The sequence below is a fragment of the Brassica oleracea genome, chromosome C1 (assembly GCF_000695525.1).
Source record: "Brassica oleracea var. oleracea cultivar TO1000 chromosome C1, BOL, whole genome shotgun sequence".
Taxonomy (NCBI): domain Eukaryota; kingdom Viridiplantae; phylum Streptophyta; class Magnoliopsida; order Brassicales; family Brassicaceae; genus Brassica; species Brassica oleracea.
The window spans coordinates 3,696,703-3,758,015 of NC_027748.1; the positions used below are offsets into that span (position 1 = coordinate 3,696,703).

A 61,313-nucleotide genomic window follows, 5' to 3' on the forward strand; every position below is an offset into this window, starting at 1 on the left:
TAAAATGTAAATAACCATCATTTCAAGAATAATATATTTGAATCATTTATAACCGGCTAAACTCCTCTATACACAAGCTAAGATTTAAAATATACATCCATTATATATTGTACTCGTCTAATTATCATATTATCATAGCATAGCTCTTTGATACATCATATTATAAGTTTTTAACTTATTGTAACTATCATCAATATATAGTACTCAAAGAATTTAGCAGTTTCAATACAAATTATTTAGAACTTCTCAAGCTCATCTCCAAACCTGTTTTGCAAGATCAATTCATTATGTGTCACTGAAAAGAATATAAAACAACTAACTATGATCTTTGTTTGTGTTAGTTCAGATCGTGTCACTGAGTTTTTATCAGAGGATGGTGAAGTAGACCAGATCCATATTTTGATTAGCTGGCTAAACGAATAACAACCATATACACGACCAGACAGCCAGCTAATTCTGAGACGGTACCGTCTTGATTGTTGAAAAAATGACCCGAAGAATTTTTTGTACGATAGAGAGAGAACTCATAATCTTGTCCGGGACTGTGATAATGATGATGAATGGTTGGATGCGCTCGAGTGTTTATGTAGAGGAAGAAAATGGAAAAAAAAAGCAAGGAAATTCATGATCTTCTTTGGTTGTTCGCAACTCATGAACTCCTAAAGAAATAAGCAGAGAAACTTATGAACTCATGAAATTGTTCAAAATTCACGATTTTTTTTAATTTTGTTTAGATTCATCAGGCAAATGTAAAAAAAAACAGAAGAAAAAGATGAAGAAAAAAACAACGATAATAAGAGAGAAAACAAGTATTCTTGTTTAATATAACCAAATTTATACTAAATCTTTGCCAAATATCGGCAAATCTAATAAAATATTTCCCGCAAACCTATTAATTGTACTTCCCTATAGGACACAAGTTCTATCCGAAACTTTTGAGGCTAATTTCATCATTGCATATCACCTATTATGCCAACAAAATTACAAATTTTACTGTTCTTGGTACTTGGTACATAGCTAATATCGTAAGTTTTCTTTGGTTTTAAGCAAATTATCTCTAATAAGAAAGCACATTTGAAAGAAGTGGTCGACCAAAATAATTAAATTATAACGTGAAATGGGGCGCGTGAGTATGAAGTTGCTTCTGTCTAGGGTTGAGAGTGACCCACGACGAGAAGACCTCAGCTTTACCAAAACCTAAGCTGTTACTCTTGCGCGTTCGTGGGTCCTACTCCAGGCCCCCACCTATCTCTATCTCCTCTTTTTTCTCTCCCCTCCATTATTCCCTCGAGTTATCTCTGACAACTCGCCCTTCGTATTCCAACTTATTTACTAGCCCCGGGACGGATCCGGATATCCGGGAAATTTAGGATATCCGGATCCGGTTCCGGATCCGTCGGATCCGTGGATTTAATATCCGGATCTGGATTCGTATTTTTCGGATATCCGGGTTTCGGATATCCGTCTCGATATTCTATTATCCGCGGATATCTGGATCCGGATCCGGATCCGTCAAAATAAATAAAAATATTTTTTTTAACAAAAAATATAATTTTTTTTTGATATAATACATAAATTAAATATTTATAAATATATTTATATATGTTTATAATATTGTAAAAACTAAAATATAATATTATAAGATTAATTCATGTATAAATATTAATATATCAAATATAAATATTAATAAAATATAAAAATTTAATGTATTTTAAAAATACGGATCCGGATCCGGATATCCGGACCTAAAAATTAAGATATCCGGATCCGGATTCGGTTTGCACGGATCCAAGATTTTACTATCCGGATTTGGATCTGGGCACCCCGGATATCCTATTTTCGGAGCGGATCCAGAGCGGATCTCGGATCGAATCCGGATCTCGGATAATAAATCTCAGGCGTATTATTTACGTTATTGTCACACCCTACACGTCCACCTTCTTTGACCATGCCATTATTATATTTTTTATAGTATTAAACTTTGGATTACTACTACACTACTTCTTTTATGCTATGTAATCTTTTTTTTTTTGTCAACACTATGTAATCTATATTTGTGTTCATAATCTTTTGTTAAGGAAAATAAGATTTAAGCGGAATTGTTAATTTTGGAGGCATGTGGGCAATCTATCTATAAGTTAATTTTGTTAAGGTAGGTTTTCCTTCCATCGTAAGGAAAAAAAGAGAAGGCAAAATCCATGTGTTCGACTACATTTTAATCAATGGAAAAATGGCACGTGTCGTTTGCTGATAAGAATGGCGTGAAGTTGAGCGGGTAGTTTCGGAGTCAGTCAACCGAGCCGACTCAACTTAGGTCGGCCCAACTAATAATATTAAAATGTAGTAATTTCTCCTAAGTCCTCATATCAAATATTTTTATGGTATCTGATTTCGGTTTGTTAAACCGGTTAAGAAACCGAAAAAGTACAGAAATTAAACCAGAACAAACCATTGGACTCAGAATCATAAACTTGATTCAATTTTGTGGTAAAATGACAAACATGGAACTTTAGCGACTATGTCTTGAATCGAATCATTGGTTGTTTTCAATTTTTGACCAGTATATAAATATGTTACAACCGTCCAGGACTATGTTTATGTTAAAAACTTCATCAAGATTCACATCTCGTCCGTTTCTCAAGCATCATCCCACTCAAGAAAACCAAACAATCCAAAAAATGAAACAAAAAATGAAACAATAAATCAACAATTGGCTGAATAGCTCCACCAATATGGTATGTAACTGAACAAGGTTGTATACATAAAATAAATATACCTCTGAAGAATAAGTACTCATGAAGAACTCCAAAGGGGTTAAGTTAGTTCATGGGCTCAGGAACTCCGCTTGTGTCAGTTAGCACAAAAAAAAAAAACTCCGCTTGTGTCTCTGTCATGTTCTTGTGCGGCTGAGGAAGAACCGTGCTCTGTGCTTACCACATCACTGCTTTTCTGTTCCGCTTCTGTGTTTGGAACAGCTTTTTGTTTCAGATATGTCTTCAGAGGAAAAGTTACAGCTTGCGGAAGACTGATCATGCTCACTCGGGAAGCCCCAGGGTCTGAGTTTAAGTCAATGTGTCCCCCCCGGCTACTGGTTCAACCGCTTGAACGCTCTCCCTTTATGTCTCGTCTCTTCACCTTGACAGTGCCTGCTGGCTTGCCTGCCCTGCCTCTTCCCTATTCCGCTTCCGCAGCATGAGCGTCTTGAACCGCCTCTTCACTGCCTCGCACACAGTACAAGTGCATGACGGCTTGTGTTTGCCTTTCCCACTAGGCGGCTGGCTGCAGACAATGCACGAACACCCTGCCCTGTGTCTTGGGTGCTTGGTCGATGCTGCAACCTCTGTATCCCTTTGTTCAACTGTCGTGGTGATGGCTGCATTTGCTAGAGTATCCAGAGCAGATTTAACTTTTCGTTTGATGATGCCAGTCTCCTCCTTTTGAACTCTGTGCAAACTAAGTCTCTAATGTAACAGACAGATAATAATTGAGGTCCTTGAGGACCATACCTTTGTTCAGCTGTACAAACGTTTCTTTTCTCTTGGGGTGAGTTCATCAGGTGCAGTACATGAAGACCTGACGATGAAAACATCAACTCAAATTTTATAATTATTTATGAAGAAAAGTGTGCAATGTTCTCTGGTAAATTTTATAATTATCAATTTTTTTACTAAATCGCCTACTATCCTAAATTTTATGACCGGTCATGGTATTAGAAAAAAATAAAGGAATACAAGACATAAGATATTACCTGCGTGCATCCATGTCTCATCATTGAAACATAAGCGATTACCTGTCCCTTTAAAGTCAAAACTCACCCTTTAATATTTCAGCATATTCACTCTATTGCCAAGAAGACGAGTCTCTATAGTGCACACATGAATAAGGGGTGGTTCTTGAGGCGCTAGTTTCAGAACGCTCACTCCAAGGGGTGTGTGCACGTTCTTTCAGCCGTTAGTGTCCGATTTGCCAAGAATGTTTGTAGCAGCTCAAACTATTATAAATTTTACGTAGCCCAAATTAAGAATCAAAGAATGGACGGAAGATTGGTAGATGGGCCGTTTAGAAGCAAAACATCTTTCTACTCTCCTACACTTTTTAAAAAGGAACACAACCCACACGACCACTAAACCACAATAAGTGCAACTGACTCAGCATGAGTTAAGTTTGTTGTCAAAATGGAAATTATTGCATAAGATGTTGGACCGTTAAAAGTCTTATCCGGTAGCCAACGCCTTTTAATCAACTCTCGGGCTGAGTTTCATTGAAACTAGCCATAGATGGGTCCTTTTCTCTTTAATAACTTGTAACCATTAACTTTAAAATTAGAGAGAGAAGCGTTCAAGTAAATATACCCCTTATGCTTTGAACAATGTGACAACATGTAGTCGTTTATTGAAGAAATGATTAATATCTTTATGGTTGAACAGAAAAAAAAATAAACATCTTTATGTCATAAGGGCGGGGGTTATAACCTACCATATTGGTAAGACTAGAGATTATTGTTGATATAAATGCATGCTCGATTGCAAAATAAATAAAAGCATGACTGGGATCAAGGTAATAATCGAACCATTACTAATGCCATTAATCTATATTTTTCCGTTTCATAAAAATAGATTTTAACATATTAAAAAAATACATTAAATTACTATAATAGATTTTTTTTAAAGTTAATTTTCAATAATTTTTATCCAATAGCAATTCAATAAAATCAACTAATTTTCTTGAAATTTACAATTTTTTCATAGAAAACATAGAAAATATATTTTTGTGATTTTTTTAAGAAAATATATATAGTCCCTCTGTTTTTATATATATGACGCTTTCACATAAAACAAGACATCTTGTATATTTCATTTACTATCCTCATTTCTCTACGTGATGAATTGAATTTGTTAACTAGAATCAATAATGTAAAGGGTAAATAAAGTCATTACTGCTATATTTTACATAGATTTATAGAAAACGTCACATATATTGGAACAAAAAAATAGTTTCAAAACGTCATGTAAAACCGAACGGAGGGAGTACATCTTTATGAAACCGAGAGAATATACGAAGTTACGGACACTTTGAACATATGACTCTATACCCACAGTGAACATACAAAACACTTTCAACTTCTCGTTCTCCTTCTAATTTTTTTTTTTCCTTGGTCTCTGTTTGTTTCTATTTCTTTTCACATGTCCTTCCTCTTGGTTAACTTGATCATTATCCAACTGAAATTGTGCCACATGCTTGCGAATATTTCTCAAATAGAACTTTTAAACATTTACACACCCGTATATGTTGCATCATGATATTTGCCATATTAGTCTTATGGTTGCATTTGGGTTGCAAGCAAAGCAGTCCTCGTTGTATCTATCAATTAATGTTGATTTTAAAAATTACAAGTTAAGAATTATACTTCCTCTGTTTCATTAAAATACAATTTTTTTAAAAAAAAATTTGTTTCACAAAGATACTTTTTTATGTTTCCTATATAAAAATTATAAATTTCAATAAAATTAATTAAATTTATTGAAAATTTATTGGTTAAAAATATTGAAGTTTGATAATTTTTAAAAACAATGCATAACTAATGTGTTCTTTTAATGTGTGTAAACACCGAAACATGTATCTTTAGAAAACAGTATGATGCAACTGAATTCTATACGACGAATCACTGTTGACTCATATGTCATAAAACTCATAGGTGTAATCATACATTAAAAATCATTTTAGATTATCTAAACATTAGAGTAGTGGGTACAAGCTATAACGTAAATCTCACAAACATTAAAAATAGAAGAGTGCAATTTCACTATGTTCCCACTCATTCTAGATTCAACATTTGCGAAATTCTTTCTTCCACAAGCGTCGTTGTGTTTAGTTTAGCTTTTTCTTTATATTTAGATCCGTTGACTTTGTAAAGTGTAAGAGTGTCTTTATCTTTATGTATTGGCATCTTCATTAATCATTACATAAACAACCGTTTGATACTATGAGACCATGATTAGCGGAGAGTTTTTAGGGTGGGGTTCTTAGCGGAATATAATAACTTATCTTTTAATTTTTAACTTAAAAAACTAAGAGGCTAGAAAAAGTGGTACAAGGAGAACAAATAAGAAGAAAAGAAGGTTTCTTTACTGTTTTTTTTTACTCTTCAGACCTACAAACTTTCATGAAATGGTCAGATGATCATATGACCATTCTAAAATTTGTATTTATCTTTTTAACTGACAGATACTAGTGGTCCAATGTAAATGATCACTTGATCAGTAATAATATGTTTCAAACTCTCGTAATAAATTCTGTTAATTTACCAATAAGTTAAAAAAGGGGATGGAAAAGTCATCCTCTTTTTGTCGGTTTGACATAAGTAGTCATGTTTATTTTTTGTCGTTATGTGGTCAGTAAATCTACTCTTCAGACCTACAAACTTTCATGAAATGGTCAGATGATCATATGACCATTCTAAAATTTGTATTTATCTTTTTAACTGACAGATACTAGTGGTCCAATGTAAATGATCACTTGATCAGTAATAATATGTTTCAAACTCTCGTAATAAATTCTGTTAATTTACAATATAAGAATTCTCATATCAATTAAATCGAGCTGCATTGGTTATGAAATAAAGATATTTGTTGTTACAACTATCACATTCCAACCCACATGTTAGATTTTGATGATAAAGAAGTAAAGACCTTAAGAGGATGATTTCGACTTTTTAAAAGCTCACTTTCTCTTTCCCTCCTTTATGCAGACACAAGAAAAGGAAATGAAATTAAAAGGAGATCTCCATTAGTGAGCGATAAAGACTCCTCACATTCTCTTTGTAAATCTCTAAATCTCATCAGTCTCTTTTTTCAACTTGAAAATCCTACAAGTCTGGAGAGTGAATCAATTCTGAAAGTATTTTGTTAGGCAAATGAGAAAGATTCTTCCTCTACTCCTTAAGGTCTTGGTTATTCAGTTCCTCTGTAGTGTCTATGCTTGTACAGCATCCCATCCACCTGCGTCACAGCCTTCACTTTCTCCCGTCTACACTTCCATGGCTTCCTTCTCTCCAGGTATCTCTCTCTATTTTCTTTTTCTTTTTTGGGGATTGATATGTGTTGGTAAGTGACATAGATTTCGAAAATCAATGTAAATTTGATTTTCGATTATATACGTAAATGCTATTTTCGAGCTGATCCCTTGAGTGGAGTGCCTTATCTTGTACGCATCCTCTCATCAGTTATACAATTGGTATCCCAAGTAAACTCCCTTCTTAATCTCAAGAAATCTCAACAAGGTTTCTTTATTTGCTTTTTGTGATCTCAGGAATCCAAATGGGTAGTAGAGGCCAAGAACACAATAAACTTTTAATAGCTCTTATAATCAGCTCCTCGTCTCTAGGACTAATAGTTTTTTGTTGTTTATGCTTTTGGGCTGTTTATCGGTCTAAGCAATTTCCCAAACCGACCAAGAACTCAGGTAAATCTCCTTTTTCACCATACAAATTCAAGAATGAAAAATATTAATATTACACGTGTAACAAGATTACAAGATTTTGATGCCTGAATGGTTTTGTACATGTGGAAGAGAGTGGGATTTCATTACCCAAGAAGGGTTTTATGCAGTCCTTCGATTACAAGACACTAGAGAAAGCAACAGGCGGCTTCAAAGACAGTAATCTTATAGGACGAGGCGGGTTTGGATTTGTTTACAAAGCCTGCTTAGACAATCACACCCTAGCCGCGGTTAAGAAGATCGAAAACGTTAGCCAAGAAGCAAAACGGGAGTTTCAGGTAACCAAAAAATGATGAGTGTTGTTTTAGTTCAAGAGTCTGAGTCCGGTTCTATCATTTTGCAGAACGAAGTTGATCTATTGAGCAAGATTCACCATCCCAACATCATCTCACTTCTGGGACATACAAGTGAAATCAGCCCGAGCTTCATCGTTTACGAGCTGATGGAAAAGGGATCTTTGGAGGCACAGTTACACGGTAAAAAACATGATCTTATTTTTAGACCTGGGATATATAAACGAGATGAAGAGATGAAAACAGATCATGTGACCACATAAAAATAAATAACTTCTTGTTCTATATAGTATAATCATATAATTTAATGTTGGGAAATCATTTAATGGTTAAGGACCTTCTCGTGGATCGGCTTTAACATGGCACATGCGGATGAAGATTGCTCTTGATACAGCAAGGTACATTCAAGAGCCCTCCCACATTTCCGGTTTTCTCTATTGTTTTATTAATCACGCTTTGAGTAAACCGTGTTTTTTTTTTGGAAGCAGAGGTGTAGAGTATCTACATGAGCGTTGTCGCCCTCCGGTTATCCACAGAGATATAAAATCTTCAAATATTCTCCTTGATTCTTCCTTCAACGCCAAGGTAATTAATTGAAACAAGAATCAACTACCAAACCAAACCGGAGATAACCGGTCAAGATTCTTAGTTAGTCCTATATCTTGGTTGATTGGTTCTTGTTTCGTTAATTCAAGAATCACTTGTTTTTGCTTCGACAAACAATCCAATCACATGACTTCTTGTGTGTTCCCGCATTCAGATATCTGATTTTGGACTTGCGGTAACGAACGGGATGCACGGCAAGAACAACATTAAACTATCTGGGACACTTGGTTATGTTGCTCCAGAATATCTCCTAGATGGTAAAACATTCGCATTTCCGATCTATTTTTTGGCAGGGCCGGCCTCTCAGAATTTGAGGATCCTAAACCATTTAATAAAGATTTCAAAATTTCGGAAGTCTAAAATTTTTTTTTACAAATTTGGAAATCTATTTACATATAAAATTTTTGGTGACCTAACTCGTTGTCATGTCTTAAAATGCGTTACCTGTTAGTTAATCATAATGTGTATTCACGTGACCCCATATAACAATGAATTTCTCTTTTATTACGTCTAGAATTGTGACTGGAAAGCAAATCATCATATTGATGTTTTATTTCAACTAATCACATGGAATCATTATTAGGCTAGAGAGAGTGGTTAGCGGGTCATTAAAACCGTGATTATCTGTGTAGTTACCGGATTAGCAAGGTTGTTACATTAAAACATGATTATGTTGCTCAGGTAAATTAACGGATAAAAGTGATGTTTACTCATTCGGAGTGGTTCTACTTGAACTGTTGCTGGGAAGGCGACCGGTTGAGAAGTTGAGTTCGGTTCAGTGCCAATCTCTGGTCACTTGGGTAAGAACGGTTTAGAGTGATGATATCGCTAATCGTAAACGAACAATAATAGAAAGCATTGGTTAGTGGTTATTGGCGTTAATTAATGCATTTTATTTGCAGGCAATGCCACAACTTACGGATAGATCAAAGCTTCCTAAAATAGTGGATCCAGTTATCAAAGATACAATGGATCATAAGCATCTATACCAGGTTAGAATCTGAATATATGTTATTGGTTTATATATTTTGATTGATTTAGAAATCCATATAGTATTTATCAAATCCTAATAAAATATGCAAATCCGGAGGTTTTTTCTCAGATTTGAGTCTTTGTATTTTTAACTAAAAAATCCAAACAAATCCATTCAAATCCATTATAAAATCAAATATATTAGTAAATCCGTACGATTGAATGACACTTGATTTGATACAGAATTTATGAATCATTAAACCAATAACACATGATTTTAATACAGATTTGAAAATCATAGAACCAATAACACTAGATTTAGTTCGGATTTTCAAATCCATTAAAATATACAACAACCAATAACCTCTACTAAATAAAACTAATTTTGATTGCACTATCTTTTGTTGAATTGTTAATCAAACCGGGAATTATTTTGGTCAGGTAGCAGCCGTGGCAGTGCTTTGTGTACAGCCAGAACCAAGTTATAGACCGTTGATAACCGATGTTCTTCACTCACTTGTTCCACTGGTTCCGGTAGAGCTAGGAGGAACACTCCGGTTAACATCATCATCGTCCTAAAGCAAATAATTGTTGCTTATATATAGGGATTGATCCTATTGCTTCAGAACTTTTGGGGTGCAAATGTGAGAACAAAGGTTTCCCAGGGGTATTCACTTCTAATGATTGTATTTGTAAATTGCCTATATTATACATTTTTCACCAAGTAAATATTCAATATTTATGGGCTATTTAAACAAATTAGCTCTTTTACATTTTGCATTTTTGCTCTGAACTGTTAGAAAGTCGCCAACCACTATCTACGAATCCACTCTTTGACTTTGTAAGCCCATAGATTTACGAACATTGGCCCAATGACCATTATAGCCCCTCTCAAGACAGAGCTTAATAAAACTTCGGACATATCGTTTTGTCTTGATAAATCATTGTACTTGCTTACACAATCTCGATCTGATCGTTTTCGAAACCGCGCGGTTCCGACGAAGCTCAGGTGACAAATCAATAATCTCTCTATCTGAACCTGTTTTCTTAATCGTTATCTCTCATGTGGATCATGTTCAAACTAACGTCATCTGTCTGGATAGCTTATCCACGTACTGAGTTCACTATCACTGATTTTGGGATCTGTCTGCAGCTTAGTGATTGATTCCATGGCTTCATCAATGCTGTCTCTCGGTTCTACTTCTCTGCTACCTCGCGAGATTAACAAGGTACTTTCATTTGTTGTTTCTCTATCGAGTAGAACTGTGGAGTGTTGTTCATAGTCGCCTTTTAAAGAGAATAATCTATTTATTCACAATCCTCCTTTGTTGCTCCTATTGAACTCGAACAGGATAAGCTAAAGCTTGGAACTTCCGGTTCCAACCCCTTCCTGAAAGCAAAGGTACTCTCTTTTCCCTTTATCATAGTTTGAACCATATGAACAATCTGTTATACGTTTAGAGCTAGATAGTTCATCAGATTTTGTTAAGAGTTTGATAACTCTAGTTTGTAATCTTCTTTGGCATATCTGATGTAATTGTCTTTGGTTTCAGTGTTTTAGTCGGGTGACCATGTCGGTTGCAGTGAAGCCTTCTCGCTTTGAGGGTATCACCATGGCTCCACCAGACCCTATTCTTGGCGTCAGCGAAGCTTTCAAAGCTGACACTAACGAGCTTAAGCTCAATCTCGGCGTTGGTGCTTATCGAACTGAAGAACTCCAGCCTTATGTCCTTAATGTTGTTAAAAAGGTTTGAAGTTTTATCCTTTTTCGCATTACTTATCTCGTTTATTCATTTATTAAATCCCCATGGCTTCTTTTTAGGCGGAGAACCTGATGTTGGAGAGAGGAGATAATAAAGAGGTAACTTAGCTCACTTGAAAATGTATCTACAAGCAATAAGATCATATGAGAATATGCTTAAAACTAAACCAAATTGCGATTAAAAAAAAACTGCAGTATCTCCCAATAGAAGGGTTGGCTGCATTCAACAAGGCCACTGCTGAGCTGCTGTTTGGAGCTGGTCATCCTGTTATTAAAGAACAAAAAGTATGTCTGGAATCTTGTGTCCATGTCTCCTCTTGTATTGATGTTCCTTTCTGTGAGCTGTGCTTTACTAATCATAAACTTCTGTCTCTGAGCTAATTCATTTTCCTTTGGCTCAGGTGGCAACAATTCAAGGTCTTTCCGGAACAGGTTCACTCCGACTAGCAGCGGCTCTTATCGAGCGTTATTTTCCTGGAGCTAAAGTTCTTATATCTGCACCAACATGGGGTGCGTTTCACTTAACCATAAATATTCACGTGTTGCCTTCTCATATGTAAACCATCTTTTATCAACTGCTACTTCAGGTAACCACAAGAACATCTTCAACGACGCCAAAGTTCCCTGGTCTGAATACCGCTACTATGACCCCAAAACAATCGGTTTGGATTTTGAAGGGATGATAGCTGATATAAGGGTTTGTTTTCCTTATTACAACATTGTCCATCATGAACTCTGATGGCTAACCTTGTCTAAATTTGTACAGGAAGCTCCAGAAGGATCATTCATACTGCTACACGGCTGCGCTCACAACCCGACCGGAATCGACCCAACGCCAGAGCAGTGGGTGAAAATTGCTGACGTCATTCAAGAAAAGAACCACATCCCATTTTTCGACGTTGCATACCAGGGCTTTGCTAGCGGAAGCCTTGATGAAGACGCAGCTTCCGTGAGACTATTTGCTGAGCGTGGGATGGAGTTTTTCGTCGCTCAGTCGTATAGTAAAAACTTGGGCCTTTATGCTGAAAGGATTGGTGCAATCAACGTCGTCTGCTCATCAGCCGATGCTGCTACAAGGTGAAAAAACACTCACTTGAGTTTCTTATCATGAGCCTAGTTTTTAACTTGGTAGAAACTTTCTTTTCAGGGTGAAGAGCCAGTTGAAAAGGATAGCTAGGCCTATGTACTCGAACCCACCGGTTCACGGTGCGAGGATCGTGGCTAACGTCGTGGGAGATGCAGCTATGTTCAACGAGTGGAAAGCAGAGATGGAAATGATGGCGGGGAGGATTAAGACGGTGAGACAGCAGCTGTACGACAGCCTCGTTTCGAAGGATAAGAGCGGTAAGGACTGGTCGTTTATTCTGAAGCAGATTGGCATGTTCTCATTCACAGGTCTCAACAAGGCTCAGGTATGTTAAAAAATGTGATACTTCTTGAATCATTTAATCTTTTGACTTTGTTGAGAGATGGAGGTCTTGAAGTTTGTTTTTTTGGTGACGTGGCAGAGTGATAACATGACGGACAAGTGGCATGTGTACATGACTAAAGACGGGAGGATATCGTTGGCTGGATTGTCTATGGCAAAATGCGAGTACCTCGCTGATGCCATCATCGACTCGCACCATAACGTAAGCTGAGTTTTGGTCTCAAGAAGATTACAATGAGAACTGAAGTTTTATTTATTACCCTTTTAGCTTCTTCATCTCATTTGAAAGAATTGCTAAAATTGAATAAGCTAAGCTCAGGCTGTTATATCTATGACATTTGGTCAAGGAAACTTTTTTTTAATTTGATTGTGTTTCACAGGCATTGTTGTATTGGGAGACTCCCATCGAGTTATAGAGGAAAACACTTGTTACTTCTTCATTCATAAGGATACAAATTGTATTTGCATGATTTCACAATGTGAATGTATTTGGTGTTTTTATCTTTCTAGCACCATCTTGTTCCACAAATAATCAGAGACAAGTACTCAGAATTACTTGATCAGAACCTATCAGGAATTAGGCAGATTTTGCTAATAAGAAATTCGTAAAGATTCAACGCAAACAAGTACCATGAAACAGCCCGGAAGCAGCACAAGGGACAATCTGTTTCATACTCATCCAGGCTATAAATTTCCAAAGGGGGCAACGTAATAAGCAACCAAGAATATTAAATAACTGCAACCAATACGTAGCTCTTATATAAAGATAAAATCTGGTAACATCAAAAGTCTTACAGACATGTGAAAATGTTTAAAACAAAAATCAAGAAAACTTGGGGAAATGCTAAATCGAACAGAAGACGAACAGTCTTGAGCTTTCACTTAGAATCCGAGCTTGGTTCTGCGCCAGTTCCTGCGCTTGGCATTGTACCTGAAACAAAACAAACACCAAACCGTTAGACAAACTCATTGTCACTCTACTCTGAATCAAACCCACAACGACAATTACATATTTCGCTTTCAGAACTAAGACACTTGCCTATGCCCTAACTCAAACCACAAAGACAACAATTTGATTTCTGGTTTTACGACCAATGTATCCGAACTCAAACCACATGGACAACAATACATTTCTGGTTCCGACCATTGTCGCCCTAAATCAATCCACCAAGAGAATCACCTATCTATTTCTAAATCGACAGATCGGGAAGGAAGAAGAAAGAAAAATTCAAACCTGATAGTGTTGTCGGTACGAAGACGAATCCAGTGGGGAATAGGCCTGTTTTGCCTCATCTTCTTAGCCAGCTTCTTCTTTATCATAAACGACTTGTGCGACGGCTGCGTCGTTTCATTTCGTTTATCACACAGCAACAGAAAGCAATAATCAGTAATTTCGTTCGACTTTCTAACTAATATCAAGCAGGAGAAACTAACGATTAACTGAAATTAAGAGCGAAAATCACGAAAGATAGAGAGAAGCTTACCATCTTGAAGTCGTGAGTTATGCAGCTGGGGATGAGCGAGAAGCTAAACGAAGAGAAGTGGCGACTACTAACCTTTTCTTGACTTATAGTAAGAGGAAACCCTAGTCAAGTAAAAAAGGCTGGGCTTACTATATGAAAGTTACTTTCTTTCGGTTCAAGGCCCATTATGTAGTCGAGCAAAAACCAAGCCATAAGGCCCATTTTGTATGTAGTTTACTTGTTTGTGTGTTTGTAGCATGATATAATCTTTGTCACACTTTATACAACAAAAATCTGTTGTTGTTGTGATCATCATCATCATCGCATCCTCAATGTGAAGTTAGTCTCTTCTTTGTGCCATTTTATTATTTAATTGTTATCATGATTATAGTGATTTTGTGTTATGAATTTGAATACTAATACTCTGTTACTGAAGTAAACGTGTATCTCATACAACTTGTAAGTTGTAACTAAAGGTAGCTGACCTCATAACGGTCAGAGCTGACTCATATCGTCAAAGCTAATATCTCAGATATAATTTGCATAATGAGAAAAGGAATCATTCAATAGTATTTACAGTGTCAGTCATAAACGACTTCATAACCTTGTCTTCTTGCAAATCAATCCAAGTCCACTTCATTGACTCTTCTTTCCACCAAGTCTCCTCTATCATTTCTCTTATTCTTTCGGTAGTACGTTTCCCACGGTCTATCGATATACCATCAACATTCTACGGTAGAATGTGGCTTGTAAGTATTTGAAAGTAGAATTTCTACCCTAACTAGACATATATCATCATCGGCAACCAGTCTAGTCCAGAAAATCGTATCCTTCCTATCATTCCTATTGATGTTGATATGAACTTAGAAAAAAAAAACATTTTTTTAATATTCCTTAGAACCGCTGCAGATAAAAGAGTATTTGTTATTTGTTATACATTGTTTAAAATTTATAGTTTATGGGTAAGATGTCTCTGTTATATAATTTTGTTGCAAATATTCATGGCAATCTTTTTGGAATAGATTCAATCATTCAAATTTATCTCACGACTACAAGTACATTTACTTTCACATACCTACAGTAATGAATGATTACAGGAAACTATCGTTTAACCAATTAGTACAACACTAGGATCAACACAACAACCATACAATTATGAATGGATTTAAAGAGAATTTGTATTGAGCGAGTGTCTACAATAAGGACTTGACTCTGCACAGAGTACCCTTCACAAAATTAATTAGTATTTTGGAATTGTCAATTAAGTTTCCTCTGATGCAGTCATGCAACCGACAACCGAGTACACATCCAGATTTCATTTGTTCAGGCAAGAACAGGGGAAATACACATAATGTTGAAAAATCTTAGTAATAACAATGCGGTCACAAGATTGAAAACAAATGGGAACTGAAATAGATGCTACAAACAACTGAGTAAAGAAACAGCAAGCAAATCACTATGAGTACGAAGAGATAAACATTACGAAACTCCGAGCAAAAGCAAAATCATAATTCATAATTCATCAGTCGTCACTCTGAACATCAACAAATAAAACTTCTCTTAATAGCTAAACCAACCGAACAACATTCTTCTATCATAAAAAAATATGAAAGAAATAGCTGGATCCCTCAGAATTTGATTATTCGTCAAGGTATATAATCAGTCACTACTTTTAACATTTTTTATTTATTCATCATCATTGGGATCCAGCTAAGGCCACACAACTGAATATTAAGCAAACAAGAACTCAAATCATAAACACAAGAAAAAAAAAACAAAAAAGCAGTTGAAAATCCCTCAGAGCTGATAGTTTCTAATCAAGAAGATATCAGTCACTACTTTTAACATTTTTAATCATAATAATCATCACAGGGATTTCTGAAACGCTTCAAACCAAAAAGAAAAAAAACATCTAAGCTCAATTATGAGAAATAACCAATAACAGAGCATAAGAACTAAGAAGCATTCAAATGGATCCTATCACAATGAACATTATTAGTCTATACGAAGGTAATTAGAAAAGGAATCTACTAAAACAAAAGTAAAGAATGTGAGTTTTTACGTAAACGGCGGATTAGGGTTTTTGTTGTAGCTGGGGGGAAGAGAGGATTGTACCTTGAAAGATATTTATAGGAGGGTCTCATGTGATTCTGAAACAGCAAAGCCCCAAGGGTTAGTTAAGGCCCAACTAAAACTTCCAACTCTCTTTTGTTTTGTACTAAGACATGTTATTGACTTTACTTTTTCAGTGACGTACTAAAACATGTTATTGACTTTCCTGTCTTGTTCCAAGGTACGTATGTACTTTCATGGGTTGTTACTTGTTTCAAGTGTTTTAATTAGAGTAACCTGATCTGCAACGAAGAATGTGACAGAGATATCTGACTGGACAGAGTTCAAACACTTTCATGTCATACACAGGCTGCTGCGATTTTAAGTACAATCTTTTGGACTTGACAGCAACTCTTTTAGTCCCAAAATTACCAGAGGACCAACATATTAAAAGAAAGATAAACAAGTCAACTTATTTTAATTGAATTTAACATTCAGAAAAGTAATTTGTACAAATATTCAAAAAATTACATCCAAAGCATAAAGAGGAAAGTCGAATTTACACACACTTTTGTGCAGATTTTGATGATTCTCCTATAACAATAACCAAAAGGGTTATTAACACTTGTGAATAAAATACAAGGACCCTCCTCCCATCACATTCATATACAAATATATATATATATAATTATCTTTTCAAACAATGACAAAGAATCATGTCCTTAGGGTTATCTAATCTTGAGCTCCAGATGCAACAGAAGGAACTCGATCTCTTTGTTACTTCAAAGGACAAAAAGAAGCAGAACAAGGAGGATTACCGGTTGATATTGATCTTGCATGTGAAGGCTTATTATTATCTACCCGTGCATCAGATGAAGAAGAAGCTAAAGGACCCGATCTGCTTCTCGCCTTCTTTTTCTTCTTCTTCTTTTTATTCTTTTTACTTTCTCCTACCTCCAAGAGCTTCCCGTCTGTACCTACCTGCTTCACTTTCATCTCGTTCAAGCTAGCCGGTAACACACAATTGCAGAGGAAACCTTTACATGTCATTAAAAAAAAGAAGAGTAATCAATGCTCCTCTTAAGATTAGTTGAAACGTTCCTCAAGGAAGTTTGAGTTTTACCTAAGCGAGCAAGACGGTTGACCCAACTAGGGATTGACTTTTGAGTTAGTTTTAAACAAACATCGTTACAGAAATGATTACAGTTCCTTGTGATGAGGTGGTACTTGCTCCCCTGGTACTCATCTGCTAGTTCCTCCATAAAGCTTCCAACTTCTTTCGCCTTCATCTCCGTCTCACCCACCAGGATCGATTTCCTGAATGTGAAACCAGGACACTTCTTTGGCTCCACTTTGAAGATCCCAGTGCTTGAATGCTCGTGTGCCCCATATCCATATTCAACCCCATGAACTACACACACACAATAGATAAACCAAAACCAAGAAGGAAAAAAAAACAAATGAGTTCTTGATCAATGGGAACTACATAATACCAATGGACTAAACAACAATGTATTGAACAATTTGATTAATAGTTCAAACAAAGAAAAAATAAAAGAAACAATCTCTGTGTTCTCTTATAACCAAACACAGATTGAGACATCACATCTATCCTCATACTTTTCAAAGTCAATTTTCATCTCATCTCTTTTTTTTTTTTTTGACTAAAGGCTTTCAATTTAAAAAACATAACTATTACAAGATAAGACAAGAAGTCTTATAGTTTGGAGAATTTTCATCTCATCTTTCTGACCAAACTTAACCACCTAGTGTAATAAATCCAAAATCATGTTATCGAGAATTATCAGACATCATCTTTCTAAGCTGTTTTTCTTTTCCTAATTCAATGTTAGAATCCGACAAAAGATTTTATTTTTATTCTGAACTATTCATCTCATGACAACCTCAAGAACAATCAAACACAAAGATCATGGATAAAAACAGAACCTTCAAGACCAGAGTGATAGATTCCGATTCCGAGCCAATAACCGTAAACATTCATAGGGGTGAGATCGTAAACATTGAGATAAACAGGCACCGATCCAGGATTCTTCTTCTTCTTCCGTCTCACGGAGACGTTTCTGCAAAACATCATCTTTTATCTCCTCCTCCTCAATGCATCGCAACAAAGGAGGAAAATTAAGAGCGATCAATAGAGACGTTATAATCAGGTCTTCGACGAGAAATTATAAGGATCCGATTCGGAAATCGGAATTGCGCAAAGACTCGAATGTTCAAGGGTTCGTCTTCTTCTTCCTCAAAGCTTATTTTTCCTTCCGTTTCTGTTAATTTACTGTTGATTTGGTTAATTAAATGATTAATGCATTTACTTAGAACAGTAATATCAAAATTTTATTTAGGCATATTTACAAGGGAAGCCCATTATTAGTTGTTTGCATTCGCATTAAAAGCCTTCTACTAGCATGCGACTAATTGGTATCTAAAATTCCTTGGTCGATCGGTTAAGCTATTTCGATTCGGTTCAATTTTGGTTTAGTTCAGTTCGATTTCACACCAGAAAACTCCATACCTTAACATCGACGGCAAACATGAAAATCTCCATGGCTCTTCTCATCCGCACTCTTCACAAAACTCGTATTCCTCGTTGTATTTCCTCAAGAACCATCTTGTTCCCAATGTTAATCTTTGTTGTCAATCCTTCAATCATGAGATATCACCACCTCCAACGCATCGATCGCATCAGTGAATTCGTCATTCCGATTAAACATCCTTTGAATCATAAGAAATGAGATCGAGTACCAATCCGATTATACTCCTCTTCATCGGGTATTAAATCACTGCGATCATCGAATTCGAGTGACTGTTAGATTGATGACGAAGAGATATTAGCAGTTATAATTTGTTTTATTAGCGGTAATGATTTGGCGGTAATGATTTGACTACTATTAGCGGTAATAATTTTTATTAGAATTTGTCTTTTATTTTCCAATGCATCGCATTGCATGTTGATGTTTTTAAAAAAAACGTCGATATGTTTTTTTGTATCGATCGATGCCACGATATTAATTTCAAAGAGATACTATGATGTTACTGGCCGTATGCAAGACACATAGGAGAATCTCAATCTACTGGCCGAGATACATGCGCCAGGAGGCTACTTTGTGATACCTCCCACCTTCTTTACCCAAAAACGAACGGTAAGTGTCTAGATACATCGTTAACGTTGATGATCAATATTATTTTATGATTTTAGATCTTTGATTGATCGATGAGATGATCGAGAGTTCTTCTCCGTTTCAAGATTGATCGATACCGTTATTGGATTAAGATTAAGATGATGGAGTGTTACCATTAGTATTGGTTATGATAAATTGATCAATTTGTGATTGGATTGATAGTTAACTACGATTCTGAAGATTCTGTGTTTCAATGATTGATTCAATAATGTTATTGGATAAAATTTCTTTTATGATTTTGAATCTGTGATTGATCGATGAGATGATCGAGAGTTCTTCCCCGTTTCAAGATTGATCAACACCATTATTGGATTAAGATTAAAATGATGGAGTGTTACCATTAGTACTAGTTATGATAACTTGATCGATTTGTGATTGGATTGATAGTTAACTATGATTCTGAAGATTCTGTGTTTCGGTGATTGATTCGATAGTATTATTGGATAAAATAGGGTTACGATTACTGTGATGATGATTTTTGTGATTACTAGGATGATTATTTATTTTGTGATTAATGGGATGATTATTTTTGTGATTAGTGGGATGATGATCGATAGTCATTTTTGTGAATAGTGAGATGATTCTTGTTTTTTTTTAATCGAAAGTGGGATGATTTTTGTATGTTTTTCTTTTGAAAGATCATACCGGTATGCCAGCTTTCCTCCGGAGAATGTTCCGAGTTCCGTCGGACTTCACCACCGCACGTACGCCACTCTTCTTCCCATCCGCACTCTTCACAAAACTCATATTCCTCATTGTATTTCCTCAAGAACCCTCTTGTTCCCAATGTTAATTTCTGTTGCTAACCCCTCAATCACGAGATATCACCACCTCGAACGCAGCGATCGCATCAGCGAATTCGTCCTTCCGATTAAACATCCTTCGAATCATAAGAAACGAGATCGAGTACCAATCCGATTATGCTCCTCCTCATTTGGTACTAAATCATTGTGATCATCGAATTCAAGTGATTGTTAGATTGATAACAAAGAGATATTAGCGGTAATAATTTGTATTATTAGAGGTAATGATTTGGCGGTAATGATCTAGCCACTATTAGCGGTAATAATTTGTATTAGGAAGTTGTCTTTTATTTTCCAATGCATCGCATTGCATGTTGATGTTTTTAAAAAAACTTGGATATGTTTCTTTAAGAAAACGATTCATTTCTCTTAAGAAGTATTATATAGTAACAAATCCACATTTTTTAATGATACGTTGCTATATAATTTTTTTTATGGGAAAACAAGCCATTTTCTTTTATGATAGACATACATATTTATCGATAATATATGGTGTTCTTTGAAAAGTCAATGTTTTGTCATTTTTCGTTTTTTATATTTTAAGACTGATATGTTATAACTTTTTTTTATCATTTATCCGTGTACTAGCAATGTACACTACAACACATAGTACGTTTAATATCTATTGATATCATATACAAAATTGAAGTTGCAAATCAAAATAAATATAATCTTCTTAATTACAAGTTGAACACTGACAAGAATGTACTCAAGCTGAAAATGCAAAACAATATATTTAAAAACAACTTTTAAAATAGTCACAATAAAATAAAATCAAGAATTTAGTCGTACTACATAGTAACCATTCAAGTATTTTGGAGTTTTTACAATGCTAATTGATGCTCGAATGATTATTATAAGTGTCAGAAATCAAAATTCATCCTACAATTATCATGACATAATCAATTGCATGTTTTCCACAAAATAAGAGTTGTCAATTGAAAGAAATACAATAAGTCTAATAAATTTTCATAAACCAAAATTTCATCCTACAATTATTATGACATAATCAATTGCATATTGTCCACAAAATAAGAGTTGTCAATTGAAAGAAAGACAATATGTCTAATTAAATTTAACCATTTGCTTAACCTTTGTAAAAATAAACCATTTGTTGCTAACATATATTAAATATATTTTTTTCATAACCTAACCAAAACAAACATAATCTGATGATGATGCTAGACAAACATAAAAGAAAGAAGAGCAGTAGAGAGAGAAACACTGATGATGATGCTACCTGAATCGTTTCTGAAAAACATGAAACAGATAATTTGTCTATGCACTAAAAACGTCCATTACAACACATAATAAAATATATTTAATATCTTTCTATGTTATATACAAAACATAATTTGCCAATCAAAAAGACGTGCAAATGGTGCAGGCTAAACAAGATTCACCAAGTCCACCCACTTTCCTTTAATCTTAACAAGAGCCAATACTAACACAACGTGTAATCCAGCATTGCAAGACATCTGATTTGGGTCCTTCGTAAACATCATTCAACTGCAAATTATTGGACTAGCCAATACTATTATTAACATAGTCATATCCATGACTAAGTCATCCATTAGAAAAAAAATTGCAAAATAGATCACTGAATCAATGTTGTCATACTCTGGTTGGAAAAGTATCATATCTGCACCCACCGGCTGATGCAACAGCATTTCATATAAATCTTTGATCTCATCTGATTATCGAAACTCAACCTCACTAATAAACATATTTTTTTCTGGATCTCGAACAAGAGGATCTTCTATACAATTGTAATCCATTGCAGCTTCCCATTTATTATTGGGTATTCATGGCATAAATGGTCATACCTTTCACCTTTTATGCGGTGGAACTCTCTCACTTGTGGGCTGACATAGAACGTGAGATACCTTGCACTCAAAATGAGAAAATGTGTAATTTCTAGGCTTATTAACCGTTGGGAGCTAAAAAGATTGACAAACATATGTCCAACAGTTATCTGCACATACAAAACATAGAAATCAATTAAAACTTAAAAGAAATGTCAAAAGTCAATTACAAAGCTAGGAAGAGGTGATATCATCATGATCTCCTTGATTTCGAACTGCACCTCCTTGGTCTATCCAGTCCTTTGAAGCCAACTTCTCAGTAGGCTCTTTCCCACTAACATTCTACACCATGCAGGGTTTCCCCTCAGGAAGTACGTACACGGAGAGAAAGACCACTACAAGGACTGGTGTTCTCTATCTCTTCCTGAGAGACTCTCGTATATTGTGGTCTTGAAGAAAAGTTGATCTCCAGTTTCTTTTTCTAGCAACTTACTCTTCAGTCATCATCCCCCCTGTTTCCCTGAGTCCTAGGAAAAGTTTGCATTTGATATCATGGGAAACAAAGATATATATAAGGAATAGTAAGATTAGTGATTGGATGATCATAAAATCGATAAGGAGACCAAGCAATGTTGGTATTATGTAGATTTGTTCATCAAATTTTGCATGTTATAAAAAAGCGTTTTCCAATAATGTTGAAAGGAAGATGAAGTTTTGAGTCTGATTACCCATATAGAGAATAGTTAGGCCTTCCATATCCCCAACATAACGAGTTTGAGAAGCAAATTTGTTATTCTAATCATTATATAGATTACTCGGAGGATATAAAATCCAATCCAGAATCCATAAAGATCTAAAATGATAAGATTTTTAAATGAGACACTTCATCATTAATTAGAGAATAACATGAAAGTATCATTTGCAATTAAAGCAAGATGGTGAAAGTTACAAACCGTTGTTGATGAAAGAAATAGAGTGGAAGAAATTCCTTCCCACCAGTATTGGCAAAGCCATGGATATTGTACTTATGAGAAACAAGCTCAAAGCAGCTAGAACCAACATCAATCCGATCCTCAGTATTATAAACCTGCAACTTCAGCTTATTAGAGCATGAACAAATTAAGTTTTTCTTCAAAAGCTCTCGATCTGTTACCTATTGTCCTCAATATCATTTTTAGAAGTGGTATCGTTCTGAGATCCATAGAATCGGACTAGAGAGCCTTCAGCTATGGGAATCACTAGAGACCAAGTATCACGAACGTCCAACTCTTGTTGCAACAACGGTCTCACGAACCTCATCATTCATTGAATCCAATGAGGGACAAACCTTATTTTGTCAGCAATGCATGAACAAATGTCCACTTTTTGACTTTTATCTCATCTAGTCAATCGGAATTGCGAAGACTCGAATGGAAGCGACCATGTTTGATGGGTTTATGTCTGTTCTAAGAACCGGTTTAGATGCTTCAGGGAGCGATGTCCATCTCCACATTAGTTTGCTTGTCAACATTAGCAAGGCTGATGGAAATGATGAGATGGAGTTCCTCTGCTCTGTCTGGCCTAACCGCATCGAAATTCAAAACCTTTACATGCTTAGACGCAACAAAATCATTCCTAAGACTTACATGGGACCCAGTTTCGGGTATAACATTTTGAATCATTTTAGTGTAGTGTCATATCATTCATGAATTATATTTGTTTTGTTGCTTTTACAGGAGTTTGAAGTATGATTTTCAGACGGCGGTTAAAGAGTTTTTGCGAGTAAGAGGAATCTACGGGGAGCTTTGCTTTTTCTTGCATGAGTATATGATGAACAAGGATAGGATTGAGCTCATCAATGGTTGAGAAAGCTAGATTCATCAACGCAAAATAAACATGAACTTGCTCGTTAGTTTTATGGGTTTCATCATTTCAAAAGTTTTTGTGAAGCGAGTCCAAATAACATGTGTCACTTCGCTATTATTATAGCGAAAACAATTCACTGAGATAATTCCCCATAAATAGCTAAGTACTATGTGTATCATTCACCATTAATCCATGTTTCTTTACCAACACGATGGCCTACTAGTCAACAACATGAGTATCGATTACATTTTCGATCAATTGCAACTTAACAAAAGTTCCATGATGAACTAATCATAGTTATCATCAATTATTGTTCATAGCCAACTGGTTAGTATATACATATTTTGTATGATTAGTATATACTATGCTCTTACTGGTGACCATAAAAGAATATAAGGAATATAGAGGAAAAGAATGAGGAGGAATAAAACAAAAGGAAAATCTATTCATCTTCTAATTTGATAAGGAATAATTATTATTCCTTAAATTTTAAAGAATGTTAAAGAATCATAAAGAACAAATATTCCTTGTAAATGGTGTAAATTGTAAGGAATGATAAAGAATCACTATTTTCATTCATTCCCTTGGTCACCATTTAGACCCTATGATAAGGTGTTCTATCTAAAATATCCATTTTTATCCTTAAATGTGGAAATTATACATAAGTGAGAGTAATAGAGTAGGAGGTGATTAGGAAGCATCCGAACCATAAGCATACGAATGACTTTCATGTTAGCTCTTGTGGGAGGCATGATTACCTCAAATTAGTCATTTTGATAATCTATTACTATTTTTTTCTTTCTTTTAAATTTTATACACATCTTTCTCTTTTATCATTTTCTCCTAAGCATTACCTTAAGGGCTATGACATCTTTCTCATTTTCGAATATATTTTTTTAACTCTTATGCAACTTTTGGAAAAAAAAACTTTGGCAACTATTAGTGGTAATAATTTGTATTAGAAAGTTGTCTTTTATTTTCCAATGCACATTGCATGTTGATATTTTTAAAAAACTTGGATATGTTTGTTTGAGAAAACGATTTATTTCTTTTAAGAAGTTTTACAAAGTAACAAATCCACATTCCTTTTCAATGATACGTTGCTATTTATTTTTTTTATGGGAAAATAAGCCATTTTGTTTTTTGATAAACATGCATATTTATAGATAATATATATGATGTTCTTTGAAGAGTCAATGTTTTGTCACTTTAGTTTTTTTTATATATTTTAGGACTGATATGTTAGAAATTCCTTATTTATTATTTATCGGTGTACTAGCAATGTGCACTACAACACGTAATAAAGTAAATTTAATATCTATTGATATCATATACAAAATAGAAGTTGCAAATCAAAACAAAAATAATCTTCTTAATTACAAGTAGAATGCTAACAATAATGAGCTTGATGCTTGGATGATTATTATAATTTTCATAAACCAATAATTCATCCTATAGTTATTATGACATAATCGATTTCATATTATCCACAAAATAAGAGTTGTCAATTGATTGTCAATTGAAAGAAAGACAATATGTTTAATTAATTTTCATAAATCAAAAATTCATCCAACATTTATTATGACATAATCAATTGCATACTGTACACAAAATAAGAGGTTTCAGTTGAAAGAAAGACAATATGTTTAATTACATTTAACCATTTGCTTAAACTTTGTAAAATAAACCATTTTTTGGCTAATATACATTAAATATTTTTTTCATAACCTATCCAAAACAAACACAATCACAAAATTACTTAACCTCAACAAATGTGATGCACTAATTTTAAACACTTGGTAAAATAATCAAGCCCATTATAAGAGTATTAGTATGTATATATGTAGGTTATTTGATTACAAACGAGTCAAATACTCCCACAATTTCAGGCACATGAAACATTTGATATAAGATTTCAAACGTAAGAATAACATACAATATAACCTCTTTTAATTAATACTCTATAAATTAATATACACTACAAATCTCTATAAAATAATATAATTTTATAGTCCAAAATTGAGTTTTTGTTTCAATTAGTATATCGATAAATTAATATCTCTATAAATTAATTAAAAAGATTATAGTTTTGATGTAGTCCCAACATTATTAATTTATAGAGGTTTCACTAATTAGCTATTTCTTAACACATAACTTTAGATTAAAGGGAACTAAAGCCGCAAACTAGAGATTATCAAATGTTTCGCTTTTTCTAACAAAAGTAACATATAACCAAAAGGGAATTTTCTTTAAAAAATGATTATTTGTGTAATATCACTGAATATTAAATGTATTTTATATGTGTTGTGGTGTATGTTATTAGTGAAAAGACAAATGATAAATAAGAAAATTGTTACATATTAGCATTAAAATATATAAAACTCGAAGTGACCAAATCATTGGCTTTTCAGAAAGAATCAGTTAAATGTGCTTGCATCATGAACTAATACACCCTTTGTTTCAATACAATCCATTGATTTCAAGGAAAATGGAGTGTAATAAGCACACCAACAGCATGGAAAGCATACACCAAGATTGTTTGCCCAAAACACAATGATGCGATTGCGTTTTTGTGACGTCTGATTAAGCCACCAAAAAGCTCATTTACTAACAATCTGTTATAAAAAAAAGAAGAAAATATAAGAAGAATACATCACATATAAAATTGTTTTATCAGACTCTCGATTTTTACAGCTCCAGACACTCAATTGATTGACAGTTAAAATCTCGAGACATAGATTTAGGAAAGTGTTATAAAAAAAATGATTTAGGAAAGTATTCATTTCTGTTTTAATTTATGGTAATAACTAAAAGTCTAAAACTCCATTTACTGCCTTGAATACTTAGTACAATATCTAAAACATATCTCAAAATCTAATTACATAATATACATAATCATATACATAAATACTTTTCCATTTGTACTCATTAATTTCTGTTTCTTTTTCGATCTTCTTTTCTTTTCAAATAACATAATTATCCAAAACATAAAATCAGTTTAGACCAAGAGGATGTAGTGAAATCGGGTATGTACCGAAACCGAATATTCCGTTTATGATTCTGGTTTGAGGCACACCGGTTTACCAGTTTCTCCAGTAATCAATTCATAATATTTCGAAATAGTGAGAATTATTTTTCGAATAGACCATTTCTTACACTGGACCAATGAATTTTTGGAAGGTTTCCTATGAAAATATATAAACCGAAACGACTCTTGGTTAAACCGAACCGGACAGATTCCTCATTTTGACTTTGGATTATATAGACAGTCGATGACAAAACCATGCTCCATAAGGCGCGTAATTATCACGCTCAAATGATTGATCGTTCCACTGAATTTTATTACAGAGTCTCGTCCGAAAACCAGAAATGGTTTATAATTTATTTTGGAAATGGTTACAAAATTAAAAGAGAAAATTTCCATAAATGAGTTTAATTTTTGATAATATCATAGAAATTTTCAGTAATTTTTGATAATATCTTAGATTCTCCTCTGCACTCCCCTTTTCTCGTTAGATAAAAAAAAAAAAACAATTCCTAGTTCTTTTTGTTTTGTTTCTTTCAAAAAAAATCTGTGAAGATGACAGTGGAACAAGGTGTTCAAGCTGTGGACCAGTTTCCAGTAGGGATGAGAGTTCTTGCCGTTGACGATGACCAAACTTGTCTCCTTATTCTCGAGACTCTGCTTCACCGCTGCCAATACCATGGTCCCCTTCTCTCTCTGCTCTTGTTTTCTGTAATTTTGTTGAGAAATGATGCTCTAGATTTTGATTTGGCTTTTGGATTTGGTTATTCACTTCAGGCACCATATTTACTCTCAGATTTCGTTTCTTGTCAAACACCATCAATCGTTTCTTGATTTATATGTTCTTAAAACATGAATCAATAAGATTTAATTAGATTCATCATATTTTAAGTTATAGATTTCTATGCTACAAATTTGTAAAGTTTAATATTTTAATTGCTTCACATGTGTCACTAAGCTCATTGGTTCTAATTATGTTTACATCTTCTGAGTTCGTTAATTTTGAAACAGATTCTTGCTCTGTTATAAAAACAGAGACTTTTGGGAATTATCACAGATTTGATTGCTTCTGTCACAAAGCTCATTGGTTCTTTGCTTACTTTTACTTTGTAAGTGTTTAATATGTATGAATGAGCCTCTTGCTCTGTATAAAGACTTAAGACTTTTGAGGTTTTTTATATGTGCAGTTACAACAACGGATAAGGCACAGACCGCAGTGGAGTTGTTGAGGGAGAACAAGAACAAGTTTGATCTCGTTATTAGCGATGTTGACATGCCAGACATGGATGGTTTCAAGCTGCTTGAGCTTGTTGGTCTTGAAATGGACTTACCTGTCATTAGTATGACCAATTTAGTTTATGTTTAATTTCTTTTCAAATTTCCTAGAGAGAATGTTTTGATCTTTTTAAATTAATTATTTGTAGTGTTATCTGCGCACAGCGATCCAAAGTATGTGATGAAAGGAGTGAAGCACGGTGCCTGCGACTATCTCCTTAAACCGGTTCGAATTGAGGAGCTCAAGAACATATGGCAACACGTCGTGAGGAAAAGCAAGCTCAAAAAGATGAAGGGCATTGTGACTAATGGTGAATCTGAGGGAAACTCTGATCAAAACGGGGTGAGAGCAAACAGGAAACGTAAAGATCAGCTTGAAGAGAAAGATGAAGAAGAACAAGAACAAGAAAGGGGGAATGATAAGAAGCCACGTGTTATTTGGACGCGAGAGCTGCACAATAAGTTCCTAGCAGCTGTTGATCATGTGGGCATTATGAGTAATGTTTCTTGATCTCTAATTAGCTTTCTATCCGTAACCATTTTCTTATTTAATGTTAAAATGATGCAGACGCTGTACCAAAGAAGATTCTTGACCTGATGAATGTTGACAACCTCACAAGAGAGAATGTAGCCAGCCACCTTCAGGTGATTGACCATGATTCTTCTGATTCTAATATGGTTTCCATTAACACAACTGCATTGTCTTCTGGTTGCAGAAATTTCGGTTAGCCTTGAAGAAAATAACAAATGAAGCTAAACAACAAGCTAACATGGCAGCCGCAAACTCGCATTTCATGCAAATGAGTTCTCTCAAAGGATTTGGCAGCTTCCACCACAGTCCAATACCTCTTGGATCAAGTCAGTTCCATGGTGGAGCCGCAACCATGAGGCATTACCCTTCAAATAGGACCTTTGCAGGAATGTTCCCACATGTCTCATCATCGCTTCCTCGTAACCTCCACAATGATGGAGGTCACATGCTTCAGGGAACGCCATTTCCTCCACTAGAGAATCTTCATATCAACAGCAACAACAAGGCTTTTCCGAGTTTTGCTTCACAACAAAGCTCTCTACTGGTGGCTCCCAGTATGGTTCTTGAGGGTCACCAACAGTCAACATCTCCATCCTTTTCTCCTCACTTGGAGATCAACAAGCGTCTTGAAGACTGGTCAAACAACATTCCACAGAGTAATGTTCACTCAGAACCAGACGCCTTGGGATGGAACATGTTCGGCAACTCAACAAATCAGACATATTTCTGTAGAGACACGGAGTTTGGATCCTCGAGTGCTGCACAGGCAGACTCTTTACAGATGAAGCAGCAGCATGAAAACATCTTTAGTCCGATGACAGTTGCTCAACTGTTGAGAAGTAGCAGTGCAAATGAAGGTTTATTCATGGGACAACAGAAGCTAGAGAACGGCTTCATGGCTTCAGATGCTGGCTCCTTGGATGATATAGTCAACTCCATGATGACTCAGGTATATTTAAACATTTGATTTGCCATTCTTCTCTTTTCACTTATGGATGTGAAGATTAGTTTTTTGAATGTAGCAGGAACAGAGTCAAGCCGAGTTCTCGGAAGGAGATTGGGTTTGGGTGGCATAATAGCTCACTCAAAACATGCATATGATGAATCTGTGTTTTTTTTTCTCTTTGTCAGCATTAGAGTGTTGTATTCAGACACAAGTCTTTGGTTCTGTCTATTTTTTTGGCTCTCTCTTCTTCCTTTGTAAGGGAACCATAAGCTCTTGTTTACAAGTTTCCTCACTGGTTTAATAAATAGGTCTTTCACCAGAATTTCATCTAAAATAATTTGGTCACGTCAACTATAAATCATCAATAGTATAACACGTTATGAACATTATTAGTCTATAATAAACTCAGATTTGAAGCTACATTAGTCTACAAATCATCAATTTTATGACTCGTTATGAACATTCTTTTACAAGATGGACCTTGGGAATATTCATGGACCTTGGCAATATTCATAGACACTATGGACCTCAGATGCCATACACATCAAGTTATACAAAAAAGAGTCGGTTGTAAACATTATGGAGTAAATTGATAAATTCTCTAGAATATGTTTGATTGGGTTTTCACTTTTCAGATTAATATTAGTTTTGGCTAGAACTTGTTTAGTACATTTACTTTCTTAGATGCTTAAGTTTGCTAGCTACATATTGTAATACTAGTATTTAAGGGAGCATTTTCATGTGTCTTTCAAAGTAGCGTCAAAATTCTAATACGCAATGTTCAAGTTCTAACAGAGGCCTACTTTCTTGTTTCCTTAACAAGGAGTCTAGGACCATAACACTGACATATTACTGCATGACTTCATCTTGAGCCTATTTTTATCATCTCATGACTTTTCTTTTTCTTTTCTCTGCAACATTTTTACGCATTTATGAACAAATGCAGAGATTATAACTCATATTGTTAGTTATGGATAAAGTTTCAAGAACACGCTTAGCAATTGTATAAAGGCAACTTTCTTGATTAATGTTTAAAAACTCTCCCAAAACTAAACACTCACAAAAGCTCTTGTATTCTTAATCTCTCATCTTATCCAACTCACAACTCAACTTTGATATTTATAGGAATGTTAGACCTCGTTTGCTAATCATGTCAGTGTTAACTTTGATATTAATGTTAGACCTCTTTTCTCTGCAACTTTGATATTAGTTAAGTTTCACAATCCAACTCAACTTTGATATTTAACTGAAAATCATCATGTACTAATAATGCCCCACCGGCTGCTGCAACAACATTTCATACAGATCTTTGATCTCATCCGATTCTCGCAACTCAACCTCACCAGTAAACGTAATTTTTTTTCCTGGATCTCGAACAAGGGGATTTTCTATACAACTGTAATCCATTGTAGCTTCCCATTTATAATTGGGTATTCGTGGCATATATGGTCATGCATTTCACTTTTTATGCGTTGGAACTCTCTTGCTTGGGGCTGACATAGAAAGTGAGGTACCTTGCACTCAAATGTGTATTTTCTAGGCTTATTAACCGTTGCGAGCTACAAAGATCATCAGAAACATATGTCCAACGATTATCTGTACATACAAAACAGAAAAATCAGTTAAAGATCTTTGAAGAAAAACTGATCTCCAGTTTCTTTTTCTAGCAACTTCCTCTTCAGCCGTCATGCCCATGTTTCCCTGAGTCTTAGGAAAAGTATTGCGTTTGATATCTTGGAAAACAAAGATATATATAAGGACTAATAAGATTAGTGATTGGATGATCATAAGATCAATAAGGAGACCAAGCAATGTTGGTATTATGTAGATCTGTTTATCAAATTTTGCATGTTATACAAAAGTGTTTTCCAATAATGTTGAACAGTAAGACCTTCCATATCGACAACAAAACAACTTTGAGAAGCAAATCTGTTATTCTAATCATTATATAGATTACTCGCAGGATATAATATCCAATCCAGAATCTATAAAGATCTAAAATGATAAGATTTTAAAATGAGACACTTCATCATTAATTAGAGCATAACATGAAAGTATCATTTGCAATGAAGCAAGATGATGAAAGTTACAAACCGTTGTTGATGAAAGAAATAGAGTGGAAGACATTCCTTCCCACCAGTATTGGCAAAGCCATGGAGATTGTACTTGTGAGAAACAAGCTCAAAGCAGCTAGAACCAACATCAATCCGATCCTCAGTATTATAAACATGCAACTTCAGCTTATTAGAGCATGAACAAATTAAGTTTTTCTTCAAAAGCTCTCCATCTGTTATCTATCCCCCTCAATATCATCTTTAGAAGTGGTATCGTTCTGAGATTCATAGAATCGGACTAGAGAGCCTTCAGCTATGGGAATCACTAGAGACCAAGTATATTTTGGTTCACTAGATTTGATAAATCATAATCCTTTTGAGATAACTAAAAATTCAATCTAATCCCAAACAATAATAAATAGAAACAACAATAATTCCAAATCCAATCACATATGTTTTGGTTCAAGGTTCTTGGTGTTTTCATTTTCATCAAATCAGTCGTCCAGCATAATGACTTCAGTTACTTGTTCGTCTTCCATATTCACATTAACATATGTTCCAATGGCACTTAGGTTCCTGCTTATGTTCTTGCTGGCAAACTCATGTAAGGCACGTTCGGTTAATAGTCGAAACTTAGCAGAAAACAAATGGATGCGCTGATTCAGTAGACCATTTTTTAGAGCACGGTTCAGAGATGAAGGCTTTCCTCCCTGCAACCAAGATCGATAGAGATTATTACACATGTAAAGATCAAAACTAGTGAGAGAGTCACATACAAAGTAGTAGTCTTCAGCAAACTCATTTATTATCGCCTCCTCCAGAATCAGAAACCGTCTTCTCATATGATCAGTAATTATTATATGCGGATCTTTTACGATTCCATTAGCGTTAATAAAACTTGTGGCAGGGATGTTCAATTCTTTTCGGACGAGCTCGTAGATCCCAAACTCTCTGTCATTAACAAGGGCTCTCCATTTTCCAACCCCGTTCCTAAAGAGAGAAAAACGTATGAGAATGCAGCACGAGAAACATGTTTTTTAAATGGTAAGGATCATCCTCTTTGCAAGGTTTCTTACTTAGAAACAGCACGCAACAGGATCCTGTCGCATTCCTCGTTCGCAAATTTTGCTTTTCTTAATCTTAGTCCAGGGAACCTATGGATAATGCGGTCAGAGAAAACAGGGTTTCTTGGATTGGCTTCCATATGTTTCACCTGTACGTGCCAATCAAAACACTCAGAGTTGAGCACAAACAACACAGTAGTGAACCTTATACTAATATTATCGCACAATATGCTTAAGATATAGAACACCACAACCAAAAGTGGAGACTGGATTAAGTCATTTTAATGACTTATAATGAAGCAGAAATAACCAAGTATTATACTACAGAATATGTGTTTTTAAAAAAGTGTTTCAAAAAAAAAAATATATACCACAGAATATACTGAAACTTGTGAGCCAGGCGACTAGCCCTAACTAATTGTTTTGGTTCTCTTGGCACTAAAAACGGTAAGGAAAGCATTCTTTCAACATCCACATGGATACAGCAATAATCCACAGATACAGAGACTTCAACTTCAAGAAGCAAAACTGTGCATTGGTTCTAGAAGATAACTCAGATATTCTAAGAGATTATAGGATTCCAGTATGTAGGCTTACCTTCTTTTGTACTAACATCACAGAAGCAATTCTGGCGAGTACATCCTTACATTTCAGTTCTTCTTTGGGGACTCCATCTGCAGAGATCATTTGCGTTAATAATACCTTTAATAAGATAGCAGACACCACTAATAGAAACATCTAATAAATGGTAACAAACAAATGATCAGAGAAGTTATCAATCACCTGAAAAGGTTGGAGAGTTAACATCTTTGTCTTCGACGATGTGCTTCAAGAAACGTAATCCATAACTGATAAACAACATATTAGACAAGTCATTAATGAAAATATATCTTTGGCAAAGAAAGAGTGATAAGTTTTTGTAAAGAGAAGAGCATCAATGGCTTAAGTCTGTGTACTTTTTAATTTCATCATAGGTTCTCGGCTTTAAAGGATCAACAAACTCCTTCCAGTCATAGTTGCCAACTCCGTACCTGAAAATTATTCATCAGATGAAAAATGTGGAAACCATCGCACATGTGTGCAGACATTGAGAGACCTTAACAGACAGAAGATATAAATATACCTCTCCAAAGTCGTTAAAAATTTCTTCCTTTGCAGCTCGTTAAAACCTAACACCTTGAGAAATCTCCCTTCTCCTTCTATCAAAGGTATTGGTTTCAAAGTATCTTATAGCAACAAGAAAAAAAAAGTTACTCAACTTGGAATATTTGAAACATTTATTTGGAAACATAATTATATAAAAAAAAGATTATAGTACCGCTAGTCCTATGGTAAGGCCTTTTAGCCATTTGGTTTCCTTGTCTAGCTGCTTCACCATCCATTGGTTTGGCTTCTTCATAAGCAGAGCTCGCTTCAAAACAAGCAACTTCATCTTCTTGTAAAATTAACAAGAAGAATCATAATTATATCAAAAATATTAATAGTACCAGGAGTCCTACTACTGCAAGGCCAATAAGCTATCTGGTTTCCCTGTCCAGATGCTACACCATCATTTTGTTCAGCTTCTTCATCATCAGAGCTCACTTCTAGATAAGCAAGCTCATCTTCAGCTTCAGTTTGTTCATCTTCTTCATTATCAGAGCTCGCTTCTAGGTAAGCAAGCTCATCTTCACCAAGCTTCTAGTAAAATTAACAAGAAGAGAAATAAGAAAACCTTTGCTAAAATATATAATGACAAATCACCGTCACCTGATGCGACAAGCCTTATAATTGAACAGGTTGGATCAAGAAAAATATACCTGCTTACAGTTTCTCTTCCTCTTTCCAAGAGCATTGACCTCCTCAGCTTGCTGCACTTCATATTTGTCTTTTAACAAACATTCCCAATAATTTTCTGATGAAGACTTGCTTTCTATAGCCTGTGCCTCCTCTGAGGCAGCAGCCTCATTATCATCTATGAACTCAAAATTTGCTACCTGATGTACAGGGAATAACAAGAAAGAGCTTAAAGGGGTAATCAATAATCTTAGTAAGTATATGTATCAAAGAGGAGAGGCATAGAAAACCTTGAAAGCTTTAAAAAACCCATTTTCATTTTCATCATCCACTGAGTCCTCCTCAGCATCTATATGATCACGGTCTAGCAACCTAAAGAAGAAGAGGTATGCATGTGGAGATTAATCTCTAATTATGGAAATAACAATGGTTACTTTAAAAAGAATCACTAGGAAAGTGAAAAACGAAAAAGAAGAGCGGTTTACTTTTCGATAGCAGCATCATCATAATGAATTTTTCCAAACTTTCCTGCCTCATCATTCTCTTCAGCAAAAAGCTCCTTGGAACCAAACCTGATGATGTCATCTAACTCTTCCTATAGTTGAAGTCACGCAGATAGAACAGTCAATAAACCTTGTAGCAATAAGAATCACCACCTTTTTTATTCTAATTTTATAGAAAAAATACTTACCTGGCTAAGGTTTGGTGCTTTTAATTTCCCCACAACAAGAAGCTCTAGAAGCATTTTTCTTTTACAGATTTGCACAATTTTTTCTTCAATAGTACCCCGGCTTATGAGCCTGTAAATCATTACCTAAAGACAGAAGGCCTAATCAGTGACATACCAAAGAGGAGAATAAACAGAAAGTTGAGACCATGCAAAGCTAACCTTCTCAGTCTGGCCAATTCGATGAGCTCTAGCCATAGCCTGAAGATCCGCATAAGGGTTCCAATCACTACAGAAGCAGTGAAAAACATTTCAATAACTGCAATATATTTCTTCTGACTTAACTCAGAAGATCCAACGAAAACATTCTATTCTCTTGTTTCCCACAAAAGCATATTCACGTAAGTTTATCCAGAACCTCAGGCTCTAAACGGTTATTTACCTCTTAAAAAACTTAACAGTGATCTAAGAGACGTTGGAGAAATCAAACCTGTCATAAATGAAGACAGTATCAGCAGTTGCAAGGTTTATCCCTACACCGCCAGCTCTTGTAGAAAGCAGAAAACAGAACCGGTTCGAATTTTTGGCATTAAAGCGATCAATCCGTGCTTGCCTCTCAGCTCCATTAACCTTTCCATCAATCCTTTCATAGAACCACTTCTGAAAGAACCAGTAAAGAACATACAAATTATTATCTTTGAGTTCATCATATAAGCAAAACATAAAAAGAAAAATACTGACACACATATTTATAGCAAGCGCAGAGATACCTTGTAAGCACAGTAGTCTTCAAGTAGGTCCAACATGTGCTGAAATTGTGAGTAAATCAGAACTCTGTGTCCTTGCTCTTTAAGCTTGACCATCATTTGGTCTAGAAGTTGCAATTTTCCAGAGGATTCCAGGAGCTCTCTTTTAATAAAATTTTAAGAAAAAATTAAACAAGAGTCATCACAAAAAAACTCCACAGCATACTACAAAGGAATCCATCTTGTGATGAGATGTTACTTCAAAGCTTCGTTTGCATCTTTAATCTGGGACTCAACACCTTCCACCATGTAGGGATGTAAGCAAGCTTTCCGCAATTCCATGAGCACATTCGATATCTGAAACAGTTTAACCAGCCACAGTTTATAAGGTTCTTAAACCAAAACAACACATGTATGTCTTAATCCACATTCACAAAACTTACCTTAGCACCTCTTTTTGCTAATATTTTATAGTTCCGGGTCATAATAGCTTTGTAAATTATTTTCTGCTTGCTGCTCAGATCAACCCGCAAGATGAGTTCCTTCTTAGAGGGCATGTCCTTCAGCACGTCTTTCTTTACCCCTAAAACAGCAATCAAAGCAAGATTCACACCATGGACATTTCAGTTTCACGCATACTTATTAATAAGATCAAGTTTATGGTTAATACTTCTGAGCAGATGGGGAGCCAGCATTTTGTGGAGCCTTGATATCTGCTCCTCTTGATCTATGTCTTTGAACTGCTCCTGAAACTCCTCCAAACTTCCAAACTGCAAGCATTCAAAAGAAAAATTAAAAGTTAGCCATGTTATTAACTACTTAGTAGATTTTGCTTGTTTTATATGTGCTATTGCTAACCTTCTCCGCATCAAGAAAATGCATGAGCACGAAAAGCTCATCCAAGTTGTTCTGAAAAAAACACCAAATAATCAATAGTAATACCAAAGAATCAACAGCATACTACACAAGACAGTCAATAAAACAATATATGCTGTGAGCAAATGAAGAGTCAATTAAGTGGGCAGGAACTCATTCTTAGCAACATAGAGCTTTCCTAGATCAGATGTAGACAAACCTTTAAATGATGCATTATTTGACAATTGATACAGTATTTAATTAGACAACTATATATAAAAGAAAACATTGAAGAATACATTTGACATTTTTCAACATGGTCAAATCATAAATAAAAGATCCAAGTTTAAATTATAGATCCAGCTTTAATTAGGGATCCAACTTCACTCTTTCACAGATCATACCTAATAAGTTATTTTTTTATGCATGAACATTTTTTTTTTCATTGAGAGATGAAAATAACCAAAATCACCAAACGAACCTGAAGTGGTGTTCCTGTCAGAAGAATGCGATGCTCACTCGTATACTGCTTCAGCGAATTGAACAACTTTGAGTTTTTGTTTTTCAACCGATGGCCTTCATCAACAATCTAACCAATAAAAATGATTGATAAGCAACATATATATATGAGGTTTAAAGAAAAGACTGTAAACGTATAAGCTACCATTATAATAAGACAAAAAAATACCATGCACTTCCACTTGATTGGTTTTAGGACTTCTGTGTCTACGTTGATCATCTCATAAGACGTGAGGATGACATCAAACTTAATCCTGTCCTGCCTACTTTCTCCACTGATTCCAATCATCTTGTTATGACCTTTTGGAAAGTAAAACTCATGATCTCTAACAACAGTACGAGCTTGAGAAGTACCACCGTACATAACCTGAACCGTAACAAAAAAAAATGAACGTTATTCTACTAGCAAGCATAACACACATGATGAGTGCGTTACTGCATAGTGCATACATACCACATTCATATGTGGTGCCCAGGTGGCGAATTCTCTCTCCCAGTTTCTCAGAGTGGAAAGGGGAGCAACTACCAAATATGGAGCCAAGTTTTCCTCAAAAAGAGAAGCTAAAAAGGCAATGCTTTGAATTGTTTTACCTGAAACACCACACATGCATCTCACTCTTATTATAACTTCACATAGATGAAAATATGTAGGGGTAGTACTACTGAATACATACCTAGCCCCATCTCATCGGCGAGGATTACATGAGTTCGGTTTGACCATGTAAACCGCAAAAAGTTAATCCCTTCAAGCTGGTACGGATGCAATGAGCCTTCAACAACAGATGACAAGATATATCATAACATATACAATACCAAACAAGACGACCAATATACATAGCACCGTATAAAAGTGTAAAGTAGCCTGAGTACCTGTAATAAACTCAGGAGTATGATCGAACTGTTTGAAATCTTCATGATTTCTCTCATGGTCAACATATTTATCTCTGCGATGACCAGAGTTTATATCCTTGAACCTTTGGATTTCGTTTTGAAAGGTTGAGATGTCTGATTCAGATTCCCAATAACATTCATCATAAGAAAGTTCTTTGAACTTCACCAGATACTCCTTCTCCTCACTTTCTCCCCTGCATCAACAGCAAAAACCAAGAATAAACACATACTTCTGACGAATCTCTACGAATAAACAAAAGAAAAGAGTCCCCCATCACTTCACCGGCAATCTATAATCCGGTCAACAATAGTCCACTCTGGATGAATGGCTACAAAATCATCTCCACTGTTACTCATTGACTCCATTGTAGAATGAAATTTGATCACCCTGGATCTTAACCGACGAATAAACTTGTAAGCCTTCTGGAACTCTTCCTCGGCCACCCTGTGATTAGCAAACCAAACAAAAAAAAAGGAAAAGATCGATGATAAGCCACTTGTTGTCAGATATCAGCAGACAAGAGATACGACAAAACCACTACTTTGCATGTTCAAACATAGCATAAAATCATGCGGGGGAGGATACCAAGAGCAGTGTAGGTACGATAACCCCTTCCACTTCACAAGATATTGTTTCACAACATCTTGCTTTGGTGCAGCAATATCTGATGAATCTGGATCGTTAGATGTCGTAGGACGCATTTGGCAGTCCAAAATCTTTTCCATCTCGGTAAGAGGAGTAACCTACAAGCAATCAACACATGTATTTATACAAATATTATCGATGGGTAATAAATATTCCACATCAAAGTTTTTTTCTATGCATTTTATTTCCCTAACATTCAGAGAAACTGTAAATTTTTTCACAATTTAGACAGAGACAAACCGCTTCTCTTCCGACAGTTCCTTCAACTACTTCAGTCGTCTGATCCTTGTTTTGAACAAAGTCATCGTCGTCATCGGAATCATCTACGGTGTACAATGGTCTACGGTCTGGCCGTTTACGTAGCCTACTACCAGCCAAGCTAGTCATATATCTGCAAGAGAACAACACAACAACGTTTCCGGTCAGTAAACTCAAAAGACAAAAGCGTAAACAGTCACTAAGCTTAGAGATTGATCATACAAACAAAAGAAAGAGCCAAAGGTGTAAGAAAAAAACAACATGTGGTAAAGCATACGTTCATATCAAAGGCCAAATAGGAGCTTATCTACACCCCGACCAGATGCTAAAGATCATGCCTTATCAACGTGTGTGACAAAAAAATGATTTTGATGAAAATTCAAAAACCCTAAGCATGAAGATCAACGGAAAAGTCGGTGTCCTTGAAACCCTATCAGAAGAGTTTATATATCGTCTCCAAAATCATCTACTCTAGATCTGGTCGATGAAATCCAAATTCAGAGATCAAGGATTCAAGACCAGGAAACTTATATTGCACTCTTAAGCTAGGTGTAAGAAGAATAAAACCCAAAATCATATATTTGCAAACTCAACTTAGACCCAAAAAAAACTTTTATGAGAAAAACGAAACAGCCAAATCAAAAGCAAGTGAACGCATGCAGATCCCTACATGTCTAACCATTAGAACTCGAGGATAAAATCACGAATTTACGTTCTTGATATTTGAGTTCAGTGCAATAGAGTAAAAAGATAAGGGCGACGATGAGTAAGACAGAGGATCGACCTCCTCCGTTAATTTCTCAGACTTTTTGGCGGAGAAAAATGTCTGAAACCACACAAAATCGAAGGTGACGAAGGAGCGTAAAGAATGCAGGAGTTAAGACGTAACCAAATGGTTCTTTACTGATCACAGTAACGCCTGTTTTGATAGATAGATAGAGAGAGAGAGAGGTGATTTTTCTTAATCTTATCTTCTTAAGGAATGAGTGGTGACTATTCTTTTACTAACCTTTAGTCAAATAAAAAAATAAATATTTATCGTAAATAAATTAAAATTAAATTAATTGAATTGTTTATAATAATTTATTATATAAAATTTGATGGTTTAGCATGGTCAAACTATATAGCATTTATACTTGCGACCTGGTTGAAAAACAAGAATTACATTTTTGACTAGAATACATACATACTTTGGAAATAAAATTAGCTGTACTTTTATTTTTAGATTTTATGTCCGACATGTTGACCAGAAATAACTGGTCTGCAGATTTACATCGCAAGCATCAAAAATGGTTTGTACATACAAAAAAAAAAACAGTTGTAACGAGGGAGTTACCTCTATATATGTTAAACTGTTTTTCAGAGAAAACGAAGTAGAGAGTAAATACATCCAATTCTTTTTTTTTTTTGAAACACTAAATACATCCAATTCAAACGTATAAAGTTTAGCATATTTGCATGTCACGAGTAGTATGACTGTATGAGGAGGATAAGGTTTCCGCATTTGTAAAGACAAATGGCAAATGTATTTTTTTTTTTTGGATATCAAGAGGTTGATTATTATTCACTACATTGCAATACTCGATAGAAACTAACATTGTGTCGATAATTAAAGGTACATCTTAATTTTGAAATTTCTAGTAATTTAAAATACGTTCTAATTTGATTCTCCATTTTAAATAATTATTCTATACTTTATAATTTCAAATAAATGAGAAAATAGGATAATATAGCACATATGATAGTAATTTCCAAAAAGGAAAAGAATCGTTCCTAATAAATAAAATTTGAATATATAGATATGCTTCAAATGATAACATCTTTATATAAAATGATGGGAGCATTCCATCATCCAACGAATATACTGATGGGTAAACCTTATTTTTGTCAACAATGCATGAACAAATGCCCACTCACTTTGTTCATATCTATTTTCACCACTATAAATTTATTTTGACAAGATTTGTTTGTTCTCAAAATATGAAACATTTTATTCGCTATCAATATGTTATCCAAAATTAATCTTTCCGCCACAAAAGCTCTTCAAGCCTTCAAGGTATATATAATTAGTTAAAAGCAAATCAAAAACCAAATTGATGTGCTAATGGACGGTAACGTGACGTACAGACTATGATACGTCATGGAGAGTTGCTTGGTAATAATGTAACCAAATTGGCATGAAAGAAATTTCTGCTCCTACTCATACTAATATTATGGAAGAAATTCCATGTTATTGTCTTCGAGACCAATTCGGTTTCAGCGGACAATCCATCGGCCTCCACGCACTCTCCTGCACATGGCAGTCCCCTTTTCAATCAAACTGATCACTATGAGCAAGATGATGGAGATGGGATTATGAGTGATGCTACGGCAAACTTCAACATGTCACTTGGTGGAAGGCCAATAAAACCACTTCAAAAATTTCAAGATATAGAATGGAACGCAATACAAAGAAAGGGTAATCGAGGCCGTGGTAACCACAGACCATCTACCTAGTGTTTTCAACATTCTCTTGTTTTCACTAAACTTAAGTATCATAAGTTTCTTTTTTACAAGCTAATGCTGGGTTGAATATGAGGCATGTCTCATCGTATTTTCTCAAACTTTATGATGTTAAACCATACCTTGTATGTCTCTTTGAATTTTAATTAGAAAGCCTTTTTACAAAAAAAAAAAAATTGGCATGAAAGCATATTTCAAACTTTGGTTAGAACACGTTATGAACATTGATTAGACTATAATAAAATCAGATTTGAATCTATATTAGTCTACAAATCATCTATTTTATAACTCGTTATGAACATTCTTTTAAAGAGTACTTGGCAGTTGGCAATATTCATGTACCTTGGCAATATTCATACTTTCATAGACACTTTGCAATATTCATGGACCTTAGTGGCGGAGCCAGAAAAACTATCTGACGGGAACACATATTAAATTTGTTAAATAATATATATATAATGTTAATAAAATTTATTATAAGCTATGAAAATAATAAGCAATATTTTTTTTTTACGCATGAAATTTTCAATAAAATTATTAGGAAACTTTATAGTTTTAAAATGCAACAGTTAAGTTTAAATTGAAATATATCTCTTTAAGTTTGTGTTATAATAATATGTTACTATCAATAGTAACTTGTTTTGGTCATTATATCATAAAGAACTAAAACTTTACAATATTAAATAACAAATAATGCATTATTTACTATTTTAATATTAATTAGTTTTATTTTTTTACTAGCAACTACGAATTTCTACCGTTAAAACAATGGACTTAGAATGTGCTTTAGGGAAAAAAAATATAAAATGAAAATACAATAGCAAGAACTACATAAAGGGAAATAAACAAATGAAAGAGGTATGTTAATTAACACTAAAAGTAATTAATTAACATTAAAACAAAAAAAACATGTGAAATACTACTAATAGTCAAACATCACATCAATTAAATTTCCGAGTACTTTCAAATCGTCGGTTTTGAGTTTTCAATCGGTCAGACAAGGAAAGGATGTGCAAATGGAGCCGGCTAAACAAGTGATTGTTGTACCTACCTCTTTTTCTCTAAATGAGAACCTCACCCAGATTTTTTAATGCCTGGGCAAGTGAAATTTTGGGGAAGATACGATGGTTTAGGTATGGGAAAACCTTTGTCTATACTAACATCTTCGTCATCTTCGTCTAGAAGACTTGTGCTATCAGAGAATCTGACATTCACTATCATCCTAGATAGATATATGTACATACATTTGCAAGTTTTATTTTTCCATGGCTCAGCTTCACCAAAGCTACCCATATGCCTTTGATCTTTAAAGAGCCAACACTAATACAGAGTGTAATCCAACATTGCAAGATATATTTGATTTGAGTCATAGTCAATGTCAGCTTCATTATGCACAATTAAACCATGTAGTGAGGATGCATGAAAAGAAAATAGAATGAATAAACTACAGTTAATTAACCTCAGCTATCATGATTGATCTAGTTGAGTAAACCTACTGGTTTAGAGTCGCCATTTGCTACATTAATTACTGCAAGTATAAGCTTCTATTTATCAATCGTCTATGTACTAGTAATGTACACTAGAACACATAATAAAACAAATTTAATATCTATTGATATCATATTCAAAAATAGAAGTTATCAATCAAAAGGAAAACAATCTGCTTGATTACAAGTAGAACAGTGGCAGGAATCAACAAACGTTTGAAGATGAAAATGTTAAAAATAACATATTTATAGAAAACTATTAAAATAGTTGAAATTGAAGAAAATCAAGAATTTAATTGTACCACATAGTAACCAATCAAATGATATAATACTGATGTCTGAAAGATTATTATAATTTTTGTAAACAAAAAATCCATCTTACAATTGTTATGACAATTAATTGAAAATTATCGAAATAAAAGTCGACAATTGAAAGAAATTTAATATGTTAAATTGCCTTGAACCCGTTGTTTAACTTTTATGGAATAAATCATTTGTTGGTTAACTGGCGTTTAAAACTTTTTCATAACCAAAACAAACACCATCATTGAGCCAAAAAAAAAAAAAAAACAAACACCATCAAAAAATTGCTTAAGCTCAACAGTGATACACTCATTTCTAGAAATTCCAAAATATTTGAGCGGTTTCAACGGAACCTCCTGATTGAGATTCTAAAAAAAATGAAAAAAAAATAAACGAGAAAGGGAAATAAATCAGAGAACCAATGTTGGGATTTTAAAGGTTGGTAAGAACTCTACGTGTCACTTTTTAATTTGACGGCTCCTGTAATGTGTCTCTCTTCCTCCTCAATTCCTCCGTCTCTCCATGGAGGGAACACGTTGGTCTCCTTTCTCTTTTAGTCTTTTCTTACTTACAGGTGAAGACAATCCAATCCAAAGCTTCTCTCTTATTTCTTTATCTGAGTTTCTGGTTTGCGTCTTATCAGAAGTCTCTCGTCAGTTCATTGAAAGTAAGCTCCTTTCTCTGTTTTCACTCGACGTACAGGTTTATTCTCTCATGGGTTTCTGAAAGTAATTAGCTTTATTTTTTCTTTGGACAGATCTCTATCGATCATGGATTGTTATGCGGGAATGAAGTTGGAAGAGCTTGTTGTACCGTTCTAACGGTGTGTGGGGTGGGTGGAGCATGAACTCCTCTGAAGCTGTAGAAACAGGTTTTAATTACGATGCTTTCAATGGAGAAGGATCGTTGTATAGTCAGATGAGTATTAGGTCGAGTGAAGAAGAAGATGAAGAGTCCAAGAGGTCAAAGGCTTTCTACGGTGTGATACCATCAAAAACAAATACCATAAAAAAATTGCTTAAGCTCAACCGTTGTGATACTTTGATTACAAAAAAAGTCTGAATACTCCCACAATTTCACACACCTGAAACATCAGTCATAAGATCAGAAAATAACATAATTAGCAGCTATTTTCTAACACATAATGTAGATTAAAGGGAACAATTTGAAACAGTAGTACTTAATGCTTAATGCTGTTAATTTGGAGCTGTTTTCAAGTGGGTGTTTAGCATAGTATTTTCAGAGAAAATAATTTCATCAGTCGCAACCTTAATTGAGAATAATATTAAAAAAATCCAGTCGAATCCCAAACAAGAATTAACAGAAACAACAATAATTCCAAATCCAATCACATATGTTTTGGTTATAGGTTCTTGGTGTTTTGAGTTTCCTCAAATCAGTCCATCATAATGACTTCAGTTACTTCTTCTTCTTCTTCTTCTTCGTCATAGCCCCTTAAGCTTCTGGAAATGTTCTTCCTCGCAAACTTATGTAAAGCACGTTCAGTTAATAGTCGAAACTTATCAGAAAACAAATTCTTGGGTTGATCCAGTAGACCATTTTGTTGAGCACGTATCAGAGATGAAGGCTTTTGTCCCTGCAATCAAAGATCGATAACGATTAATAATGCTGTTGCCAACATGTTAAAGGGAGAAACAAAAAGATCAAAACTAGTGAGAGTCACATACATAGTAGTACTCTTCAGCAAACTCGTTTATTATCGCTTCCTTCAGAATCAGAAACCGTCTTTTTATATGATCAGTAACTATGATTTGCGTTTCTTTTACGTTTCCGTTAGCAGTAATGAAACTTGTGTAAGGGCGGTTCAATTCTTTTCGCACGAGCTGGTCGATCCCAAACTCTATGTCAGTAACAATGACAGACCATTTTCCAACCCCGTTCCTACATTTGTCAAGTATGAGAAAGCGGCAAGAGAAACCTGTTCTTTTTTTAATGGTAAGGATCATCGTTGCAAGGTTCTTACTTAGAAACAGCACGCAACAGGATCCTGTCACGTTCATCGTTCGAAAATATTCCTCTTCTGAATCTTAGTGCAGGGAACCTATGGATAATGCCGTCAGAGAAAACGGGGATTGTTGGATGGTCTTTCATAAGTTTCACCTGTGTCAATCAAAACACTGAGAGTTGAGCACAAACAAAACTAATGTTATGTCACACAAGATACATAAGATATAGAGACCACAACCAAAAGTGGAGACTGTATTAAGTTACGGTAAAGACTTAAAATGAAGCAGAAATAGCCAAGAGTATACCACCACAGAATACTGAAACTTGTGAGCCAAGCGACTAGCCCTAACTAATTGTTTTGGTTCATTTGGTAATAAAAATGATAATGAAAACATTCCTTTAACATCCGCATTGATATTAATCCACAGATCAAGATACTTCAACTTCAAGAAGCAAAACTGTGCATGGATCCTAGAAGATAAATCAGATTTTTTCTAAGAGATTATATGATTCCAATATGTAGGTATACCTTCTTTTGAATTAACATCATAACGGCAATTTTGGCAAGTAAATCATGACATATTAGTCCTTCTTTGGGGACTCCATCTGTAGAGATCATTGGGTTAATATCTTTAATAAGATAGCAGACACAACTAATAGAAACATCTAATAAATGGTAACAAACAAATGATCAGAGATGTTATCAATCACCTGAAAAGGTTGGAGAATTAACATCTTTGTCTTCGACGATGTGCTTCAAGAAACGTAATCCATAACTGATAAACAACATATTAGACAAGTCATTAATGAAAATATATCTTTGGCAAAGAAAGAGTGATAAGTTTTTGTAAAGAGAAGAGCATCAATGGCTTAAGTCTGTGTACTTTTTAATTTCATCATAGGTTCTCGGCTTTAAAGGATCAACAAACTCCTTCCAGTCATAGTTGCCAACTCCGTACCTGAAAATTATTCATCAGATGAAAAATGTTCTCAAGGAAGGCACAAACATGTGTGCAGACACTGAGAGACCTTATCAGACAGAAGATGTACCTCTCTAACGTCCTTATAAATCTCTTTCTTTGCAGCTCGTTAAAACCTAACACCTTGAGATATCTCCCTCCTCCTTCTATCAAAGGTATTGGCTCAGAGGTATCTTAACACAAAGAAAAAAGTTACTTAACTGGGAATCTTTAAAATTTATTTGAAAAACATAATTATATACAAAAAACATTATAGTACCGCGAGTCCTTCTATTGTAAGGCCTTTTAGCCATTTGGTTTCCTTGTCTAGCTGCTTCACCATCAATTGGTTTGGGTTCTTCATGAGCAGAGGTCGCTTCTAAACAAGCAAGTTCATTATCTTCAATCATCTAGTAAAATTAACAAGAAGAAACATAATTATATCAAAAATAATTATAGTACCGGGGTTCCTTCTATTGTAAGGCCAATAAGCCATCTGGTTTCCCTGTCCAGCTGCTTCACCATCAGTTTGTTCAGCTTCTTGATAACGAAGCGCATCTTCGCCAAACCTCTAGTAAAGTTAACAAGAAGAGAAATAAGAACACCTTTGCTAAAAGATATAATGACAAATCAGTATCACCTGATGCTACAAGCCCGTAATTGAACTGGTTGGATTAAGAAGAGTATACCTGTTTGTGGTTTCTCTTCCTCTTTCCAAGAACATTGAGCTCCTCAACTTGCTGACTTTCATACTTGTCTTTTAACGAATCTTCCAAGTAGTTTGATGTTGAAGACTTGTTTTCTATAGCGTGTGCTTCCTCTAAGACAGCAGACTCATCATCCAAGTTCTTTCTGAAAAAAAAACACCAAATAATCAATAGTAATACCAATGAATTAACAGCATACTACACAAGACAGTCAATAAAAACATTATATGTTGTGCGCAACAGGTACTTAATGGTAGGCAAATCAAATGAAGAGTCAATTAAGTGAGCAGGAATGATCATTCTTAATTAGCAACATAGAGTTTTCCTAGATCAGATGAAGACAAACCTTTAAATGATGCATTATGTAACAATTGATACAGTATTTAGACAACTATATATAAAAGAAAACATTGAAATAAGAGATCCAACTTTAAATTATAGATCCAGCTTTAATTAGGGATCCAACTTCACTCATTCACAGATCATACCTAACTAGAACGCGATGTTCACTCGTATACGGCTTCAGCGAATTGAACAACTCTGAATTTTTATTTTTCAACCGATGGCCTTCATCAACAATCTAACCAAGAAAAATGATTTATAAGCAACATATGAGGTTTAAAGAAAAGACTGTAAACGTAAACTATCATTATAATAATAAGACAGAACTACCATGCATTTCCACTTGATTGGTTTTAGGATTTCTGTGTCTACGTTGATCATCTCATAAGACGTGAGAATGACATCAAACTTCATCCTCTCCTGTTTGCTTTCTCCATTGATTCCAATCATCTTGTTATGACCTTTTGGGAAGTAAAACTCATGGTCTCTAATAACAGTACGAGCTTGAGAATTACCACAGTACATAACCTGAACAGTAAAACGAAAACATGAACGTCATTCTACTGTAACAAATAAGCATAACACACATGATGTGTATACATACCACATTCATATGTGGTGCCCATGTGGCGAATTCTCTCTCCCAGTTTCTCAAAGTGGAAACGGGAGCAACTACCAAATACGGAGCCAAGTTTTCCTCAAAAAGCGAAGCTAAAAAAGCAATGCTTTGAATTGTTTTGCCTGCAACACCATAAATCTCAATCTTATTAATCTCACGTAAATGAAAAAAAAAGTCTTCTCATAATAGATGAAAAATGTACATTGTCACCAGCTAGGGTGGGATATTATTGAAGACATACGTACCTATCCCCATCTCATCATCAAGGACTGCAAGAGTTCGTTTTGACCATGTAAACCGCAAAAAGTTAAGCCCACTAAGCTGATACGGATTCAATGAGCCTTCAACAACGGATACAGTACCAAACAAGGAGATCAATATATCATAACACTACTACAAAACCATATAATAGTTCAGAGTAGCCTGAGTACCTGTAATAAACTCAGGAGTATGATCAAACTGTTTGAGATCTTCATGACTTCTCTCATGGCCAACATATTTATCTGTGCGACAACCAGAGTTTATATCCTTGAACCTCTGGATTTCGTTTAGGAAGGTTGATATGTCTGATTCAGATTCCCAATAACACTCATCATAAGAAAGTTCTTTGAACTTCACCAGATACTCCTTGCCCCCATCTTCTCCGCTGCATCAACAGCAAAAACCAAGAGTAAAAAACAGATACTCCTGAATTTCCATGAATAAACAAAAAGAAAAGAGTTCCATCACTTAACCGGCAATCTATAACCCGGTCAACAGTGGTCCACTCAGGATGAATGGCAACAAAATCATCTCCATTTTTACTCATTGACTCCATCGCAGAATGAAATCTGATCACCCTGAATACTAAACGAGGGTTGAACTTATAGGCCTTCTGGAACTCCTGCGCAGGCACCCTGTGATTGGCAAACCCCAAAAAAGAGAGGAAAATATGATATAAGAAGACAAGAGGCATGCACGACAAAACCACCATGAACATAATACTAAGCATGTTCAAACATAGCATAAAATCATGCGGGAGATACCAAGAGCAGTGTAGGTAAGATAACCCCTTCCACTTCACAAGATATTGTTTCACAACATTATCTGATGAATTCAGATCGTTAGATGCCATAGAACGCATTTGGCAGTCCAAAATCTTCTCCATCTCTGTAAGAGGAGTAACCTACAAGCAATCAGCACATGACTTTATTTATACAAATATATATCATCGATATGTGTGTAATAAATATTCCATATCCAAGTGCATTTTCTTCCCCTAAAATTCATATAGAGAATGTATATTTTTCACATTTAGATAGAGACAAACCGCGTCTCTTTCGGCAAGTCCTTCAATCTGTTCAGTTGTCGGATCCTTGTTTAGATCAAAGTCAGCGTCCTCATCGGAACCATCTACGGTGTAAACTGGTCTACCGTCTGGCCGTTTACGTAGCCTACCAGCCAAGCTAACAATATCTCTGCAAGAAAAAAAAACACAACAACGTTTCTTTTTAATAAACTCAAAAGACAAAAGCGTAACGATCAGCAAGCTCTGAGATTGATCATACAAACAAAAGAACGAGCCAGAGATGTAAGAAAAAATATAATAACATGTGGTAAAGCAGACGTTCATAGCAAAACTCAACTAGCATCTACACCACGACGAGAAGCTAGAGATCATGCCTAATCAACGTGTTAAAAAAATTGTTATGGTGAAAATTCAAAAAACCCTAAGCGGGAAGATCAACGGAAAACTCGGTGATCAAACCCTATCAGAAAATTTTGTCGTCTCAAAAACACAACAACTGTAGATCAGATCGAGGAACTCCAAATTCAGAAATCTAAAGTTAATAATTGTATTGCACTCTTAAGCTAGGTGTAAAAGAACAAAACCAAAAACCATATATTTGCAAACTCAACTTCGACTAAAAGACCCTTTAAGAAAAACGAAGCAGCTAAATCAAAAGCAATTGAAAACTGCAGATCTCTACATATTCAACCATTACAACTCGATCGAGAATAAAACATATATAAAGACGTTAATTCTTGATATTTGAGTTCAGTGCAATAGAGTAAAAGAAAAGGGCGACGGTGAGTAAGAGAGAGGATCGATCGACCTGCGTTTCTCAGACTTTGTTGGCGGAGAAATATCACTGGAACCACATAAAATCGAAGGAGCGTACATAATGCTGCAGATGCAGGAGTTAGGACGTAACCAGATGGTTCTTTACTATCACAGTAACGCCTCTTTGTATGGATAGAGAGAGAGTACCGGTGATTTTTTTTCTTAATCTTATCTTTTTAACGGAATGAATGGTGACTATTCTTTTACCATTTAGTCATGAAAGAATTTTTATCGTCAATATAAAAAAAAATTGTTTATGGTATCTTATTATATAAATTTTGATGTTATATTACGGTCAAACTATGAATTTATATTTAACACTTACATCATCTTACAATTTTGACTAGAATATATACATTTTGGAAAAAAAAATTAGCTATACTTTTGTTTTTAGATTTCTTGTCTGAATTGTTCACCAGAAATAATTAGTCCGCAGATTTACATCGTAAGTATGTTAAATGATTTTGAAAATGAAATGGAAAGTAAATACATGCAAATATGCAATTCAAATGTAGTATAAAGTTTAAGAAGTTGATTAATATGCAATATATTGCAATACTTAGCAAAATTAATTAAATGTGTCGATAACTAGATTTATATCTTAATTTTGAATTTTTTAGTAAGTTATGTCCTTATTTTATTTTCCATTTAAATAATTATTTTATTTTTGCTATTTAAACTTTTATATCTTTATTTACAGGAAACAATAGTAACCGGATTATATATATGTATATATTTACTATGTAGTAAAAAAGAACACAAAAAAGGAAAGGAATCTTTCATAAAAAAATAAAATTCATAATAGCACATAACAAAAATGGTTATATTACTTTTTCTGAGCTGTTTCTTTGTTTTAGCTAAAATATATTGTTTAACTTATTTGATACAATTTTTGTATCAAATATATATACATAAATTATGTCATTGTATATATTTATACTATACTGATATATTGAAGTCGTTGATACTTAATCCCCTAGACATTATTTAAGAAATGATTTGTCGTGTGTCATCACCACATTGATTTTGAAAAAGAAAATAACGATATGGTATACTAACAATAATAACGTGGCTTGAATTTTATTGTAACATAGACATTTACATTTAGTGTTAATTACTATTCTGATAACTTTTTTAGAATATAGTAATAACTCATAAATCATCATTGATAACAATAAATAGTACTCATATTATAGTAGAAATCAAAATATAATAATATTTTACAATTGGCAAAATATAATTTAATACTATTTTTATAGTAATATAATTTTTATTACTAAAACAATTCTTCAAAATTTAATGCAGTTTTGTTTTAAAATTTTAATTTTCTAATTCCAATAACTTTAGTTTCTTTTTGAAATCTTCAAAATTTAATGCAATTTTCTTTTAAAAATGTAATTTTATAATTCCAATAATGTTAGGTTCTTTTTAAAATCTATTTTTTTAGAAATATTTAGTTTTACGTTTTGATAATTATATACCTAACAAAACATTCTATTAATTTTATAGAATTTGATTTAATATATTTTAACTAAAATAAATAGATAACAAAATCTTTTCAATGATATAGTTTTAAATATATAATATATATAATTAAATATAATTTTATTTTATTTTTATTCATTTTTACATATAATTAAATTAAAATTTAAAATTAAATATTGTAAGGAAATAATAAAATTAACAAAATTTATTTTAAAATTAAATATAATTCAAGTTTTTGAATTTTTATTTCTGCGGATATTATGCAATTCCCAATCCATGGATATATCAATCTCGATGGCAGTGACTTGGTATTCGTTGGAAAGTTGATTATACAGAGTTTAATTTATCCCCGTCCACTCTTGAGATTCATATGAGTTCTTCAATAAACTTAATCTTTGAATATATATATATATGTGCTCCAAATGATAATAGAAAGTTTTTTTACGTATAGATCAATGCATTTATGGCATATAAGCCTATAGATACAAACGAACAACGGTTAAACAAGGACATACATTGAAAGTCCGTAAGAACTTTCGACAGTCATCAACGTGTTGGGCTATGCGGAAGACAATGTAGATGTGTCTCTCCTGTGTTATTGTGTTCTATTTGCCAAAGTGCATGCCGGAAAGGAATCTTGATTGTACGTGTGAGTTAAACGCCGGAATAGAATATTTAAAAGCATTCAATACTGTTTATATATGTTCAGTATTTAATGTTTCACTTGAGTCAGGACCAAGCCCAATGAAACATTCGTCTTGGGCCCCCAAAATTTTTGAAATATTTTATATGTAAACAGGCTTCCAATTTGTAAAAAAAATTTGTTAGGCTCCCAAATTTTTGAAACCTTTACTAAATGGTCTTGGGTCTCCAAACTCCTAGGGCCGGCCCTGACTTGAGTCATCTTGTCGAAATAGGAGTATTATTTTCGTCTTCTGAGACCAGGTCGGACTTTTTTGGGTTCGCATGACTCGACAATGTTTTTGAGTGATCTCCTGTTAACCAGCTTGAGATGTATATTTGGCACTGATGATATTTCTAAGGGTTCTTCTATCATTCTGATAGTGTCCTGGGTTCTTCTATCATTTGATATCCCCCATAAAGTTGTTTGTGTTGGTTAATGCCATAAACTTTTTTAATATGATAACTACTATGTTAGTTAGATAAGTCCTAGTATTATTGGGATAATAATGTAATTCCTTAAATTCCGTATTGGATTTGGACGCTCTCAGTTGTATATATACAGGCTATTGACCATACTCGATAACACACAAAAACTATTACAAACTTGGTTCTGATACCGTATTAGAATCGAGTTTATTATGAGCTTTCAAGTTAAAACCAATTGGTGATTAGTATATTGGTCATAACCCTTTATATGTTACTCAATGTTCTTTAAAATTTTCGACGTTGAATATGATATCCCTAATATTTTTACATGCTGTTGTTGCCAGATATAAAGAAGTTATAGGTTGACAAGTCCAAGTGGACGTGAATTTTGGTGACTATAATAATAAATGGTGTTTTACGACTTAGAACATGATTATTGGGGTCTTTGCTCTTGGATCCTGAATACACATATATTTGTATGTATATATTATATATGCGTATATAATTGCGGGCTAAGGACTTTACGGAAACTCAAACCGAAAGTTCCTTAACTAAGGAACAATCTATTCAATGTTCTTCTTTTTAAGTCAGACAAAGCTTCCACGGGCGTTGACCTTTATGTTTTAGTTTTCCTTGAAATCTTTTTTTTTTCTTCTAGAAAGGGCTTATTTTCCTTCAAATCTTTTTATTTTGATATAATGTATTAATAGTTATAAGCATTTCAAGCTCATAACTAAAGTCCCGATGGTTAATCAATATGAATACATTTCGTAATTAATACTACGTTAAAAAATTTATGCTGAATCAATGCAAGTTAAGTCACGTATTTGGTGTATGTACCAGGTAGTTGAGTAGATAACTATAACATCGGTACTAAACAGAAATTTGCATGTTATTATATTAAATTTTTGAAAACAACATGAAGTCTCTATAATGTGATACTCGAGTATGTTCTTGTTTCAATGAAGAAGGCGGCTACAAAACAAATAGGATGATATTGATAAATGGAATGTCTCCCAAACCAAAAAAATAAAGAAGACTAGTTTTGTCCACGAAGTTGTAACTTAACCATAAGAAAATGTGGAGCTAAACAATTTTAATATTGGATGGATACTCCATGAGATCTGTAGTGCGATCCAGAAGAAGGTTGAGAATTTAGATAGTTGTTGAGCAAACAACACAGATGAATCATTATCGAATACTCCCAATGGTTGTCCATTACGTCAGATTAGGGATAGCAATCAAAGATCTGTACCGCGGGCCTGGCCCGTAAAGGTTTGCTGCGGAGTGGGATTGAGCCTCTATTTGGTAAGCTCGCAAAATTGTGGACCTCGCGGGATGGGTTCAAAGCGGGACGGGTCGAAAACGGGACGGATCGAAAACGGGACGGGTCAAAAGCGGGATGGGCTTAACCTGCGGGATTTTAAAGGCCTGCAACCCTAAGTCCTCATTTCTGCTTTCGCCTAAAACATTGAGAGAGAGAGAGAGAGAGAAGGCGATTCGACGTTATGTAGCTCCCGTGATGGTGGTTTCAGGGTCGATGATGCTTCCGGTCTCCCAAGCGCCTTCGATCTGCACTTGTGGAGCTTCTTCGAGTCATCATAAGATGTTTAAAAACTCACTTTCCACCGAAGAAGAAGATCTAGTTCCCGTAATGGGTTCTTCATAGTTTTGCCTATATGTATTTGTTCACACTATCATACATTTTGGAGTTTTAGGGTTCAATATATCTTTAACTCACTTCTATTATTCTTATTTGTAGAAGATGAAGTTGATGGTGAAGAAGAGAAATTTATATCTTTTGTCGCTTGTTGGTGATAAAGATGAAGAATAAGAAGTGTGATTGGTGTTTTCTTTTTATTTATTTTTGGGATTAGCATCTTTGATTTGGTGTTGGTTTTATATAATTTTGGATTCAGAAAACTAAAGCATTTGTTATGAACTTATGAGTTATAATATTTGGATTCAGCAACTAAAGTATTGTTTATTTTTAAAATGTTTGGAGACTAACAAAGTAAATAAACTAGTGTTTTGATCCAACTAAAATCTTCAACTAACAAGTGTATTGCCTTATCCAATTCAATCATCGACTAAACTCACTCGTCATGAAACTGATAAAGCGCCTTGAATCATATCTTGAAGCGTTCAGGAGCCATATGTTCGTTTGTAATTCTATGTTCCGCGGACCGATCCGCAAAGGTCTATATGTTTTGCGGTATGGGTTTAGTCAGCCATTTTAAGGACCGCAGCCCGCGCGGGCCTGGTCCGCCGTGACCCGCTCGAAAACGAGTCCGCTACGGTACGGGACGGGACGGGACGGATCAACCTGTTTGACATTCCTACGTTAGATGAGTAATGAAGTTTTTATTGCTAGAAAATAAACCAAAAAAAAAATTAATAATAATAAATCAATAAAATGTGGTGTATATATATATATATATCTAAATGATTATTTTAAGAAACAACGAAATGACCTCAACAGTAGCACTTTATTATGCAACATAACACGATGGGACTTGTATTGTATGAGAAGCTTCACTGACACATTGATAAATCTCAACGGTTGAAATCAGTAATGGTCTCACCGTTCTCTTGTACTCTCCTATCATTTCTCTTTCTATTATTTTCTAAACTGGTTTTTGCCTTGGTTCTTTAATCAGTGATGGCCTCACCGAATAACTTTTTCATAACACATTAATGCCCATAAAGGGTAAAGTAAAATAGGCAATTGCACCAACCATAATCCATCTCATTGCGAGCTATATATTTCAAAGATGATGTATTTACTTTGCCATGTTCATGAAAAAGAAAAAAGGATCTGGTTCGAACCAAAATGGTTTATTTGAATACCAAACCATATGAATAGAAGTTTCTTTGGACATTGTTCTAAAGCTGTTAAAAAAAATTATTCACGTTAACATAAATCACTGTACTCTTCATATACATACAATTTTTGGAATAAATTTCAATAGATTAATTAAAGCTGTTAAAAGCAAAAAGAATTCTAAGGCTGTTAAAAATAAAAAGACATTATTCACGTTAGCATATAGTTATTCAACTTTTGTAATAACTCATAAATAATTCATACACCTGAAATTCATATAAACAAACATTATCAAAAATATAAGACTTTTTATTTTTATTTGTTTTGAACTACATCAAAGATTCAAAAATATAAGACTCATTCCAAAATATAAATATACCTTTCTTATCCGCGGTCTAGTTAGTGTCTGTATCCAAACACAACCTTAGGGTAAACCCAAAAAGGAATAAATCAACAGTCAACAGTTCGCTAATCTCAAAGTTCATCTTTCGTCTCCTCTGTTTTCGCTTCTCAATAAACAAACAAAAAAACTCATTCTCAAGAGAGAAAAAAAAAGAAAGTAGAAAAAAATCTTGTTCCGCACTCTTTGCTTGTCTTGTATCCAATGTACGTTAGCTCGAGAACTGATCAGAGATAACAATGGCAAAGTGTCACCGGAACAACATCGGATCTCTCATTCACGACCCTCCTCCCACCACTTCCTCCGGCTACCACTTCCGCCTCTGGAGCACCTTCTCAAGATCCGCATTCAGAAGAAAGATCCTAAACGCCGTTAGCTGCGGCGGGAGCTCGCGTTACCGTCACGAGCTCCGAGAAGAGGAGAAAGAAGAAAGAAGCTACGTCACGGTGACGACGGAGAAGAAGTCAACGGTCAAAGCCAATACGATCGCCGCGGCGTTGAATGGCGCAGCGTTCGAGGAGAAAGCGAAGAAGTCGGAGAAGCTCTGCGATCTGCTGAATCTTGCGGAGGTGGAAGCTGACGTGGAGACGAAGTGGAAGGAAGAAGCGCTCGACGCGTTGAAGCGCGTGGTCAGAGAGCTGCAGGCTGTGGCAGCGCGTGGAGTTGACGACGGCGGAGAATGTCGGAAGAAAGTAGCGGCGGCGAGCGAGGTGCGGTTGCTGGCGAAGGAGGATCCGGAGGCGAGGGTGACGCTGGCGATGCTCGGCGCGATCCCGCCGCTGGTTAGCATGATCGACGACGAGTCGCGAACCGCAGACGCTCAGATCGCTTCGCTGTACGCTCTGCTCAATCTAGGCATCGGTAACGACGCGTGAGTTCACTGTTCTTTTTACTACATTGTTTGATTTATTTTTTTTACTGTTTTTACTACATTGTTTGATGTCTTTCACTGTTTTCTTACGACATTGTTTGATGTTTGTTACTGTTTTTACTACATTATTGTTGTTGTTTCTGTTTATTTTTGTTTTTATGTGAATATTTTCGTCGTTGTTTGTTTGTTTGGGCGAAATAATTTATGTGTTTGTCGGCCAAAATTAAATTGGTTTCATCCTTCTTTTTACAATATGAATAGTGTGCATAATTTGAAGCATTTATTTCAATCATTTACCCATTTTTAGACCTTCCTTGATTCTGAAGTAATCTCAAAAACTTTTTTTAATTGCAGGAACAAAGCAGCTATTGTAAAAGCAGGTGCAGTTCACAAAATGCTGAAGCTAATCGAGTCTCCAAACACACCTGACCAATCTATCGCAGAAGCTGTGGTAGCTAACTTCCTAGGATTAAGTGCTCTAGACTCAAACAAACCAATAATTGGTTCTTCAGGAGCAATCATCTTCCTAGTGAAAACTCTTCAGAACTTGGACGAAACAAGCAGCTCACAAGCTAGAGAAGACGCGTTAAGAGCTCTTTACAACCTCTCAATCTACCAGCCAAACGTTTCATTCATCCTCGAAACCGATCTAGTCACGTTTCTCTTGAACACACTGGGAGATATGGAAGTGAGCGAGAGGATCCTCGCTATCTTAAGCAATATAGTGGCAGTTCCAGAAGGAAGGAAAGCGATCAGTTCAGTATGCGACGCGTTTCCGGTTCTGGTCGATGTGCTGAACTGGACCGACTCTCCCGGGTGCCAAGAGAAGGCCACTTACATACTAATGTTGATGGCTCACAAAGGATATGGAGATAGACAAGCAATGATTGAGGCGGGAATCGAATCCTCGTTGCTAGAGTTGACCCTTTTGGGAAGTGCATTGTCTCAGAAGAGGGCATCGAGGATATTAGAGTGTCTTAGAGTAGACAAAGGGAAGCAAGTCTTGGATAGTACCGGATCATGCGGAGCCTTATCCGCACCGATCTATGGGACTAGAGGTAACGGTTTGGACCATGAGGAAAGCGACTTGATGATGAGCGAAGAGAGGAAAGCAGTGAAGCAGTTAGTGCAACAGAGTTTACAAAGCAACATGAAGAGAATAGCAAAGAGAGCTAATTTGCCACAAGAGTTTGTTCCTTCAGAGCATTTTAAATCACTCTCTATAAGCTCAACTTCAAAGAGCCTTCCCTTTTGAGAATGTAAGTGTTTTCATCATTAATCATTACTTTCTAATTAAATTAAGTAGAGATTGTCACATTGATAATAAGTTTGGCCCTTTTGAATATGTAAGTGTTTCAGCATTAATCATTAATTTCTAATTAAATTAAGTAGAGATTGTCACATTGATACAGTTAACATAAGTTATTTTAGAACTGTGCACGTAGATTAAGAAATTATTAATTTTTTATATTTTCTAAACAAAAACATCATTAATTATTTACTTAATCACAAATCAACCAATAATAAAATATAAGGTATATTATCACTGGTTATATAACATTAAGTGTTAATAAATTTTACATAGAAAATCAAAAATGTCATATAATTTAGAACATAAAATTTTTTTTAAAACAACTTATATAAAAAAACGGAGAGAGTAATAAGTTTGGTTAACTTTCTTCACAAGGCTTTTTGATTCCATGCTCTGTCTCTCACTGACTGACAGTGGCATCTATTGTAAATTCATGGAAAATTAGAGGGCATTGACGTAGTCACTCACATGCACTTCGCCAGTTTATCAGACATCATCGAGACCCCACCCACATATCTTGAGTCTTGAAAAATTACCAAAAAGCCAACCTAGAGTGTCGGTCATTTTCTTTTTCTAAAGTATGGCTCGGTACACTCTTGCCTATGCTTTTATTATTGTTTGTATTTAATTTTGATTTTATTGTCTCGGTAAAATATGTCCTAAATAGAGTTTTGGAGTCTTTTGAGACAATAGTTTATGGTTGTGCCATCGTTTTCCGAATAGAAAATAGAGTAATGCCTGAATAAACAATGTGGCGGCGTGGAGAAATTTGAATCTGTGGATCTATCTACATTTGTTTATTCTTGTTTTGTTTCGTAGCGAATTTATTTTTAATAAGTAGAAAATAACCAAGCATCATGTCTTGTAGGTGTCATTTTGAAGCAGTTCCACGAAAACAGAAGGAGAGCGTTGCTTCGACAGATCTATTCAGCTTCTGAAAACAGCCAAGCAGACACAATCTAATTAGCATATAGTGTACGGTGTACCCTACGTACGACGTGTCGTTGAATTTTCCATGTGGAGTTACTTTTTTGTTTGAGTGAGTGGTTTTGTTAAAAGTAAAAATACCCACTACGTCTACTAGCCTTAGTGGTATGTTATTATAAAGTTATGGGCTTTGTTAGCTTTTACATCTACCAATTATATCAGCTTTTCTAGTCTTATAATATGGTGTGTATATATCTTTTTCTGGATCGTGAGTATTCACATACTTAAAAAGTAAAACATTCAAGTATGTTTATGTTATGAACTCAAGGTTTAGGAGTTCAGGAATTTAGGAATTTGTAAGTTCTGTATATTATTACTCAATCATAAGCTATCTTTATTATATAGGGGAGTTACAAAGATATAAAAGGAAAGACATAAATATGGAAAAAAAAGATAAAAGAAAAGACATAAATATGGAAAGTGTACAAATACAAGGAAAATGAAATAGAGTTTTCTTTTCTCTCTAAGCTATAAGCCGCATCTCTCTCTCTTTCCATGTATGTGGCCGCCTCTCTCTCTTGCGGATTAGACCTCTAATGAACGGACCGGTTATGGACATCCATCATATGGTTTATAACATTCCCCCTTTGGATGTCATAACCATACAAGGATTGTAATACGTTTTGGATGTTGCCTCATTAAAATCTTACCAAGAAAACCCAGTGGAACAAAACCATGGTGAAGGAAAAAGAGTATAACACGCATTGCTCTCGCTGTTCTAAACATCACTGAAGATCTTTCAGTCTACACGTCTCAATCTCCGTATATGTACTTCAAGTTGGCGCATCCCAACCTGATGGTTAAGCTTCATGAATACCAATGACTAATGGTCTCAATATTAAGGCAAGGCGCCAATAGTACTTAAGGTTAGGGACGTGTATGTCTTTAGTACCTCATGGTCGAACATGAGCTAAACATATAGGAGATTCTCGGCAAGAACACATGTCCGGCCTAGTATGGCTTGCCTATTACATCAAGGCGCCAATGGTACTTGGGTAATGGACTTTACCGGACCAAAGACATATTTCTTGTCCTTCTTGGGACCAAAGGATCCGTGTCCAAGTCAGGGATACTCACGACCATGTCTTTCTTGTAAACCAAACAGATCAGTGTCTAAAACAAGACTTCTGCACCGTCAATCTCAAGACTAAATGAACTTCTTTATCGTCCACATTTGGACTGGATGGATCAGTGTCCAAAACAAGTGATCTCACGCCCATGTACTAGATAATGTGTGAGACTGATCCATATTAAATCTCTTGAGTACCCTTTTTTGTATATACTATTTGATGCACAAGGATTTTGTTAATGTACTCAAGTTGTTTTCCAAGATCTTTCATCTCAAACTCTTTCTTGAGATATTCAATTGTTTGGGAAATTGTACCCAGAGGTTCCTAGGATATTCAGATCATATACTTTGATGATTATAAATATTGTTCTCGAGAACTTGCTGTTCTTTCAGCTCAATACCCTCTAGTACTTTCATTATCCAGTGGATCATATAAATATGCAGCCACTACATCAATTTCCTGCAATTCTACTTTTCTCTTTTATATAGCCAGACTTATGAGAAATCTAAAAGTAGTTGCATCCACCACATGGGAGTATGTCTCCTCATAATCTATTACTGGTCTTTGTGAGAATCCTTGTGTTCCATTATGTTCCAGACATGATATAATCGATTGAGATTCATTATTATCAGGACCTTTAATACTTTGCAGCTTGGCGTCCCAAGCTACATTGTTTGGTACCTGTACCTTAGAGTCGGCCGGTCTTATCTCCATGTCTGGTATGATTTCCTTAGTAACCTCAGATTTGGATTTTGATTATCATCCTTTGCACCTTTCTTTTGTTTTCGAGGATTTTTATCTTTTGGAACCTATTGATCTATCTTGTATAGACTCTTAGACATCAATTTCGTTGGTGCTTTACAAGCTGGTTTATATATGACTTAGGGTCAGCAAATGTGTCTGGCATTTGATTAGCTAGCTTTGTAAATGTATAATCTTTGTACGTCTATTTCACATTCTTTAGTCTGAGGATCTTGGCAAGACAATGATGGTCAATGCCATTTTATTTCTCTTACCAGCTTATTATTTTCTCCCTCTAATGTTGAATAGTCGGATTCATTAAACTTGCAATCCGTGTACTTGACCTCACCCATATTTGGCTCAAGGTACTTCATTATTTGTGGGAGATTCATATCCAACATATATCCTCATCCTCATCCTTTTCTAAGGATCCATCTTAGACGGCACATATATATGTGGTGGTTTATCCAAATATCTCAAGATGGTATATGTCTGGCTCATGACCCGTAATAAATTTGAGATGGGAATATCTATGCTCACTTAA

The 61,313-nt window shown here is 34.9% G+C and overlaps 9 protein-coding genes across 12 annotated transcripts; 5 read left to right on the forward strand and 4 right to left on the reverse strand.

Annotated features, from left to right (window-relative positions):
• The first annotated feature begins 6,738 nt into the window (after positions 1 to 6,738).
• On the forward strand, positions 6,739 to 10,139 carry LOC106310014 (probable receptor-like protein kinase At1g80640). 2 transcript variants are annotated; one of them, XM_013747216.1, is made up of 10 exons: positions 6,739 to 7,055; positions 7,434 to 7,461; positions 7,570 to 7,775; positions 7,841 to 7,973; positions 8,125 to 8,188; positions 8,279 to 8,375; positions 8,551 to 8,653; positions 9,078 to 9,196; positions 9,299 to 9,388; positions 9,810 to 10,139. In XM_013747216.1, the coding sequence occupies exons 1-10, from the start codon at positions 6,975 to 6,977 to the stop codon at positions 9,945 to 9,947; spliced, it is 1,059 nt and encodes a 352-aa protein (XP_013602670.1). In that variant the 5' UTR covers positions 6,739 to 6,974; the 3' UTR covers positions 9,948 to 10,139. The 2 variants fall into 2 exon arrangements, with proteins under 2 accessions (XP_013602670.1, XP_013602664.1); XM_013747210.1 differs by having other exon boundaries at positions 6,741 to 7,055; positions 7,309 to 7,461.
• Positions 10,140 to 10,269: 130 nt separating this feature from the next.
• Positions 10,270 to 13,062, forward strand: LOC106310007 (aspartate aminotransferase, chloroplastic). The gene is made up of 12 exons (XM_013747202.1): positions 10,270 to 10,377; positions 10,522 to 10,597; positions 10,720 to 10,770; positions 10,922 to 11,116; positions 11,191 to 11,229; positions 11,326 to 11,415; positions 11,532 to 11,640; positions 11,718 to 11,827; positions 11,897 to 12,207; positions 12,278 to 12,542; positions 12,639 to 12,761; positions 12,940 to 13,062. Exons 2-12 carry the CDS (start codon positions 10,538 to 10,540, stop codon positions 12,973 to 12,975), a joined length of 1,389 nt encoding a protein of 462 aa, XP_013602656.1. The 5' UTR covers positions 10,270 to 10,377; positions 10,522 to 10,537; the 3' UTR covers positions 12,976 to 13,062.
• Positions 13,063 to 13,292: 230 nt separating this feature from the next.
• LOC106295761 (60S ribosomal protein L39-1-like) lies at positions 13,293 to 14,130 on the reverse strand. Its single transcript, XM_013731739.1, has 3 exons — positions 14,044 to 14,130; positions 13,794 to 13,897; positions 13,293 to 13,490 (listed from the first exon to the last, which is right to left on the reverse strand). The coding sequence occupies exons 1-3, from the start codon at positions 14,044 to 14,046 to the stop codon at positions 13,442 to 13,444; spliced, it is 156 nt and encodes a 51-aa protein (XP_013587193.1). The 5' UTR covers positions 14,047 to 14,130; the 3' UTR covers positions 13,293 to 13,441.
• Positions 14,131 to 16,613: 2,483 nt separating this feature from the next.
• Positions 16,614 to 18,367, reverse strand: LOC106296177 (deSI-like protein At4g17486). Its single transcript, XM_013732257.1, has 3 exons — positions 18,022 to 18,367; positions 17,198 to 17,485; positions 16,614 to 17,111 (listed from the first exon to the last, which is right to left on the reverse strand). Exons 1-3 carry the CDS (start codon positions 18,167 to 18,169, stop codon positions 16,852 to 16,854), a joined length of 696 nt encoding a protein of 231 aa, XP_013587711.1. The 5' UTR covers positions 18,170 to 18,367; the 3' UTR covers positions 16,614 to 16,851.
• Positions 18,368 to 23,300: 4,933 nt separating this feature from the next.
• On the forward strand, positions 23,301 to 23,724 carry LOC106329224 (uncharacterized protein At2g39795, mitochondrial-like). Its single transcript, XM_013767848.1, has 2 exons — positions 23,301 to 23,521; positions 23,595 to 23,724. Exons 1-2 carry the CDS (start codon positions 23,301 to 23,303, stop codon positions 23,722 to 23,724), a joined length of 351 nt encoding a protein of 116 aa, XP_013623302.1.
• A 3,486-nt stretch (positions 23,725 to 27,210) lies between these two features.
• On the forward strand, positions 27,211 to 29,815 carry LOC106327785 (two-component response regulator ARR10-like). Of its 3 annotated transcripts, none has more exons than XM_013766056.1 (6): positions 27,211 to 27,431; positions 27,937 to 28,089; positions 28,174 to 28,521; positions 28,593 to 28,669; positions 28,741 to 29,505; positions 29,579 to 29,815. In XM_013766056.1, the coding sequence occupies exons 1-6, from the start codon at positions 27,305 to 27,307 to the stop codon at positions 29,630 to 29,632; spliced, it is 1,524 nt and encodes a 507-aa protein (XP_013621510.1). In that variant the 5' UTR covers positions 27,211 to 27,304; the 3' UTR covers positions 29,633 to 29,815. The 3 variants fall into 3 exon arrangements, with proteins under 3 accessions (XP_013621510.1, XP_013621492.1, XP_013621500.1); XM_013766038.1 differs by having other exon boundaries at positions 29,582 to 29,815; XM_013766046.1 differs by lacking the exon at positions 27,211 to 27,431 and adding an exon at positions 27,534 to 27,858.
• A 2,235-nt stretch (positions 29,816 to 32,050) lies between these two features.
• On the reverse strand, positions 32,051 to 39,107 carry LOC106300026 (CHD3-type chromatin-remodeling factor PICKLE). The gene is made up of 28 exons (XM_013736073.1): positions 38,961 to 39,107; positions 38,661 to 38,818; positions 38,358 to 38,519; positions 38,054 to 38,268; positions 37,858 to 37,953; positions 37,638 to 37,774; positions 37,353 to 37,550; positions 37,146 to 37,253; positions 36,668 to 36,718; positions 36,480 to 36,579; positions 36,253 to 36,392; positions 36,069 to 36,166; positions 35,834 to 35,972; positions 35,554 to 35,723; positions 35,286 to 35,352; positions 35,088 to 35,210; positions 34,882 to 34,991; positions 34,687 to 34,768; positions 34,420 to 34,596; positions 34,120 to 34,300; positions 33,939 to 34,055; positions 33,744 to 33,846; positions 33,577 to 33,651; positions 33,404 to 33,468; positions 33,218 to 33,294; positions 32,633 to 32,769; positions 32,333 to 32,546; positions 32,051 to 32,266 (listed from the first exon to the last, which is right to left on the reverse strand). Exons 1-28 carry the CDS (start codon positions 39,105 to 39,107, stop codon positions 32,051 to 32,053), a joined length of 3,663 nt encoding a protein of 1,220 aa, XP_013591527.1.
• A 5,559-nt stretch (positions 39,108 to 44,666) lies between these two features.
• Positions 44,667 to 50,299, reverse strand: LOC106329231 (CHD3-type chromatin-remodeling factor PICKLE-like). The gene is made up of 19 exons (XM_013767859.1): positions 50,295 to 50,299; positions 49,175 to 49,322; positions 48,891 to 49,030; positions 48,600 to 48,761; positions 48,297 to 48,511; positions 48,111 to 48,206; positions 47,851 to 47,987; positions 47,577 to 47,774; positions 47,393 to 47,484; positions 46,887 to 47,049; positions 46,660 to 46,768; positions 46,478 to 46,597; positions 46,289 to 46,391; positions 46,123 to 46,197; positions 45,950 to 46,014; positions 45,768 to 45,844; positions 45,255 to 45,391; positions 44,959 to 45,172; positions 44,667 to 44,867 (listed from the first exon to the last, which is right to left on the reverse strand). The coding sequence occupies exons 1-19, from the start codon at positions 50,297 to 50,299 to the stop codon at positions 44,667 to 44,669; spliced, it is 2,457 nt and encodes an 818-aa protein (XP_013623313.1).
• A 5,539-nt stretch (positions 50,300 to 55,838) lies between these two features.
• On the forward strand, positions 55,839 to 59,205 carry LOC106322535 (U-box domain-containing protein 14). The gene is made up of 3 exons (XM_013760594.1): positions 55,839 to 56,659; positions 57,014 to 57,918; positions 58,840 to 59,205. Exons 1-2 carry the CDS (start codon positions 56,028 to 56,030, stop codon positions 57,912 to 57,914), a joined length of 1,533 nt encoding a protein of 510 aa, XP_013616048.1. The 5' UTR covers positions 55,839 to 56,027; the 3' UTR covers positions 57,915 to 57,918; positions 58,840 to 59,205.
• Positions 59,206 to 61,313: the final 2,108 nt, after the last annotated feature.

Coding starts and splice junctions, on each gene's coding strand:
- LOC106295761 (XM_013731739.1), bottom strand. Junction 13,491..13,793: donor CGTACCGACAACACTATCAG/GTTTGAATTTTT, acceptor GTTTTGTTTCAG/GTACAATGCCAAGCGCAGGA.
- LOC106300026 (XM_013736073.1), bottom strand. CDS start 39,107: ATGACTAGCTTGGCTGGTAGTAGGCTACGTAAACGGCCAGACCGTAGA. Junction 34,056..34,119: donor AGCTTATTGGCCTTGCAGTA/GTAGGACTCCTG, acceptor TAATTTTACAAG/AAGATGAAGTTGCTTGTTTT. Junction 33,469..33,576: donor ACCTATGATGAAATTAAAAA/GTACACAGACTT, acceptor GTTGTTTATCAG/TTATGGATTACGTTTCTTGA.
- LOC106329231 (XM_013767859.1), bottom strand. Junction 48,512..48,599: donor GACCGGGTTATAGATTGCCG/GTTAAGTGATGG, acceptor CTGTTGATGCAG/CGGAGAAGATGGGGGCAAGG. Junction 47,775..47,850: donor GGGCACCACATATGAATGTG/GTATGTATACAC, acceptor TTTACTGTTCAG/GTTATGTACTGTGGTAATTC.
- LOC106310007 (XM_013747202.1), top strand. CDS start 10,538: ATGGCTTCATCAATGCTGTCTCTCGGTTCTACTTCTCTGCTACCTCGC. Junction 11,230..11,325: donor AGAGAGGAGATAATAAAGAG/GTAACTTAGCTC, acceptor AAAAAACTGCAG/TATCTCCCAATAGAAGGGTT. Junction 12,543..12,638: donor CAGGTCTCAACAAGGCTCAG/GTATGTTAAAAA, acceptor GTGACGTGGCAG/AGTGATAACATGACGGACAA.
- LOC106329224 (XM_013767848.1), top strand. CDS start 23,301: ATGTTTGATGGGTTTATGTCTGTTCTAAGAACCGGTTTAGATGCTTCA. Junction 23,522..23,594: donor TACATGGGACCCAGTTTCGG/GTATAACATTTT, acceptor TTGCTTTTACAG/GAGTTTGAAGTATGATTTTC.
- LOC106310014 (XM_013747210.1), top strand. CDS start 6,914: ATGAGAAAGATTCTTCCTCTACTCCTTAAGGTCTTGGTTATTCAGTTC. Junction 7,056..7,308: donor CATGGCTTCCTTCTCTCCAG/GTATCTCTCTCT, acceptor TTGTGATCTCAG/GAATCCAAATGGGTAGTAGA. Junction 7,776..7,840: donor AAGCAAAACGGGAGTTTCAG/GTAACCAAAAAA, acceptor ATCATTTTGCAG/AACGAAGTTGATCTATTGAG.
- LOC106327785 (XM_013766056.1), top strand. CDS start 27,305: ATGACAGTGGAACAAGGTGTTCAAGCTGTGGACCAGTTTCCAGTAGGG. Junction 27,432..27,936: donor TCACCGCTGCCAATACCATG/GTCCCCTTCTCT, acceptor TTATATGTGCAG/TTACAACAACGGATAAGGCA. Junction 29,506..29,578: donor TCAACTCCATGATGACTCAG/GTATATTTAAAC, acceptor TTTTGAATGTAG/CAGGAACAGAGTCAAGCCGA.
- LOC106322535 (XM_013760594.1), top strand. CDS start 56,028: ATGGCAAAGTGTCACCGGAACAACATCGGATCTCTCATTCACGACCCT. Junction 56,660..57,013: donor CTAGGCATCGGTAACGACGC/GTGAGTTCACTG, acceptor TTTTAATTGCAG/GAACAAAGCAGCTATTGTAA.
- LOC106296177 (XM_013732257.1), bottom strand. CDS start 18,169: ATGATGTTTTGCAGAAACGTCTCCGTGAGACGGAAGAAGAAGAAGAAT. Junction 17,486..18,021: donor CTATCACTCTGGTCTTGAAG/GTTCTGTTTTTA, acceptor GTGTGTGTGTAG/TTCATGGGGTTGAATATGGA. Junction 17,112..17,197: donor CAACCGTCTTGCTCGCTTAG/GTAAAACTCAAA, acceptor TGACATGTAAAG/GTTTCCTCTGCAATTGTGTG.